Raw genomic sequence first — 72,089 nt, forward strand, 5'->3', positions numbered from 1 at the left:
CTCAGAAAGCTTGGTTAGCCTACCACTGTGTTGTTCTTGAGTATCAAAACTATTACTATTTTATTACTATGTTTATATTTGACAGAACTTTGAAATTTCATGTATTTGTAAAAGTTTAGATGCCTCACTTGGAATAACAGTTTATGATGCCTCCTTCTGCCAAATGCAGTAAGTAAACATTTTTTCAATTGTATTAATGCAGACAGTGTATATAATTCTAATGACCATTTAAAAATACATTAAAACTATTTACCATATTAGAAGGGTTTTAACATTGAGTCAGAGGTGATGTTTCAGTTAGAGGTGGTGTTTTCCCCTCCAGAGAATACATAATTGGAAGATATGAGGTTACATTGTATTAGGGATTTATTACATTTGCTTGCTTCTTGACAAAATATTCTATATCCATCATCCATTTTCATAAATGCCCAATGAATTTTAAATTACATTTGGGAAATCAATTTCTGGCTGTCTCAATAAAATACAACATTCTAGCTGTAATGTCTGGATGGTGGAAAGGGTCTTATGTTTCCCTAAGGCTCAGGATTTCTCTTAGCAGCCTTGAATGTTTTTAATGTGGACATTATTTAGAAGAATAAATACATGAATCTGAGAAAGGTTAAAGGAAGGTGAAAAATTTAAGCAGAATGTCACTAAAGGCACACATGAAGCAGGACAAATATGGTAAGAGCAGCACGTAGCAATTCAGTGATTTACTTGTTATGCCAAAGCCAAATCCCGACTCCAAATCAATATTTTGCAATGGATTAAATACGTGGCAGGAACAGAGACTGAAGTCTGCCCTAACCCAACAAGGGTATGAAGCGTGCTTAGTGAATATCAGCTGAAATGTTGTCCATTAACACATGGAAACCACATACGCACAAGGAAAAAAAAGACTATTCTGTGTTAAATCAGATAATGCAGAGATAGCAGAGACATGGGAAATCTCGATTATCACTAGAACAGGGTTTTGAAATATAGGCTCTATTTTATGAAAGAGAAAGGGGTATTGCTGTGCATTAGAGAAATTATAGACTACCAAAATATAAAATTGGCATAAAGAAAACCTTTTTTTTGAGCGTCATAATCACTTTGGGAATGGCTGCTTAAAGTGGCCATTTAGGGTATTAAGGGAGCTGGTGACAAGGCCTTGGGCTGTGGCTGAGTGAGCCATCTGCTCTGGAGTGGGGTTAAGGATATGCATGGCTGAGAGCCTCCATTTCCCATTTGCATTGCTGGCATTAGCCTTCCTATGAGTTTGAGCCCAGGATCAAGGTCTCCTCTGGATGTTTAGGAAAACCAGGATTTGGGATTATTTCTCAGTGCCCTGAATGGTAATACCCTGAGCCTCAACTATACTTCATTCACACAGACCACATGGACGAGATCTCCAATGTGTACGGAAGCATCAGGAGCTTTGGCTTTCCCCCTCTAGAGACTCCCAGGAGCTGAGGAGCTTTGGTGAAAGCAGGTTGGAAAGACAGCTGAAGAGGTCACAGTAGAGATGTGAGTCAATCCTGTCTTGAGAGCAGCTCCAAGACTTAACCAACAGACAGGCATGCACACAGAATTGGATTGAGATCCTGAGTGTGAGAATACTGTAATAAGATTCCAGCACGAAAAAGTGTGGGAGGGTGAGTTTGCCAACTATGACTCAAGAAGAAACTGCTACAGAAAGGACGGACATACTTGACAAAATAGTTATTTGAACATGGTTAATGTTGTCTTAAGAACACCTAAGAGGAATATGCAAATACATGGAATCACCGTGCATGAACAGTTTTCATAAATATTTTTATTAGGAAACAGTATTTCTCGCTTCAAAGTTACAAGTTAGAAACGAACTAGAATCCTGAGAAGCCTGGTGAGCTTACTTTACCTGTATACACTTTTTATGAGCTTATGAAAGCTCCATGATAAAGTGACCCTGCAGAAAAATGGAATCATGTCTCTTGGCCGCATCCTCCTAATGCCATCTCAGCAGTCTTGTCACAAACTGAGAGAATGGCAAAGCACTATTGGAGGAGAACTGAGGTAACTGTGGCGTATAGTTTTCAAGTTTTAAACTGAAACACATTTTCTGTGAAGTCACAATTAGAAACACAGAAACAGATGTGCAAGATTTTGATGCCATCATGAAAACATCCTGATGCATACTGGATCCAGAACAAGAGGGTCTGATCTGAAATGCTCACACTGCATCAAACCACTACTTGTTTATTGTGACTAAGCAGCAGCACACACACCACGATCACATTCTGCAATCGCCAGTAGCACCGTGCACTGACGTTCTGAGTAGGTTCACAATAAACCACAAGCCAACCCGCTTCAGCATGGATGTAAAAAGTGATGTTGCTCACTAGGGACGGAGTTTACACCAGACTCCTCTTGTACCAAACACAGCCTACCTGCGCGTGGGGCAGAGCAGAAGGCACACACAAGTGTAAATTAATTCAATTTAGTGCTGGCAGAGCTAAAAAGAGCTGGCTGCACTTCAGAAACTTTAGTTCTAAAAGGACCAGCGTAAAGATGCCTCAAATTTACAAACCAGGACATCTGCAGGACATGGGTTTACAAGTTTTTTGCCTATTTAAGTTTCTGTAATGATACCTGAGGCTGAAAAAAGATGACTTAACAGAGGCCTGATAAGAGCTTGGGTTTTTTTCCGTGTGAGCCGCTTTGCACAAGTTTTCACAAACAACACGAAGAGAGAGAGGACGATGTGAAGGAGTTTCACGGGCTGAGATCCCCGCTACGGTCTGTGTGTGACCGCCACATCCAGGCAGCGGCCAGGCCACAGATGGCTCCTGGCGGCACCTGCGAGCCGGGGCAGCCACCGGGAGAGGCCTGGGGCGCAGCTCTGCTCAGCCCACGCAGGCAGAGCTCGCACCGTGCCCGCGCAAGGACGGCGACACCGACGACAAAGCACGAGTGAAATGCAGGAAGGACAATGTGGACACCCGCTGCCGGGGGGAGCGGCGAGAACCTTGCCCTCCTTCCGGCTGAGTACAGACCCATCTCGGGCCAACAGGTGTCCCCGGTGCCTCGCGCGGACCGTGTGGTCCCGCCGCTCGCCCGCCCAGCGCCCCTGCCCGGGGAGCGGCCCCCGCCGCTCCCCGCTCGGCCCCGCTGGACCGCCTGGCGCGGCGGCGGGAGGCCAGGTGAGAGGTGGGCAGCGGGACGCTGGGAAGGACTTCGCGTTGCCACTACAAAATCTGGACAGACCCGCACCGGCACATGGCCATCGGCAGTGGTGCGCGAAATTGGCGGCGGTCTTGGGCGGCCGCCCGGGGCTGCGGGTGATGGGTGAGCGCGGGGTGTCAGCGTGCTGCCCCGGGGGCCCCCGCGACGCTCCGCTCCCCGCCCTCGGCGAGCGGGAGGCGTCGCGGGGAGCCCGCACCGGGCGGGGGCCGGGGCGGGCGGACGGCCCCGCGCGGCGCTGACGTCGCCGAGGGGCCGCTCCGAGGCGGCGGCGGGCGTTCGGGGCGCCCAAGATGGCGGCGGCGGCCAGGTGACCGGGTTGCGTGCGGCGGCGAGCGACGGTCGGGAGCGGCGGCGGGGCGGCTGGCGGTGACACCCGGCCGCGGCCGCGGGAAAAGGTGCCCCCGCGGGGGGGACGCGCGGGACGGCCCGTTTCTCCCGCGGGAAGGGGCTGGTAGCGGCGGCGCGCTGCCTTGCCGGCAGCGGCCCCGGAGCAGATGCGCTCGTGCCCGGGGCCGAAGACCGGGCGCTGCGTGGGGGCGGGGGAAGCGGGCCCCGGGACCGGCCTCCCGCGCCGGGCAGCAGCCATGCTTGCCGCCTTCGCCGCCGTGTGTGGCGCGGAACCCCTGCACGGTATGCCCCCGTCCTTCGCTCGTCCCGCAGTGGCTGGGAAGCTTCGTTCGCAGGTGAGTGGAGAGCGGGGGAAGGAGGAGAGGGTGGCGGTGACGAGGCCCCGCCGCCCGAGTCTCCCGCCTGCGGTGGCGAGAGGCGAAGAGTCGCGCCATGTCGCGATACGCCGGGAAGCGCTGGACCTTCTACCCAAAGAGCTCGTACCGCGGCATCGAGCCCTGGGCGAGTTTAGCCGGGGTGTCTGCAGGGCTGTCAGTCAGAACAGGAGCCAGGCGTTCCCCGAGAGCTGTCAGGGCAGGCAGAGATGCTCGTTTTTCTAAACGGGAAGAACTGTCAAGTGTGAATTCAGACCAGTAAGAAACGCCGTGTTTTCCGTGCTTCTGTGAAAAGTGCTTCAATCTGTATTGTTTGTTTACCTCGAATTCTCCGCTGCAGGAAATGCGCGGTTATTTGCTGTAGGAGACATCGAATGTAAAGCTGTGCCGCTGTCTGTAGTGTCCTGGTGTAAATGGCCACTTCTAGGCGGCACGCTGGATGTACATTCCTTAGTTGGTAAAAAAAAGCAAAAAAAGTTAAATGGAGATCTGCATGGCTCCAGAGAAAGGAGGCTGGGGGTTTTCTTGTCAAAGGCTGTCCTCTTAAGAATCGGAAATAACATACAAAAATTTCCTTTTTAAGTGCTGCTTTGATTTTAACTCTTACTGTTGTGTCTTCGGGACTGTACTGCAGCTGGAAGTTATGCACATCAGTGTTTCGTTTAGGTATTTTCTTCAAGAAAACTAGTTTAAGAAATCAATAAAGCAGCACAGTTGCCTTCTAGTTAGCATACTTGTTATCTAAAACTTTCACTTGTTCAAGTACCCACGATTCCTGTGTTTTCAGATACTAAAAGAAGTAATCTGAACCTGATGAAAATCAGTTGTTAAACTATCATCGAATTTAAAAGCCAGAATATAAAAGGGGCACAAGAGTGTGCACACACATGCACACGTCTGTGGATATATAATTGTAAAACTATATATTGCATTTCTAATCTAAGGCTTGAGACTTCTCATTTATGTGCCAAGCCATTAGTTACAAAACTAGTGATAAGAGGAAAATACTTCCTTCTGTGTATATTTAGAGTTACATTTTTAAAATTTATCAGCTGTGAAAATGAATCTTAAATTCTTAAAGTCTTAAATTATTGTTTACATGGAACAAAAATGGAAGAAAACCATCAGTTTTACTGACTTCTAAGTTGTTTTTGTTATCAGATACTTTTTCAGGCCATGAATTACCAAAAAATGTACGTTTTACCAGCCATTCTTGAGTGAAACAAAAGGAAACATGTCAGTAAGGTTGAAAGGTTCAATAAGAAAAATCCTTCTCCGTATATCTTTGTTTCTAGCTTGTGAAAGTTTGGTGCAAGAAAAGCCTTCTGTATGCCTCTGGGTTCCCAGACAACTTAATGGTTTCAATAGTACTGTTCTGTATGTTAGGAGTTGCTATTTTGCTTACTACTTCTGCTCAGGTCTGTAGTAAGAACACAGTTGGGGGCTTGATCTCTGAAGCGCTGATCAACTAATTCAAAGTTTCTTTGTGTCTGTGCACAGAACTGAACCTCAGGAGAGAAGAATGCAGAAACTAGGGCTGAATAACTTCCTTTAGGGAATTTTAACTTCGGAGTGTTGGCTTCTACTATATTATTCCTGCTGCAGCTTTCTAGTAGGTGTGGGAATGAGTATGTAGTATTTTTCACGTTTCTTCCACCATTATCTGTCACTTCACTCCTTATTTTTTCCCTGAGGTATTGTATTTTCCCAAGTCTTGATTCTAAGGTACAGTTTTTAAATTTTGTGAGTTGATGTACTGTTTCAGTATTTCAAACGTTCATGCTATCAGTGTGCTGCTTGACATTCATCTGAAGTTTTCTTGATCTCACTTTTGTACCCTTTAAGTTTTTTGCAGTCTTTTTGACCAAACCCTGCAATTTGGTTTTTTTACATTTTCTTCAGAGAAAGACTCCCATGCCAGGATGTTTCCTCCCCCTCCCCCTTCCACCCTGTCTCCTTTCTCCACACATCGACGTAGGTGGGAAAATGTCATGCTGGCTTGGTTGCTGGTGGGGGAGCTGGGGTTTTAGGTTTTTCTCTTTAAGGCGCTGATCTTGCGCTTTCGTAGAGTCGTGTTGTTTTTGCATGAAGAGATTGATTGTGCAACCCCGGTTTACACAGTGGTCGTCCTGAAATCAGCAGACTACTTTTGTCCTCAGTCCAATATCTGCTTATTCTGAGGCATGTAAATAGTTTCAGTCGTGATAATGTTTTTAAAATTGAGAAAAAAAATAACTCTGACCATATAATATTAAAAAGAAGGAAAAATAAGGCACGGTGTTTACACAGTGACTTTAACAAAACTAAAAAGGGTTTGACCTGTCCGACTTCTCTGACTGACAGCATTGCTGTGTGTGACAGCCCTGTGGGAAGACAGAGTTAGTGTTTTTTCCTGGTCTGCTGGAAAGGACCGTTACTAATATGCAGGGGAATCTATTTATCCCAGCCCAAAAACACAAATAGGAGTCTTGTCACTTAAAATTCTGTATACCATATTTAATTATTGCAACACGCTTTACGTAGGTATTACTTCAATAGTCCAGGAAGAATTAGTGTACATAGATACATAGTCCAACTCTGAAATTTATGTGCATTTTATCAGTGTTATAAAAGCTCGGCTTTGTTGGGGAAAATAGGTTGTCAGACTAGAAGACTTGGGATAGTGCTAATAGTCTTATTTATAAAGACAATATAAAAAGCAAACTTACTATGCACAACTTTTGTAAAAGAATCTACATAGTACCTACAAATAGATTGCCTTTTAAAAAGAATGAATATCGAGGATGCTAGCAAGCTGAAAAAGTGAAAAAGCGAGCCACTTTTGTGATTTGTTGACCATAGCACACAAGGCATCTTGACCTCCTGTGTCTGGTACTTAATCTGGGAGTTGCTGTGTGAGTACCCAGAGGTCTTGGTGCCTGAAATTCTTTGGTGTAGTGAGTATGGACTGGAGACAACTCTTAGCTAAAATGAATGAGCATGATTAAAAGGGGCATGTAAAATTGTATATGCTGTATTAGTTTCACTACAGCTGGTTCAGCCTTTTCTCCGTTACAGAGTAAGATCTATACAACACGTGCAATGTGATTATGTGCTTAGAGAGCTATTACAGCTCTTATGCTGATGTCTGTTTTAGAGCATTTTATAAGACACTAGCTGTGGGCCAATTGACCAAACAAAGACATTTTTTGTTAAATCTTTTAACGACAGTTTTTGTCTAAGGACCAGATGAAATTTAAAGCTTCTTTCCTAGCCAGCTGCAACCTTTTACCTGTTTCCCGTCCTTAGTGGTGTTGTGTCATTGTATGTTAGGATTCCCCTCTGTCTAATGCTTATTTTACTCTAAACATCTGTTCTACGTTGAGTAACCTCTCCATGTATTTCAGAATTGAAAAAATTGATAAATATTAGCATATTTAAGGATAATAGCTGGAATATAATTTTTTGGGTTCTATCCAGAGTTGTGTAAATCACTTAGTACTTTTGTAGCATGGCTTACTTATCTGTGAAGCATAGAATCCTGGACCTTGATATTGTACAGCCTAGGCCAGGTCTGCAGCATGCATTTGTAATGGCATGACTTGTCTCACTTGGCATAGCCTGGATATTTGACAAACCCTTGGAACTCCTCAAGTGAATTAACTGTTTCATCTGGCAAGTACTGCGCATAATGACAGTGGTGCTGGTGCTATTTGGCCCTTCTAGTCAGTCATGGTGGGCACAAATGCCCCAGATCAAATATAATCACTTCATGACACACCACAGCACCATTATCGTTTAGATGGTATATCTAAACAAGAGATAGTCAAAGAAAGATGGTAAAAATGTAAAGAATGCTTCACTGTCTGTTTAATTTTTGTTAATCAGAACCAGCCTGTTTGTTTTGGGAAAATGCACCTTTATAGAAGATAGCAAAAACAGCAGCTTTGAACAAACATGCAACCATATAAACTTAATAAAGGATGTAAGCCAGTGCTAGTGAGATTTTTAAATGATCTTTTGAAGACACATATTGGAAAGATTGGTTCAAAATGCAGGTTTTTATAAAGTTTTTTTATAAAGTTTGCAGCAACCGAGGTAGATATCTACTATTTTTGTCATATTAACAAATTGAGTTCTGCTTTTCCAAGTTACTCTTGCAGAGGTGTTAGGATGACATGTTAAACATACTTGTTTAAGATACATTATTGTAGAAATGGTATAATGGGCTTGACTGAGCACAGAGGGGCAGTGATTTAATTAAAGGTGTGGTTTAATAAAGGGTTCGAGTTGTATAAAGCCTCATTTGTCTGAACTGTTGGCACTGTATAAGTGACCTTTGCACTTCTGCACCTGTATGCTTAGGAATAGAATCAATAGAAGAATTTTGGAATCATAGAATCACAGACTGGTTTGGGTTGGAAGGGACTGTAATCTACTCCAACCCTGGCATGTGCAGGGACACCTTCCACTAGATCAGGTTGCTCAAAGCCCAGTCCCATCCGGCCCTGAACACTACCAGGGATGGGGCATCCACAGCTTCTCTGGGTGACCAGTTTCACTTTGTGCTTGTATCCAAACTCTGTAACAGTGTCTTTTAACCAAATCAGTGCTCCTTTGAAAAAAAAAAAAACAAACCCAGGCCTAAATTGTAGCTAGTATGCTTCAGTCCTGACTGGCCAGAAGGTATTGGGAATATCAACAGTGGTATTCAGACAATTTAGTTCGAATGTTGAACTGCTGATGATGGTGTTAGGTGTGGCCCCACATAACTGACTGCTTTCATGTGCTTGGTGGGACTTAGTTGGATGATGGTCATGATCTTAACCTCAGGTATGAATTTGGTATACTGACTCCTGTAAAAGGGATACATTTGGGTATTTATGATCTGTAATTTATATATATATTTTTTTTTAGTTGCAGATTGAAATATCATGGACAGAAAACAGTTTGGATGATGTGTTTTGCCAGCATATCTCTGCAGTTTCAGTTTTAACAATGGATAAGTGTAAGCATGTGGGACGTCTGCGACTGGCCCAAGATCACTCCATTCTCAATCCACAGAAATGGCATTGCATGGACTGCAATACTACGGAATCTGTCTGGGCGTGCCTCAGCTGCTCACATGTGGCATGTGGAAGATACATCAAAGAACATGCACTAAAGCACTTTCAGGAGAGCAGGCACCCCGTGGCATTGGAAGTAAATGATCTGTACGTTTTCTGTTATCTCTGCGACGATTACGTTCTCAATGATAACGCAACTGGTGATCTGAAGCTGTTGCGGAGTACCTTAAGTGCAATCAAGAGTCAAAACTATGAGTGCACTACTCGGAGCGGGAGGACTTTGCGTTCTATGGGTACAAGTGATGATTCCTACCTTTCACATGGCGGTGCCCAAGCCACGCTTCGGAATGAAGATCGAATGTTCACAGCTCTCTGGCACCGACGGCGCGCGTTCCTTGGCAAAATATTCAGATCGTGGCTTGAGCTGACACCTACTGGAAAAAGGATTTTGGAAGAAGAGAGACGTCGGGAAGAAGCAGAGGAAAAAAAGGACAGAGCTAGGAAGAGAAGGCAAGAACGAAAGCGTGAGTTGAAAGCAGAGATGGAAAAGATGCCTCCAAGAAAGAGCAGTCGTTTACAAAATCAGATTAGAATGTCTTCAAAAACAGAACCCTGCCCTCGAAAAGCATCACAGAACATGGAATCTGTGGCAGAGTTGAAAGAGACATATACCTCAGATGAATTGAGATTGAAAAAAATAAGTGACTCTCCAATTAAACGAAGGCCCACAGTGACTCCTGGGGTAACAGGACTGAGAAACCTGGGAAATACATGCTATATGAATTCTGTCCTGCAGGTATTAAGTCACTTACTTATTTTTCGAGAGTGCTTTTTAAAGCTTGATCTCAATCAAACTCAGGAACTGCTGGCAACAGCAACCAATGGTAAAACAAGATCTTCGTCTAAACACCCATCAATAGCTGCCTCAACATTACATGTGAATGAGAACCAAGAGAAAGTAAAGGGATCTGTGAGGCGGCCTAGTTTATCCTCTGGATTAAGTGGAGGAGCATCAAAAAGTATGGAACTCATTCAGCCCAGGGAGCCCAGTTCAAAGCATATTTCTCTCTGTCATGAGCTGCATACTCTGTTCCAGGTTATGTGGTCTGGCAAATGGGCACTGGTGTCTCCTTTTGCCATGCTTCATTCTGTGTGGAGACTAATTCCAGCCTTCAGAGGATATGCCCAACAAGATGCTCAGGAATTTCTCTGTGAACTTTTGGATAAAGTACAGCAGGAACTGGAGACTACAGGGACCAGATACCCAGCTCTTATCCCTGCTTCTCAAAGAAAACTTATAAAACAGGTTTTGACTGTGGTTAACAACATTTTTCATGGACAGCTATTGAGTCAGGTAAGTTTTATGATTTTTTTTTTTTTAAGTTGTGTAATGATTTGTGGTTCTGGATTTATAATAGTCAGTCAGTGATGGACATACTTCAAAGGTTCATACGTTTATAACTACCGAGGGGGGTGGAGAGGATATAATACAGAAGAAAAGTGCTATCAATAGAAGACTCATCTGGTAAACATAAGTGTTAAAACTGCTATTTTAAAACACACCTTTCCAACTACTGAGAAATATTTGTCTTTACTGTTAAGCACCAAATAATTTGAAGGAGTAAAGAATTTACAATTTTAAGTATCTAGTTTATCCTTACAGTGATAAAAGGTATTACAGAAGGTTTAAATCTAGTCGAAACTGATTAGGTAATGGATGTCAAACAGGATGTTATTTCAGTAAATAGCTTGAATTTGAGATTCATTACCACTGAGTGATTGCATGTCATGATTTTATGTACAGAAATACTCATACTTCTTTTCTATTACAACACAAAGATACAGAAGGCTCTGTCAACACAGGAACCAAATTTGTGGGGTGGAGGCAGTGGTGGTTTTCCTTTTTTCTGCATGACTACTCTCTCTTTTTTTTTTTTTTTTGGTCTTCTTGGCTCCCTGTTAAGTATTTCAGTGTGTTTACTTACTATGATGCATATCCCAACTGTGTGTGTGTGTACAGATGTGTGAGAACTGACTGAACAAACAAATGCTTGTTTCTGTTGAATTAATCTAAAATCTAACCCCTTTGCATCAGGAACAGAAGTTGGGAAAATCTTGTCTGCCTGGAATTGAACTTTAGTATGCATGCACACCTTACTGAGGGAGTGCAGAGGCATTTGGTGAATATGATGTGTAAAGAAGAGGTTTAACACAAATTAAAAATGTGTCTCTTCCTGGTAATCTGACTGAGTGATGTTTTAATATGTGAAGCTAGAAATCCAAGTGGGTTTTGACTGAGGTAGGATTGTTTACTGCTACAATACTTGTAAACTTCATAATGAGGTAACAGGGTTGCTTGCAGCACATGTTTGCTTTTAGTCATCTTAGGTTTTGTGAAACTACTACAAACTAGTATCTAGAAATTAGATCTGCTAATACAACCAGATCATCCTCTACCTTCAGTCTAGCCCAGTGGAAGAGCATTTCTGTTGGCATTCTTCCTTTCCTTGGGGTAGTTAACATATCTTGTATCAGTGTTGTCTACTCTAAGTGTCTAGTGTATTGTGTCCTTAAAGATTTTTTGTTTGAAAATACCATTTCTCTCCGAAATAGGAACTGTATTAGTAAAATGAAGTAATTGTTTAAGAATACTGACAAGGTTTGGTTGCATTCCAAGCCTTACAGGATTCATTATTTTGGTAAAAGTTTTCAAGGCTCTAAAGACATAAGCATCATTTCAGTAGTACCACTTCTTTCACATATTTTTAGCTTTGTTTTGTGAAGAGGCTTGTGACTAGAAAGACTCCCACCTTCCTGAGAGCAGGGAGGGGAATAGTGAGAATTACTATTGAGTAAATTCAAACAAACAAACAAACTCCACACTACTGAATAAAACTAGAAGGGAATTAAATAGTTTTGAGCTATCCTGTGACTTCTGTGACTACAACACACAGCTCTTAATGCAGCTGGGCAATGTCTGAGTGCAAAATACAGCTTTGATGAACTCGAATGCCTGAAATAAGAGGAATAAGAAAAAGAGTATTGAGACTGTTATCTGTAGTAATTTCTTGCTGTCTTATTAGGCAGTTCCCACAGACTGTCCAACACTCTACCCCTTCTGATGTTCCTTTGTCTTCTGACACTTCTTTGTTTCAGTTTAATCTTCACTAGCACTTTTGAATATGGTAAGTTTTATAAGGCAAATGTAACTCTTGAAGATTTACATTTCTTCCTTGTAAAATATATTCAGGTCATCTTAATGATTCCATCCCTGGTGTTTGCACAGGGAAGGTTTAAAAACTGTTAAGCAATTATTTTCCTTTCCTCGGTAAGACTCCTGCATCATGATTTCACTATGCATTTGTCAGAACAGCTTTAATGAAGTTAACAAAAAGGGCAAGAAAACATCCATACAGGGCTGGAAAAAAAAACTTGACTCCTTGCTATGTTATCACATCTTTGTCAAGCTTTTAAAAGCAAGGAGTGTACTAATAGTCCTTGTAGGCTTAACTTTACCTACAAGCTGTGACAGTATTACAGTTTCTCTCTAGAAGATAGTTGGAGCCATTGCCTGCTGCATTTATTAAAAATAGGATGCAATTTTAGTCTAGAGTATTTAATGTTACATCTTACTCCAATGAAAAAGGGGAATTGAGAAGCACATTTCAGTGTGCAGTTGCCTTCCGTTTTAGAATCACTAAAAACTTACTATAATTTCCCTTTGTATATAAAATATCAGTTCAAGATATTTGATTCTATGAGATACTCAAGTGCAGTGAAGTAAATTTTCCTGACCTTCAAGCCTCAGGAATACTATGAACTACTCTTGATCCAGTACACAGAGAATCACTTACAATGCAGATAAGCTGTGTGTTTACCTAGGTTTTGCATTACTTTCACAGGTGCAATAAAACATTTCCCCCCTCTTCCAGCTATGCTAATTTAAGTTGAAGGGAAGTCATAATCCTGAGTGTGCCATCAATCTGTTGCTATTGAAATGGCTGCCTAGTTCAGCACTAACTGAATTTAGGATATAATATTAAGAAAGGAGAGAAATGAGTGTGTGAGAATCTTAGGCAGATTACTTTTTGATAACTAGAAAAAGCTTTGGATGATGTCAAAACAATCACACATTTTATATAGGTGAGTTGTTTTTGTTTAGTTGTGTTCTCAGCTGATTTAAAGCAAGTCTTCTTCATCTGCTGCTTGAAATATTTTACTATTTTATGGAACACTAGACGAGGTAATGGGTAACTCCAGGAATAGCATGAGCAGGTTACCTCTGTTTTTTTATTTTATATTTATTCTAATGTCCGTTTTAGGATTTCAGCTTTTTATTCTGCGGTATAGACTGTGAAACTTCAACACCTAGTACATCCAAGGGAAGTAAAGATCAGATATATAGCTACAAAACCTTTCCCCTTCTGTCTTTTCACATGCTAGTCTTCACGCAGGGATTGTCTGGAGAAAGCCGTGCTGTTGCATTTAGTTGAAAAAGGAGTTTGTACCTTGTAAACCTGTGCTTTCAGAGGCAAATCTGCTGGAGCAGTTGCTCATACTTCTGAAACCCATTGGGACTGTAAGCAGATGCCAATATGTCTATTAAAATACTAGTTGTTTTCAATCTCTCAGTGCTTGTACTCTTATGGAAAGTGCTTCCTGTCTCCTGTCTTCAGTCCTTCAATGGGAAATGAGAAACTACTGCACTCTGAAGTTATGTGGCAGTGGTGAACTAACCCACACTGGTTCATAGATCTTTAAAGTATACTTCAAGAGCTCAAGTGTCTTAGCTACTGTCTCTCTCAAGACAAGAGTTCTTCTGGGTTGTGTTTTTTTGAATGGTACCAACTAAATAGCACAGTATGCAACAATTTTTAAAGTATCTTTATTTCAAACTTTGTCCATATTAAGCTAGGAAGTGGACAGATGTATTTCTAAAAATGTAGAAATTGAAATAGAAGATTTTAGCTTTCAAAATAAGTATATATTTTCAGCACTGCTTTGGGAAAATTGTGTGCCATGTGTGCTCAGAAATCATATGAGCAGAAACTGTGTGTTATACCAGTATTAATTTTTTGTTGATGGGGGGGATAGCAGGGAAATTGGCACAAAATATTTGTGTAAGCTGATCTAGACAACCTAGCTGAGCTAGGAAGCTATCTTAGCAGATCTAGAAAAGTTGCAGATAATCGTGGCGGCAAAATCTGTGACATATAGATACAGCTCTCACCTCTTAAACTTCAGCTTTTTAAGTAAATTGTTTTACCTTTGGGATAACATTAAGTACACAGAGTTTGATTGCTTGAAAGTCAGAAGGCCCTTTTGGATTGTAATTAGATTTTAATAGATTATCAGGACATGGGAAATGGTAAAAGAATAGAAATGTGTTTTTGATACGACTGATTTGGAAGCACTCTTGGAATTGGAGTATAGCACATGTGTCTCTAGTTAATTGCCCAATATAATTGTCCTGCAGTTCAACCCATATAGTACAAAGCTTTCTGGAACTAAGAAGCAGTAGTTACTGAGAAAAAGAGATACTGGATATTTCCTATATCGTCCTTCTTGGCCACTATGTTGATAAAATTTCTGTGTTGGTAAAACCTTAAAACTTCTTCCCAAGATAAAAAATAAGCCTCTTGTCATGAGAATTAACAGGGAAAAATTACTTTTCTGTAAGCCAGGCAGTATGATTCTGAATATTATAGCCTACTCTTAAATAATGCCAAAATAATAATGCAAATTATTAGTAATATTAATTTTTGTATAAAGAGATGTAAAGGTATATTTGAATCTAATAATAACAAAATAACTGGCAAAACAATAGTTGGAGATCAATTGTCATTTTATGAAACCTTTTTGTTACCAAACATTGTTTGAATTCTCTCAGTTGCTCAGCTTTCATTCTTTTTATGATTACTTCATGACATTTCACATGTACCTACACACCTAGCTCTGGAAATCTTCCTGTCCAACTCCCCTTAAAACAGGGTGAACTAGAACAGGTTGCTCAGGGCTGTGTGCAGTCAGGTTTTCTTTCCATAGCCCCAGGGCTGGAAACACCACAACCTCCTGTGGCAGCCTGGGCCAGTGCTAGAGCATCCTCACAGGAAAAACAATTTCTTCTTCTGTCTGAAGGGAACCTCCTGTGCTTCATTCAGTTTGTGCCTGTTTCCTCTTGTCCTCTCAGGGGGCACCAGTGAGAAGAGCCTGGCTCAGGCTTCTTTACTTACCCCATAAGGTGTGTCTGTGTTTATATATGTATATATACAAACATATACACACATGCACAAGGATGAAATCCACCTTGAGCTTCCTTCTCCAGGCTGAACACTCCCAGCTCTCTCAGCCTCTCCTCCTTGTATGTCACCTGCTCCAAGCCCTTTCAGCATCTTCCTTGCCCCTTGGTGGACTCAGTCCAGCCTATCTGTGTCACCCTTTTTTCTAAGCACTGGACCCAGCCCTTCAGCTGTGCCTCACCAGGGCTGAGAGGGGGGAGGGATCACCTCCCTGGACCTGCTGCTGATGCTCTGCCTGATGCAGCTCCAGAGGCTGTTGGCCTGCTTTGCCATGGGGCACGTCCCTGGCTGGTGGACAGCTTCTTCCACAGATCCTTTTCTAGAGAGCTGCTTCCAACACAGCTTGGACTGGTGCCTAGGGTGATTCCTGCCCGGGTCCAGGATGGCATTTCCCTTTGTAAAGCTGCATGAGGTGCCTGTTGTCCCTTTCCCTGGGCCTGTCCTGGTCCCCTTGGGTGGCAGTGCCCCCAGCCAGCCTACCAGCCACTCCTCCCTGCTCTGTGTCACTTGCAAACTTGCTGAGAATTCAAAAGAATTGGCTCCAGTATTTATTACAGAAATGCCTACTAAGAGCTAGCTTTTGATATCTCTAGGCACCCTTAAAAAATCCCAAGGGGTTTGATTACTTCCTTATCATGTTTGAGATGGAATCTGAGCAAAATGCTTCCCCCTGCCCCTGCTCAGCACCACAGTGCTCAGCAATGAATATGTGAAGTAGGTTCTAACCAATGCAGTATGTAAACTATGTGTAAAGTGTGTTTTCAGGACAGATTGGCTGATGAAAGGGGAAATGTGAAATCTTTAGTTGTTTGAAAGCCTTCAGTTTTGGGTAGCAGAGTTAGAGTTTGGGGGAGAATAGTGCTGAAAATTGTTTCCCACTGAATAGGCGGTTAAAAAGATGAGAACTTCAGGTAGGTAATTGGGGCTTAAACCAATTCACGACCTATATACTGATTTCTATATTTTGATATTAGTCTTTGTGCTTTTATGTTTAGCCTGAGACACAAAATGATTGTCAAGTTGCTTTCCAGCTAGATGGTGACATTTTAAATTAATCTGTAAGAGGCCATTGAATCACAGACCACAGTTTTGCTGTGTTTATGCTTATGTTATTCTGCTAAATAAATGAAGATCATTTTGGTGATGCTATATGCTCATCACTACAAAGTTTAGGGTCCTTTTAAACAAAGACTGTCATCTGAATTCCATATTATAGCAGTATTCTAGAGATCTCCTTCAGTTTCAGTTACTTTGCTGTGGAAAAATTGAATTACTAATTATATATTTCTTGTCTAGTGAAAGCACAAAAACTAAAAAAAAAAAAATTGTTAGGGCAGAGGTGGTAAGTTTTCTTTCCTCCATCCAAGTGCAGGGAACATAGGCAAAACAGCTGATGATGGAATTGGCTTCTTCTGCAGCAATATGTTAACTATTTTCTTTGGCTGCATTTAGACTGAATGCCATCCAGGGCAGTGGCTGTCCATCAAGTTATTGTGGCCACAATGATGCTTGTCTGAGTGGTCTCCATGCTTAGCTTGAATCAAGCAATTTGATCCAGCTCTTTTCAGTCTGGCCTTTGGCCCATGATTGAATACTAAGCTTTAACCAAACAATTGTATTTAGTACCCATGTTTCAAGGCATGAGAGGGTGGTCAGGGCAGAACATAAGGCAGAGATTTAGGTAGCTAAACCCAATAATTTACTTACTTTGCTCTAATGTGAACATCTCCAGCATTAAGGCTTCCTAAAATAGCAATTACGGATTCTAACAGGGAAGTGAAATCAAACTCTGAATTTATAAAATATAGTCATAAAGATACACATCACGAACCAGATTGCTAGAGCAGACTCACTTCCCTATTACTGTTGTGCGTACTTATACTATAAAAAGTTACATTGGACAGATGCATAAAGTTTTTGCCCTTTGAGTTCACATTTGAGGTTCTTTTTGTTTTGTTTTGTTTTTTATAAAAACCTTGGATTTCATTCAAGTTTTTGAACAGATTTTACAATTTCAGTGCCTTTCATGAAAAAAGAAAATCTGAGTTGCACTGTGTGGGTGGTGGTGGAGTGTGAGAAAAAGGAGTTCCATTTAGGACAGAAAGAAGAGTGATGGGAGTGTTGTGAAGCCAGTGCCAATGCACAGGCCAGTGCAGATGGATTCCACAGAAGGGTAGAGATCCTCCTACTTTTTGAGTAATCCAATTTGTAAGCTCAGGCCTGGCTAAGAAAAATGCTACAACCTTTGTCCCAGCCCTGATTTCCCTCTCCTTTCCCACCGAGTGGGAGTGCGCACAGAGAGTGGGAGTGCGCACAGGAGCGGGCAGCACAGGAGCAGGCAGGCACAGTGGCTGATGTGGCTGGGTGTGTGCTTACCCGAGTGTGTCAGGTTACTTGGCTGTTGGCAAGTACATAAATCCCAGAGTTTAACCCTCCTGCAGTGTCGCAGTGAGGAGGACTCTCTTGGATTTGAGGAAATAAGTGCAGCTGTATATCAGTACCAGATTTTGTCCCCACAAAGGGACTTGGTTCACAGTCGCATGATGAGATGAGAAGCAGCTCTATTGCATCAGTTTATCTTTCTCAGTTTTTTTAAGAGACAAAAACTGGAAGCTGGGTCTGTTAATTTCTTTTTTTCTGGGATCATACTTATTAACTAGTTGGGAAAGAGGATCTTAAAATAATCTATATTATTAACATGTTAAGTTTAAAACCTCAGAACTTGTTAAAATTGTCTGTCTTGAGTTCATGTGTGTTCTTCATCCTGAGCCCATTAATCTTAAGTGTGCCTTCGTGCGCAACAAATTCTTAAGTAACTCATCAATTAAGTAAACGTTTGGCCTGACAAAATTACCCATTTGTACAGCAGAAATCTATTAGTCATTCTGTGTTTATGCTGGAGTTAGCTTGAACTGTGGCCGAACATATCATTTTGTCTCCAAGTCTAGATTCCAGCCCTGAATTACTAATAATTTGTGGCTTTGAAACGTTGCCAGATGTTAGCACTTACAAAAGAAGCTCCTGTCAGTGTAAATTAAAACAGAAGATTCTCCTCTTTTCTGCTATGTAAGTCTGAAGTTTTGTTTTCTAAGAACAAGGCAGTGGCATTTTCATCTTAAAACTTTAAGCAGTGAACCGCTTTCCTAACTCCACTGCTGAACGTCTCTGCTGGAACATAAATACACACATGCACTGGGTGGCTAATGCAGAGATCCTGTATAAGCTGTTGTAGCTAATGAATGCATGAAATAATGACTCACAAGAACACCTAGGAGGAAGGTACCAGGAGGTGACAGATCAGTCCTTATATAAATGATCATGAAATAATAAAGCAGAGTGAATAATTACCTAATAGCAAACTTTCAGAGGAAAATAAAGGAGCTCTTTAACAAAGCTGAGTGTATTTTCACATTTGTATGGGGTTACTAACCCAACTGAAGGGAACCACACTGAATTTATGCAGAACAGCAGCAGCATAAAGGGGTTCCTGTGAAATAACAGTCTTTGGATGCCACATGGAGTTTCTTTTCTTTATTATTATGTATTTGTGTAGTTGTTCCAAACAATTTGTGGTATTTATCTAAATAGGAAGCATGCAACACCTAATGTGTTGCTTTTCCAGCTTAGAGGAGCTACTACTTTGAACTTACTTTCCTAAATATTTAATGTTATCATAAATTAATTGTCTGCTGCTGTATTATCTGCATTTTTCAGGTTGACTCACTTCACTTCTTGACATTTTATTTATGTTGTCTTACTGCTTGTCCTTTCCCTAGTGTGACGATGGATCCACTTACTGAAAGAAGAAATAAATTATTTTTACCTGTTAATTTTTCTTTGAAGAAGTGTGCTTCCTAATCCAGGCTTCCCTGGAAGACTTACAAAGTAAGAAGGATATGACTTTAAAATCCCCAGCTGTTCCTTTTTTTTTTTTTTTTTTTTTGTGAGTGTGTGTGTGTTTTAAAATTATTTTTATTTATTTTTAAATTAACCTAAACTATAATTTCTCATATAAATTTTCCTTTGGAGAAAAGACTCCTGAGACTTCACCAGCTGCTTTCTTTTGGACAGTCCCAGACAGAACATTTTGACACTGTTTTTGTTTCTCAGTAAAACATAAGATCGCTTACTTGTTTGTGATAACAGTATTGGACGTGCTGCTTCAGAGAAAAGAAATTAGGTGTATCATTTCTTTTGTTAAATTACTGTGTCTTGTCTTTGGTTATGTTGGTTATCTCTAGGGAAAAAAATCTTTTTTTAGAAGTATGTTATGGTACGCTTTTAGTGAAGTAAATTTTTGAGTGTAAGCAACTGCTGAAATATCTTTTTACAGGTTACATGTCTTGCCTGTGACAATAAATCAAATACCATAGAACCTTTCTGGGACCTGTCCCTGGAGTTTCCCGAGAGGTACCACTGCAATGGCAAGGAGATGATGTCGTCTCAGTATCCGTGTCTGCTGACAGAAATGCTGGCCAAGTTTACAGAAACTGAAGCTTTGGAAGGAAAGATATATGCATGTGATCAGTGCAACAGTGAGTAAAGGCAGTATGTACTCATGTGTACGTTCTCTGCGTGAAATATAAACTGACAGTGGAAGTATAGAGGGAAAGTACTGAAAGTCTTAGAACTATGTTGCAAACAAAGACCTTCTTCTTATGTCCTGGTGTGGTCACCTGACAGCTGTTACTCACCACCCAGAAGATTAAATTGTTCACAAGATGCTTTACAGTGTGATGCTTCTCTTAGGTCCAGTCTCATCACACACTAATGGGGTTTCTGATACTCCCAGCTGAAGAGCTGAAGAAGCCATCAGCTTTTTAAATTAAGGTGACTAATGTAAGTGACCAAAAGTATTTTTTACTTGCATCATAAAATAATCCTCGTAATATGGCTCTCAGAGTCTATCCTTTCTAAGGAGGCACATACTATAGATATTTAGGTTCAGACAAATTTTGTGGATAAATCTTAGACTGAAATACGGGGCTGTTACCAAGATTTGTATTGTGTAACTGTGTGTTTGACCTCAGCAAAACGAAGGAAGTTTTCTTCTAAACCAGTTATACTCACAGAAGCTCAGAAGCAGCTTATGGTGTGTCGACTACCTCAGGTTCTCAGATTACACCTTAAACGGTTTAGGTAAGTAGTACCACAACAGAAAGTGTTGCAAACTGACAGATTCACTCCTGCTCTTCCATTGTTCTGGATCAGTGTTTTTCAGCATCAGTTTCATTTCCCTCTGCTAGTATGATGAGAAATAGTTACTAGAAACTTCTTTTTCTTGTTTAATTTAAACATCAGTAAGATATGCTATAAGTAGGAAATTAACTTTTTTGATTCAGCTGCTTGCTGCTTTAGTACCAAAATTATCTCATCTGTGGTTTTGGTCAAAACTACTAACCTTGCTGTGAACTCCTTTGGTAAAAATTAATCTTGTGATACCTTCAGGTAAAGTAGATGCTCATAGTCATGAATGTACAAACCTGGATTGTATTCAGTGGAAGTCCCAGATGACCTTCATATAACCAAATACATGAATGCATTAGCCTGCGAGTAAGGAAGCAGACACTGCATCTCTGTGAACTCTTAGCCCACACATTTGTACAGTCTGTCCCTAATACAAAGGAAACTGATGAGAAGGAGATGGGATAAATGAGAAATACCAATGAGGTATAATAGGTGGGAAGTACTTCCCGCTAACCATACACAGACCTTAAGATGGATCTTTCAGAAGACGATAATAAGTACCATAGACAGATTTAAAAGGCCTTGAAATAAAGAAGTGAAAGAGGAAGCCTAGAAAAAACCCTAGCATTTATTTTGTGCACAAAACAATATTGAAAATATGTTATGTTAAAATATAATTCAGAATGCTGTGTTCTTTCTTTGAAAAAAACCGTAAGTTTCCATTTGATTTAACTTTCCAGGTGGTCAGGACGCAATCATCGTGAGAAGATTGGCGTACATGTTAGTTTTGACCAAATACTAAACATGGAGCCTTATTGCTGCAGAGAATCCCTCAAGTCTCTCCGGCCTGACTGCTTCATCTACGACTTGTCCGCTGTGGTGATGCATCACGGGAAAGGATTTGGCTCAGGGCACTACACTGCCTACTGCTACAATTCAGAAGGAGGTAGGAATCAGCTGTGAAATAGGGAGTGCGGGAGAAAGGGGTGTTTGTAATTCTAAACTGGCAAAATTACCGCCTTTTCGCAAAAGGAAAGGGGAGTCGCTTGTAGCTGAACTGCTTAGAATGAGAATTGCAGTTCTGTAGACCAGAGTTCAATTTTTTTATTGGCTTGTTAAATGCGTTCTGGTTATAAACTCTCTTGGCAATCTGAGGAAGCTAAGCTGGGCTTTTAAGACAAAGAGGCAAATAAACTAGATCAACTGAAACAGTTTACTATTTGTACACAACTCATTAAATGGGACTGAACAGTAATTAATTATTAAATATAATGCAATTACTTATCAGTGTCCTGGTGACGGGTTTTTTGTGTGTATTTCCTTATTGTAGGATTTTGGGTACACTGCAATGATTCCAAACTCAACATGTGCACTATGGAAGAAGTATGCAAGGCTCAAGCCTACATTTTGTTTTACAGTCAACGACTTACTCAGGCAAATGGACATGGTAAAGTACCATGTCCTAGCACAGCTGAAAGTCAGCAGCACACAGAATTAGCTGGCTGTTCCATGGACAACAGTAGCAGCTAATCCAAAGCCAGTTAACTGTGTGTATGGTAAAGGTTTGAATTGTCATAACTATGTATTTGTAATGAAAGTACAATATTGTACTTTTTCAATGTTTATATACTTTCGTATTAGTTGAAGTACTCTTTACAGTGGTTAGTAAAAGGTTTATTGACAGGTAGTAACTTTGTAAGTACCTAGAATTTCAATACAGCTATTTTTTTAAGGAAAAGATTGCTATGTGCATTTAACTTTTACCTCAGGCTATTTTTTTAAGCTGGTTTTGTATTTTGATAATATTTTTGAATTGGTTTAGAAAAGTTACTTTCAATGGACAACTGATATTTCTCTGGTTAATTTTCTGTATATGCTTGTGTACATTTTATAGTATAGTTCTAATGATACCGTGATTCTTACTGTCTTGCAGGAATTGCTACTAGCTCTTAGAATACTGACATTCACCAGCAAGGAATGTTAAACATGTCAGATAGCAACTGAATTTTTGTAGGCGACTTTCTGTGAAATTCTTTGCAATCTTCAGGGGAGCTACACTAAAGATACATTGATAGAATTTTTTAAAATCTGAAATTGAGGAAATAGAGCATGAACTTATTTTCATGTAAATATGTAAGAGGAGTGTTTAATAACACAAGAATGTATTTTTACCAAGACTACATGTTTTAGCCTTAACAAGCCTGATGACTTAAAACTTACGTGCCAAATTTAAAGTACTAACTTTGACAACTAGGGGCTTTTTATTCCAATAACTAAAAAAGCCCTCTTAAAGAAACAAACAAAAAAACTCAATAACCCCCAAACAACACACCCACACTCACCCCACTGTCATTGCTACAAGAACATTAGCATCCCTTTCTTGAATTGGACAGGCTTACTTAAAGCTGTAGCAAGCGTTGTCTGTCTCAGTCATCTCTTAACACCAACAACTGATGAAAAGAAGCTGTAATGTTTGCATGAAAGCAACTTCAGTCTGACTGGTTTCATTACTCACAACTGCTGTACCTTCTACGACATGGTCCTACCACTAGCATTAACAGAGCTGTGCATCGAGGAGAATTTAACAAGCAGGAATTATCAATCCTCCACAAACAGTAGTTAATGCCAGTTAAATTTTAATTGTGAAGTTACTTTGCGTAAATCCTATGCAAATTGTTACCTCATCTTCTGCAAAGTTTATACCTCAATAAAATGCCTTGATGTGGAAAGAAAACCAAGTGTGTACTGGAATTAGTTCCTACATTATCATTACAATTTTTTTTAAATTATTTTTGTATTTTGTCTGACATGGATCAAGGCATTAACTATACAACTGCTTTGGCCATTTGTCACTGATTTAACAGCTGCTTTTATTAATGACCTTAGCTATCATTTCTGTTTCTGAAAGATGCCATAGATAGCAAGCACATGGCAGCCTCAGATCTCAAACTTCTTTATCTTGTGCTCATCCTAATTAACTATGCAAAGACAGTTTGGCTCTTTTTTTTTTTAAGCCAAAGACCACCTGCTGAACTGAGATGATCTGATGAACGTACTTGTTATGGCTGTGCTGTCTTTCAAGTACTTTCCTTCTCTGCTATGCTTTCTGGTGAGGAAATGAATGTAATTTAAACACTTCTTTCTAGTTATAGGTAGTTTGGAAAATAGGAAGGAAGAGGAAGGAGTCGTGCTAATTGCCTTTCATGTTTCTGATACTTTTTCTTCCCCCAAGATCATCTCTACCATATACGTAGGGGTCCTAAGAGACTCAAGCATTAATGGAAGAGTCTGTCTTTGGACTTGCAGAGAGCAACATGGGTGTGAGTTCCTTAGTCTCAGTGGTCACTCTTAAGCACATACTCAAGTCTCTTAGAACAAATCTTATCTTGCCATCTTTACTAGAATTGCCTAGGCTATGCTTACAGCTATTCCCCTGCATTTGCTCTCACTGCAGCAAACATCACTAAGTCTCAAGGAATTCTCTGAAAGACATCATTAACTCTGTAAAAGCAAATTCAGTTTTCTTCCCATTGGTGCTCTCTTGGGTCAAACAAGAGAAGGGAAGGAGAAAGGAGAGCGTTCTAGTCCTACTCCGAGCAGTGGGGAGAACAGAGATGATTATTGCAGTCCAGCATAAGGATGAGCTAATTCAGGTGCTCAACAGCTTGTGCTTCAGTTTTTAATACTTACTAGTTCATGTAACTAGCTCCACACCCTTTAACTAGAGCAAGGCATAACCACAGCATGAGTCTACATTTAAAACAGCTCCAGCTGGAGCCAAAGAAATTACAAAGTTGAGGACCAGTGAAAAAAATGAGCAGAAATACCATAGCTAGCACAAAGGCCTACATCCTGCTGTATGCCTTCAGCAACCAGACAGGTATTTGATCAAAGCCACTCACATATTTTAGCAGCAGCTGTTCCTGGGGTCAGGCTTCCACAACACACCTGGAGTTCTGCAGAGCAGTAGCACTAAGGGTCCAGCAATGCAGTACCTGTATCAGCAACAGGGATAGAGTTAGGTGGAATGGTCTGTTATATTGTGAGACCCTCTTTTATCAGAAGGAGCTGGTCTGATAGCCAAGTTACTTGCGTTTAATCATGTGATGGCACCTCAAGAGTCTGTAATTTTTGTCTCCCCTACCTTCCATCTTCATTTTCTTCCAGAAAAACAGGTTCAGGTGAAAGGTTCAGCTGCAGCCCTACCTTTCTAAGACGTGTCTCCACACAAATATCTGCTACCTGGCTGCCTACAGTTCCATAAGCTGCCCTTGCTGAATTTCCTCTCCTTGCATAAGCCATCAACGTTTGTAGGAACTCACAAAAGCAAGTGTGTAGTAATTATTTTAAGTGAAGTGTTCAGGAACACCTCTCTCTCTCACACACACACACACACAGAGCAATGCTCCATGAGTAGTAATTCGGCAGCCAACCAGTCTGAACATGAACCCAGAGTATCTCTCTCAATATAGAAATGTTACCAGTAATTACAGTTTTACATGCATTTATGAGATCAGTTGCTGACTCCCTTCCTTAGAGAGGCTGGATTTAAACCCAGATACACAAGAGAATTGGTACTGTGTACACCTTTACTAGTTACTTTGAGGGGAGTGCACAAAACTGTTGAGAGTGGAATGGGGCACTGGAGATCACAGAGTCCAACTCGCCTTAAAACAGGGTGAACTAGAACAGGTTGCTCAGGGCTGTGTGCAGTCAGGTTTTCTTTCCATAGCCCCAGGGCTGGAAACACCACAACCTCCTGTGGCAGCCTGGGCCAGTGCTAGAGCATCCTCACAGGAAAAACAATTTCTTCTGTCTGAAGGGAACCTCCTGTGCTTCATTCAGTTGGTGCCTGTTTCCTCTTGTCCTCTCAGGGGGCACCAGTGAGAAGAGCCTGGCTCAGGCTTCTTTACTTACCCCATAAGGTGTGTCTGTGTTTATATATGTATATATACAAACATATACACACATGCACAAGGATGAAATCCACCTTGAGCTTCCTTCTCCAGGCTGAACACTCCCAGCTCTCTCAGCCTCTCCTCCTTGTATGTCACCTGCTCCAAGCCCTTTCAGCATCTTCCTTGCCCCTTGGTGGACTCAGTCCAGCCTATCTGTGTCACCCTTTTTTCTAAGCACTGGACCCAGCCCTTCAGCTGTGCCTCACCAGGGCTGAGAGGGGGGAGGGATCACCTCCCTGGACCTGCTGGTGATGCTCTGCCTGATGCAGCTCCAGAGGCTGTTGGCCTGCTTTGCCATGGGGCACGTCCCTGGCTGGTGGACAGCTTCTTCCACAGATCCTTCTCTGCTTTCCATGCAGCTTGGACCTTCACTTTTATCTAGTGGTAAATAAAGCCTGTACACAGCTCTCTCCAGTTTAAGGAACTGAGAGATTTGCCCTTACTGAAAGAAAAAAAAAATTCGTAATTTTAAAACCTGGGGAAGCAGACATTTCAAAAACAACTAGGCAAAAAGGTTTACTTTCCCTCTTATCTGCTGACTAGCCTACACAGCACTTTTTTTCCCCCTAAAGGACTGTAGCTTTGCAAAAGAAGAGAGAAGTCAGCATCAGTATAAATGCAAAGCAGAACTAATATCAGTATGATTTGAGTTGTAAGAGTTCGGTGCCTGTCATGGCCAAAACACAAGTCAAAAATCCCTGAAGTGTCACAGCACAGCTAATTATTTTTTTCTTTTACATTGGAAATACTGAAACAATCAAAATTAGAAAAACAGTACTGCCTCTTGAATCCTTGTAGAAAAAAATTACTATGTATAAGTCTTATAAAATGACAACCTGCTTCAAAGCATGGCATGCTTTTCTCAAGTTACATAGTCTTTATCTCTAAATACAGCTTTGTAGAACCATTTGGCAAAAGCATTATTCCATCAATGACTGAGGAAAATATACTGCCCATCTTCACTTCTAGGCAGCTGATTGATGTTCCATGGAACGCCAAGTTCTTCTGTCTCCAAACACCACTTGTAAAAATCAATGAACAAATTCCATACCACATCATTAAGTTTCCATAATGGCTTACTGTGGTTTTGTACTGTTCTGCAATACAGGTATTGTTTTGATACACTACAGTGAACATGACACAGCGATGTTGGAAAACACAACAGCAGTTTTCTCACTATCACAGCAACTTCACCTCCCCCAGTACCCTATTTCAGCCTCCTTTTTGAAAAGTTACAGTTATACTCACCCTTAAAACACCACCTCCTTTGCAAGCCAAGTGGCTGCACAGCAGCTTCCAAAAAGCTAGTGCTGGAATTGGTTCATTATTTCACAAGCTAGAGTCTGAAGTATGACAGTACATTCATGGGCATATTCCTTATAAATGCTACTTGTGCCAAGTTTATTTCCATTTTTAAATAATATTTACTTTTTAATAAAATCTACCACTGAAGAGAGAAAACCCTGATCTTTTGCGTTTCTTAGGCAAAATGTAAAGTGCAAAACTCCAAGGAAATCTACCATCAATGCACAAGCAGAAAAAAAGTTTTAAAAAGGAAGCCTGTGACTCTCACTACTACTACCTTTTTAATAAAAGCAGCAGAATCTGGCCTCTAGGTGGAAAGCCCCTGCAGTTTTAATAATTTCCTTTTTTTATTTTCCACAAAGTACCTAAGCTACAGCAGCTTTCAGAAACAAAGATGACTAAACCCATCCCTCCCTCTAAGACTTCCACTTCATGGCTGGCTCTGTTTATACCCATCAGCCCTGTCTTACCCACATCTAAGGGGAAAAGTATGTTGTTCGAGTCTAAAATTATTCTCCTGGTTAGGAAAATCTTAGGCCATACCTTCATCAAAAGGACACATCACACGAGGTCAAGCTGTATGTGCTCTGATCATGTGTCTCACAAGGTCTGTGTGAAAGAAAAACCCTGTAAAGGAGGTTCTGAACTCTGGCATCTAAAAAATGTCATCATTTCTGGTGCTGCACATACAAGAAACATGATGATCCCCATCTCCTGGGTATTTGAAAACAGACTGAAACTTCTGGCTCAAAAGTCTTTTGATAAATTTTTGATTTTGTCAAGTGGCAAGACAGCACAGTCCAGGTATGAGACAGCACGGCCAGGACTCTATAACTAGCACTTAGAGCAAAAGAAAAAGGCAGCCTGAAGAGCATGAAAACAGTAGGAAACTTACTTATTTATTTTAAGGAGACAGAAATAGGACTTGCCTTCTATACTGCCAAGTGTGAATGCAGGAGGGCCAGCAGCACAGGAAACTTGTATCCAGATATCCCCAATTAAATTTAATGGCAACAAATAATCATCATGCTCTGCAGGTACTTTTCTGAGGCATTTCCTCTATAATTTGTTACACATGATTATCAGCTTCCACATGTGAATTAATAGCCAGTTAAGTTAAAAAGTTAAAAGAATTGGCCATAGTCCAAATTAGCTCTGCCAGTCTGGGTCTTCCTATTATGTTCAGGTAAAAGAAAAGACAAGAGGGAGGAAAACACATCCATTGTTCTGTAGAACTAAGTATTTCTGAAGTAACCATCAGTGAAATTAAAGAAGCCTTAAGCTGTAGAAACAGTATCAAGTGCCACTGAGCTACTACTAACAGACTCTTTCTAGAGAGAAAAGTCTGGAAATAGAAAATAAGCAGCCAAGAACTGAAGCAAATTTGTCTTACTTGTTTCTAGTAGAATTTGTAGTAACCAGGCTTGTTACAAACACAGGTGAGCTGGAAGCCATCCATTCTACAAGAACCTGCTCGTATCACATCAAGAGTTGCATAAGCAGCAAGGTCTTGGTCACATAAATAAAAATAGAAGCAGCCAATGCACCCAGCAACCCTGCTTATCACAGACTTTCGAGTGCCAGCTTTTACTCTGCAATGTACAAGCATGTACACCAGCCACTGTTTGTTTGGAACTGAGACACACATAATTAAAATTAATTGCTTGGATGCCAAGATTCCCAAACTGCAACAACAGCACTACATGTTTCAGTATCCCATTTCATTAATTTCTACAAGTTTAAACAGTACTGAATTTAAACAATACTTAAATTCACGGGAAAAAAATACCAGTGTCTATTATTTTTAAACTGTAGGCAGTACATAACACTGCTCCCCTCTAAACTGCAGCTCACATACTCAGGTTTTAAAGCACAAAAATGCAGCTTTTACCCAAAGACAGAGAAAGAAAGAACTGGTATTTCTAATTTAGTAAGAACTATGCTATAAAGAGACACAGGCTATAAAGAAGCAGGTGAAGTGTCTCTGTTCCCCAAGCGGTTCTGGTTAAGGCATCATTATAGATCTATTAACAAAGCTGTCATTTTTATCACCAGTAACTATTTAAAATTTTAATATGAAGTCATGAGGTAAAGATAACAGCACTGGAAGACATTGCATCTAGGCCTGAAGAGCCATTGGATTTCATTTACCTTTACAAATGAAATTCAACGGTCAAGACTCACTGCACTCCAAATTAGCTTGCCTGTAATAATAACTGTTAAAATAACTTTAAACACTCCAAAATAAAATCAAGTTTCTGTTATCCCTATCACTTGTCCAGTCAAATGTGAACTTTAAAGAGACTGGGAATCACTCCATGCAGGAAGGCATGTCAAAGGCAAAGATTATGTAGGGGTACGTGCTAAATTCACAGCTGACTTCAGCCCAAAGTTGCACGTTGCCGATAACAGCAGCAGAGACCACCAGATGCATCTGACATGTTCTAATACAGCTGAATCTAAACTGAAGACTGGCACACTCAAAAGCACACCACACACCTTTACTGAAGTCATCACATTTTGTCCTGTGAAGTGTTGACTTCTTGCCCTGTATGCCAGCACTGACAGATTTAAACGAGCACTGGGAGGCCAAGTTTCACATGAAGGGTAAGACAGGTCCAGTTTCAACACAAGAAATGGCAAATCAAGTTTGTAAAATATTTAATAGAGCAGTTTCCCAGCAGACTCCTGACCAGAATCATAACCAGACTTCTAAAAAGTATATATATTTTTAGATTTGAAAATTTGTCTTTATTTTTTACAAAATGGATTCCAGGAAGTTTAAAAGGCAATATCATAGAGGACTGGGGCGCAGAAATCAGGTGTAGTCATTCAAAGCATTCAAGTAGGAATATGGTCATATAAATATTTGAAAAGCATCTTTTATCATAAATGTTCAGAACAAAATGTATAACTCATTCCAAACTAAAAATTGAGCTTTATAGCATGTATTTCCCTGAACAGAAAAAATAAGTAACTTTCGAAATATTTCTAAAGGCCTGAAAGCTTTTTCCCATGGTTAGTTACAATTAGAAGACTTGCCTTAGATTAAATTCCTTCCTTTCCAAATATGGAAAGTATTAACATCAGTCCACTGTTAAAACAGACAATATGTTGCAAATTAATTCTGGTATAGTATGTTCCAACAAAGCCTAGAGTATAAAGGTGCTGAGGTGGCTTTGAGTTTAGTAGTCATCTCCTCTGCTGACGACCTCCTTGCAGGTGGGGCGCAGCAGGATGGTGTGCTCGAACTGCGCCGTGTAGGAGCCTTTGATGTCGCACAGGGGCGGGTACGGATCCACTATGCCCAGGTCACACAGGTTCTTCAGGGCCATCAGGTATTTACTCTCTCCCAGGCGATCCAGCCATCGGCGGCAGAAGGCAAGAGTACCAAAGTTTTCATTGATAACATTTAGCAAGTGTTTCGCTCTTGGAAGCCTTGAAGACAAAAACAACCCAAGAACACGTCTGAGAAGAAAGGTATCACAAGCAAGCATTCACTGCAGGAATGAAACACACCAATTAAGAAGAGGGTTAGACTGCAAGCTCTTTTCAGGCTGCTCAGGTTTGGGGTGTCTTTCTAATCAATCAAATTTTCTCTTCCCAGAAGAAAGTGCACTTCCCTCCTGCAAACAGATATCCTTCAAAATACATTGTGAACAGTATCTGCATCTAACTTTGCACACAAAACTAAACATAGGAACAGAAGTCATTCTCTTAAATAATAAAAGGACATTTCATTTTATCAAGAGAAACAGAAATTTTCCTGATCCAAAGTGGTTAATAATCTGAAGTTTTGCATAATTTTGGCATAAGCCTGGTGGTTTAAAATGCTGTGTTTTGAATTCTGAAATCAAAGACTTGGTAAGTTTTTTATTCATACTTCTTACAATATATAGGCAGAAAAATTACATACTTATAGATCCACCAAAAACTAAGCTTATTTCCAATCATAAGCAGTTCCTTTGCAATTCTTAGTCTTATTCTTCCCACCCCACCTCTTTCACATTCCTAGTTTGTGCTGTGGAAAAGCACGTATGCCTGCTATGTTTCTAAGCAGAGTAGCCTTTGCTTCAGAAAATATGCTGCACTCCTAGAAATGCCAGAATGCAATCCCAGTGACACTGAAAATTAATAGATATTTCATTTTGCAGCAATACGCTAAAACAAGAATTTAAAACTCACAGAACACCAAAAAAACACAGATGATGTGAATAGCCTGATATATTCTGGAACAGCAGTAAGATAGAAGATTGTGGCACACAACCACAGTACAAATGTTGATTAAAAAATGCCATATATTTAATATACAGATGAACATACAAGCATAACCTATATATTATTAATTATAAAAAATAATAATGGTAGGAAGATTGCTAAAAAATGATAAAATTTTGAAAACAACCTATTTTCTCCATTTCCAGATTCTTTAGAATAATCACATATTGTTCCAGATTTACAGTCAGAGCGTATTTTATAACAAGAACATTGCTAACACCTCTTATTAATTAGTGAAGAACATGCACTGTATCAAATTTGAACCTAAGGGAGTGACAGCTATAGCATAACACACCAGCAAAACCCAACAAAATCCAACCTTATTGGGACATGTCCAACATCAAAGTTCTTCATATAATGAGAACACTCCATATCATCATGTACAACGCCTTTTCCTGTGCTCCCAAAGGTCTCTATAGCATACACTTCACCTTCCTAAGGAGAGAGAAAAGGAACATGTTACAATATGAAAATAAGTGAACTGGACCATTCGGATACAACCATCTCAGTATTACAACTTCTGAATACAAGTAATTAAATGTGAATAGATTCAAGCACCAAATCAATGCTGAAAGAAATTCAACATGGAGATTTCACACAGTAAAGCTACAGACATCTCCAAATCATCAACTATTTATATTAGTACCATTTTATTTGTTTCAAGTCAGAAATATCAGCATGTTTCTACTCACAATTTCTCAAAGTCATTGCAGTTAAAACATTGTCAAGGCATACATCTAACACAGCTAAGAAACTACATCTGCTAACTGGAAATACTTCTCCTTTGCTATTCAGATAGAAGTCCTAGCAAATGTACAGTTTAGACATAGCAAACAGATGTTGATTACAGAGACTTACTGCACTAATGAACTGTCGGCCCAATTTCTGCAATTTTCTGGTAAACAGCTGCTAGTATATACCCTTAACCTGCTCATTTCCACTCCACGAGATGAGTTTCTTCAAGAAATGAAGGTGATACATATCTGCAAGGGCATTATCAAAATTCTAGCCAAGAATAACTGAAATGCCATTACACAAACTCATTTCTGCCAAGTGCATTCACGCATCCTTAATGGCAGGACTGTGAAAGGAACTTACCAAGACTTAACACTGACAGACACCTTGAGCTGGGTTTTTCAGTTTATTTAGCTACTTTGAAAGTCACAACCCCAAAATAAGAAGCCATAAGTAAAGCAGTAACACAGGCTTCAAATTCAAGATGAACTCTTGAAGATGCCCCTGAACTGATTCATTATAAAAACACAAACCCACAAAAGCCCACACACAATGCCACCACAAAGCTCACTTTACACCCACTTTTCCCAAATAAGGATCATCAGAGGCTGTATTTCTCTCAGTCACGAAAAACTCACTGGACTGCAGTCTGATGCTATAATTAGTGCAGTACAGTAAGAGCTTGGCTATGCTCCACATTCTTCCTCGGCAAAACTCACTGTGTTTAATGATGTAGGATTGTGTCCTAAGTAACCTACAGAAGCTGAAGAAATTAAAAACATGTCTTCTCCCCAGTGTCTCAATATTCAATTAAAACAATCTCAAAGCTCTGAAATCTTTAAGTAGTATTTGCTTAAAGAACACTTACGTTTCATACTAGTAATATACTGATAATGGACAATAACAAAACCAAGTACTATTCACTAAGCCTAACCAAGAACACACAAACTTTTCTATCATCCTTTTCCAATACTCTTAATCCCTTTGCACAGTCCTATAGATAAGATGATAGTTAAAACCTTGTCTTTTTGCTCCCATCATAGATCAACAACTATGACTAAAGCTTGGGTGATGAGAGTAAGCCTGCCTCAAAAAACAATCCTGTGCAGACCACACCTGTGCCTATTCAGCTCTTACAAGTCTTACTTACCCTCATAGGCTTACTGGTGCCCATCAGTGATCAGGCTTTGAGTGAAATTAAAAGCTTCTTATCTCATTACCAATCTCTTAAATAAGCCTTCTTATCTTGTTAGAACACAAGCTTAAATCAAAATGGTGGATAAATCTCAGGTTCCATATTTGAATACTGCCTTTACAATTGATAGTTTGTCACATCATGTACAGTAATTTTTTCCCCTGCTCCAAAACGCTATTAAAAGCAACATCTTTGATCTAGCCTCTCCCATTAACTAGAAATACACTTAATTATTTTCTATCTGCAAAGAAAAACAGCATTGGAGGCTTTTCAAGAAAAATACTATATCTAACAGTAGTCACAAAAAAATCATCCAAAGCTACACTACAGACATATTTATCAAGAATTACCCAAGCAAGAGAAGACTGAATTACAGAGAGAACAAACAAGTGTGAATGACTTGCAAGTCCAAACACCTTTCAGGAAAGTTTCCTGAACTCCAGTTCACCTCAAAATATGAATTCCTGTCCTTTTCCATGCTCCTGAGTGCAACATTCCAACACTGCATTTAAATAATGAATACACGTTGAGAAACAAATATGTAAGAGTTTCTGCAAGTATCACTAAGGCCATTCAGATTTCAAGGGTGGTGGGGGTTTTTGTTTTGTTTCCTTGTTTGGTGGTTTGTTTTTTAAATAGCAGGGTTCCAAGGCTTCAATTTCAGAAAATGTTAGATACCTGAACAGTCCAGGGCTAAACAGAGGAGCCACTGAGATGAAACATTACTCCTGTACAGGAACACTACCAAGTGCAGCAGTTTTTCTGCTGCCGTGATCATCCGCCAGGATCACAAATACAACACATTTAAAGTGCACAGCAAATACTCTTGCAGTGACAGCTGGGGAAACTTAAAGGTTTAAGAACTTAATTTACCTCCATTCTTGTGGCTTCTCCTCCTTTCACAATGGGCACCGTTTTTCCAGCGTGTATCCTATACGGTCCGATCGAGTGTCCGTTCAAATTGCGAATTGGTTTCACTTTTGAAGAAAACATTAATGTTACAGGCAATTTCTTAACAAATGTTAAGCCCTTTAAGGCAATTTTGTATGTTAGCCCATATTGAAAGTTCAATAGTGACTCATCATGCTGCAGAGGAACTAAACACAAAACTGTCCACACATCTTGTACAGTCACCAGCCAAGACAGAAGTTGGGTTTGTATGATATAGCAAAACTTCATTAGTAAAGACTAGCAACTCCAACAGCAACAAAAGCTTATTAAAAAAGCCAAACAACAGGTATCAAATTAACTGTACAGTTCGAAACAGTTGTTTAGCCTTCATCTTATCTGTTAAAGATACAGTACTTGGAAGGATAAGCCAAGAACATTACTCCAGAGGGATGGCAAGCCAGCCAAAACCACATATTTATGCAAGACGCATACCATCCTTCTAGTACAGAGGTCTTTTCAGTATCATATAAATAAATCAATATTTGTACAAATATATATACATACACACACTTTAAAAACAACTATCCTTATATACAGAAAAGAACTTGCCTTGGTATGTTTTGCCATCAATTTCAACCTCATAAGACTCCATAACTTCTTGTATGGCCTCCCCCACATCGCAGAGACGTACATCTATTCCAGCACACTGAAAATAAAGTGCAAATATAAATGGAAAATAACCTCAAAGGTTACTGTAAAAGACTTCGTAAATGACTTACATAATGATCATACCTTTATTCCAGTATTTGTGGCATCCTTTACAGCTTGTAATAGTCTGTCATATTTTGGGTTAAATGTGACTGTAAAAGCACAGTCAATAATACGACCTGAAATCAGCAAAAGTTAATTAGCTTCACAGTCTTTGCAATGAAGAACATTCTCAAAGTTTTAATTTATAAATGAAAACTAACCACTAATGTGTGTCCCAAAATCTATTTTGCAAATATCATTGTATTGCAGGACTGTTGGATCTCCAGCATTGGGAGTGTAGTGGGCAGCACAATTATTCAGAGAACACCCAGTAGGAAATGCAAGACCTGCATTTAAACCATTCTCCTTTATCAGCTTACGTGAGCAGTCTTCTAGCTTTTCACTAAAAGGCAGAGGAGAGGGAGAAGAAAAAAAAGAACAGAACAGTTTCATTAGTATTTCTTATGATGACTTCAAATAAATCAACACAAGAACAAAAACTCAGAAAAATATTTAAACAATAATTAAACAAATGCTTTAATGTGAAATCTTAAAACTATTTGTATGCTAAGTAGACAGACACTCTAGGCTGCAAAACCTAAGTACAACATAACATCCTCAGTTCTTTGTTTCTTCTATCCTTTCTTAGTACTTCTGAGTACTTCTCTGGTGTTTTTACTCTAAATTTAAAATATTCATCCTTTACAAGCTACATTTTACCCATTCTTCCTGAGCAGCAGAGATTAAACAACTAAAGTTTAGTAAAATTAAATGCATTCTTTACAATTTCCGGACTTAAAAGGAGAGAAAAAAAAAAAAAGAGAAAAGGCTTCTCATTTACTAAAAAAAGTTTAATTAAAAAAAGGACCCTTTTCTTACTTAATTTGAGCAATAACTGTGATAAAATAAAACCTCATGAGATTAGCATTTGTTCTTGGGTTTTGTCTACTCTCAAGCTGCTAGCTACTGCAAAGCTACAGATATGTGTCCACCACCAGGGCATTCTCCTGCAGTGTCAGTGAGGGATGCAAACTGCAGCTCACAGCAGTGCACCATACTCTGATTCTATTTAAGAAAGCCATTCACTCAGAGCTATATGGAAAAAGAAGAGAGTGTATTTTACTCAGCAAGGCCCCACAGCCTTTAGGAAGAATAGTCATGTTTTGAGAAAATTATTGATTTTAACAGTCAAACTGTAAAATTCAGTATGACAGATTCGTTTCACCCAGACTAGTGATTGTTACAGCAGCTGCCTTTCTTTTAGTTTTCCTGATGGTATATTATTTCTTTCTGTTATCCTTGCACAGTTACCTTGGGGATCAGCTCTGATTAGCTTTCTTACTATCCTACTCTTGTCATCACAGTCCTCAGTCACACCAGGCTGAAAGCACCTGATTTTGGAAGCTAAACTGTTCTGGATCAGTGCAGTACTTGGACAGTAGACATTCACTCTAGATAAACTGAAGGACAGAAAAAGTAATAGTTGGAAGAGTCACAAAAATCAGTCCAGGCTAATTATTTCTTTAAATCAAACTTAATCAAAGTCATGTTCATCTTAATCCATTTGCTCAGCTATTTCTTATTAACTGAGAACAATAACCCCCCCCACACTGTGTTTCCACCAGAAACATCAGCTAATGAAGACTAAACATGGTGAAAACCTCCCTGCCCTGAAGTGAACACACAGCCGTGCTGTTTGTATGCCTGTTTGCCTGCTCCCAGCCGCAGACTGCACCTGCACTGTCCACACGGCATGGCACTGACGATTCCGGCAAACGCCAGGACGTGCTACTGCTGCTGCTGCTGCTCTCAGCACCACTGCAGAACTGATGTGTGAGGGCAGCCAAGGCACTCCAATTTAAGTGAAGCATATAGTCAAAAGAAGTGAACATAATGGAAAGCTTAGTTTAAAATTCAGTATGATCCCAGGCCCTGTGTAAAACTGCAAAAGCTAAAAATAAAAGAGGAAACTTCGAGGAAATAATTGGCAATACTGGCTGTGTACTTCAAACAGAAATCTTTCCAACACTCATGACGCAGTGAATTAAGCACACAAGACTGAGACTAAATCTCTTGCCCTCTGGAGAATGAAGAAAAATCTACAGCAGAGGTGTTTGGGAAGATGTGTGTCCTCACCAGATTTCTATCATGGTCATTCCAGGTTTTATCCAGCTCATAACGTATTTCCTCACTTGTCTGTGTGCCTCTGCAGCCTCCCTAAAGTCATTCCAGATTTCCTCACTGGCTTGGTCTAGTGCTTTCTTTTCTTCACTAGTTGTTCTCCAAGCAGCAGTTCGCCTTGAAAATAAAAAAAGTGTTTCAAACCAGTTAATCACAGCAGTCATTACAACTTCTGTCTAAAGCCTGCAAAGTGTTTATTAGTCAGGTCTACATTCCCCTGGGCAACAGAAAAGATACTGATTTACACAATTTTCAGAAAAAAGGAAGTCTATTTAAAAAAAATAAATCTGTTGGCACCACAGACTGGCACCTGAGAAGGGCAGTAACACCCTACCAAAAGCCCAGATAAGCAGTCTGCCTAAAGTATGCATAACATCTTCAAAAAGACAAAACAGGCATATAAAATTCACATGAATGCCTGCAACTCTACCTTGAGCTTAGCAGGGAAAACTGCAACAGACTCTGCTCATGCAAAAAGTTAATTTTTTTCACAATCCTACTCAGACAGTACTCTTCCTGTGCAGAGAAGAATCTCAGCACTGTACTGTGGCCGCTTGGCCCAGAAACTGCTAGAGAGACAATAAACTCCTTCCAAATTTAAGAGTTTGCAGTTCCAGTATTACTTTCTCTCATCCTCAGAATATTTAGGTAATAACACCTTACACAGTGCATGGTAACTATGAATTATGCCAGGATGTTATTTCTAAATTGGTTGGATGATGAATTAACATTTGTTCCAGAAGAGCACCACTCATTCTGGCTCTCTGGTAGGTTCATAGAACAAATACAAGAATATTTTTTAATACAGGACTAAATATAAGATTAACTTTGAATATATTTTCCACTATGCAAAAGACCCATACAACTAAGGTTTCATGAAAGCAAACAAATAAAAAAGCAATTTGAGCACTCCAGCAGCTGTCAGAATTTAACTAAAAGACTTCTGACTACAAAGTAGGGATACTCTTCAAATGGTGAAGCTGCAGCCTTGTAATGATGCAAAACACTCCAGTGATAACTCAGAGAATTCTGTACATGTTATGCAGGAAAAAAATTACTAAAACCAATAAATAGCTACACATGCTGGTAGGTGGGTCTTAAAAGAAAACAGGTGATGGACAAGGTGGACCAAAGATGCTGAAATATGCCAAAGTCTCCAAATTTAGAAATTAACTTTTACCTTTATGCAAATAAATTGGTTCTAAGCAAACAATTGAATATGCAGATGGTAAAGGACTAGTTTTTGAAATCCAAAGGTGTAGCTTCTTACCTGTTTCATAGACATGTAACTTAGCTCCACTCTAAGAATCTCCTTTACAGCCAAAAACCAGGCAGGAGTGAGCCAAGAGACTATGCCCTGCAACTTTGCTGCACTTTGAACTAAGTATATATGCATAAATACATAAGTATATATATTTAAGTATAAATAAATAAGTATATATGTTTATACTAAGTATTTAAGCAGAGTTGAAAAGATAAAGAAGGACAACAGGCTATTCCACAAAATATTCCTCAGAATGACCAGATGATCTGAATTATTTTGAGACATTTTGCTTGTTTCCCTTGAACTTTCTACTCCTTTTCAGATAAGTAACGACAGCGCAAAGGAGAAATCCCACTTTTACCTTTCAGAGCAGTTTTCTTGCTCCAGCAGCAAGCATCACAAATCCTACTCTCTGAATTTACCCTTAACTCTGGCAAATTCTACCAAAAAATCCAAAGCAACAGGCTGCAACACCTGGGCCCCTCACTGCCACTTGAAAACTGGACTACTGCCAGCACAGTAGTCACAGTGAAAAGGTGCACTGCAGAAGAACAGTGGGAAGGGAGACTTGAGGGTCTTTTCAGACTGCTCTGGATTCCAATAGCGAACACCCTCCAGTAGCAAGAACTGCTGACAGAGCCTGGGCAGCTGCTCTGCCATCTGTCACAGACATGAATGCAAACTCCAGCTAACTGGCAGGAAGCCGTCCTCCCTCTGTCCTACTGTACTTCAGCAAACAGTCACTTCATCCAAGTCACTTGGCGGACAAGACAGCCTCTACATTTAAAAATACTGTATCAGAACCACAGCATTTTGCTGCCGAAGCTGCACTACTGCACCTGGGAGCTCAGGAAGGGAGGCAAGAAATCCTGCTTGGGCCTAAGCACTTCAGGACATGTGAAAAACCAACTGATCAAATGAAGGATTCACACCAAACATTAAGTCCTCTGACAGGTACATGAGCTAACAAGTTTTTGACAGTTTTCTAACATGCTGCCTACCACACGTCAGCTGAAGTTCTCCTCTTGCTCCAAGCCATTTGTTCCATCTTTTCACTCCAGTTCACAGCCCGCAGTTTTCACCAGCACAAATCTATACAGGATCATGCTGTAAACTAGATTCTAGTGATCAAAGAATTCCAGAAAATAAATTTCCCCAGCTTACCTTCACCCAGAAACCCAGTCAACATGCTGGAGGGAAGGGATGCCATCCAGAGGGACCTGGACAGACTTGAGAGGTGGCCTGTGTGAACCTCATGAAGTTCAACAAGGCCAAGTGCAAGATCCTGCACCTGGGTCAGGACAACTCCACCACTAATAAAGGCTGGATAGAGAATGGATTGAGAGTAGCTCTAAGGAAAAGGATTTGGGGGTGTTGGTGGACAAGAAGCCCCACAAGACCCAGCAATGTGCATTTACAGCCCAGAAAGCCAAATGATACTTTGGGCTGCATCAAAAGCAGTGTGGCCAGCAGGTCAAGGGAGGGAATTCTGCCCCTCTACTCCACTCTGGTGGGATCCCACCTGAGTGCTGCATCCAGCTCTGGGGTACCCAACAGAAGAAGGACATGGCCCTGTTGCAGCAAGTCCAGAGGAAGGCCATGAAGATGATCAGAGGACTGGAGCACCTCTCCTATGAAGACAGGCTGAGAGAGTTGGGGCTGTTCAGCCTGGAGAAGAGATGGCTCCAGGAAGACCTCATAGCACCTTCCAGTACCTAAAAGGTCTAAAAGAGAGCTAGAGAGGGACTTTTTCATGTATTGACAGGAAAATGGGTAATGGCTTTAAACTGAAGAGGGTCAGTTTAGAACAGTTGTTAGGAAGAAATTCTTTACTGTGAGGGTGGTGAAGCACTGGAACAGGTTGCCCAGATAAGTTGTGGAAGGTGTCCCTGCCCATGGCAGAGGCATTGGAACTACATGACCTTTGGGGTCCTTTCCAAACCAAACCATTCTATGATTCTATGATAGCAGCACAGAGGCAGAAACAAGCAGGCAGGATCAAGAATTCCTTAATCCCACTTTAACAAAAATTGGTGTATCATGAAATATTGTTTATCTGTTTTCTGCCCTCTCTGTTGTATCATTTCAAATTCAGGTGCCTTCAACAAAAAACCACAAGCTTCAAACAAAAGTAAATACCTGAGATATAAAAATCTTAAACCTGTTAGTCTGTTGTCTATTTAAGAACTGATCATGCGCTATTTTCTTTTGCTGAAATTTGAATCACACCCACTTCCAGTTCAACTTCTCACACAAAATACACAATTGTAGGTTGATGAGAGTAACTTTAGAAAGCATATGACATCAAGAGTTAAGAATAGAAGTGCAACTCTAAAAAAACCAAAGACAAAACCCTACTGACCTCAGCATGAATAAGAGAAGTAGCACAAAAACGCTTCACCAATATATAAAATGAAACTATTATTCAGAATAGGAAATATCCCAGCATTAAATGTCAGCTACTAATTTAAGTAGCTGCTTATATTAGGAAATACTAAAGTAGCATCATAAGATTTAAATATTTAAATTAGGAACAAAACTAAACATATATTTGCTTAAGCACATTATATAAAGAAACTATTTCAGGTTCCTCAGAAGAGTATATTCTTCTTCCATAACAGAACACTCCTGGTACAGAAAAGACACCCCACTTAAATCCTGTTCTGAAAGGCAGTTTGTTTTTATTGCATTTATCTTTTTTTTTTCCCTAATAAATAGTAGTGAAACCAGAGTAAATAATTTAATCTTTAGTATCAGAGATGTGAAAAATGCGTTATTTGTGAATAAACTATGAACATGTTTAAGGTGTTTATCATCTAATTTCCTGGTTTGCTTAAATCATAACCTTATGAGCATGGCATATACAGGAGAATATTTAACTCTTAAGTATTAAAGAATCACTCCTGGATCAGCCTGTCAGAAATATCCTGTGAGAGTCCTTTATTAGCCTGCAAAAGGTAGTAATTTATAAATAAATAGGAGCACCTTATGATCAAACTGAAGTAATTATACAGAAGAAAAGGCTTTCACAAAAGCAAATTTTATTCTCATAAAAATGAAACCATATTATATGTGAATATCTGAACACAATTTCTAAGATGTATTAGACTCAACTATGTAGCTTATGCTCTATGAGAAAAACGCATTGACTTTATATAAACAATAAATAAACATTTCAAAGTCATTTCATTCTGAAAAAAAAGTAATTGGAAAAAAACAGACAATGCTTTCAAAAATATAAGTATTTATCTACTCCTTCTCTTTGGTTTAAACTATTTTTTTTCAGAGTTTTGATTCAAAATTTCCTGGGAAGCTTCAAAGTTTTCAGTAATACTTGGTTCTTTTCATCTTTTCATGTAATTCAAGCTAATTCTATGCCACACATCCCCTGTCTCCCTCACATGACCTTCCACAACACTTCACATAGGAGGAAAAAAAAAAAAAACAGTCAAGGACAACACAGTCAAGGTGGTATGCCCTAGTTTTTAACAAAAGAAATAGTAGTCGCCTGTAAAAACATAAGGATGCAGATCTCTGTTCCAGCAAACCACCAGAAGCTGTTGCTTGTATAGTGAAATTGCACATTATTCCCACATCACTATGAATTACAAAAAAACAGCTGAGGTTATAATAACTATATATTTATACAAAGAAAGAGAAGCAAAGTACAGAATATACCACTTGGGTTTTTAAATTAAATAGAGAGATTGACATGTCTCTACCAAAAAATAAATAAAACCCAAAAAGTTGATGTCTCAATGGTCACAAAACTGCTGCACAATAGTGTCTCATCTCTTTAAATTTTAAAACTTCACTCACTTCTAATTCAGACAATGTTTTCCTTACAAGCTGCCTAGTGAAATCCTGCTGGTCCCCTGCTTGTATTCTTTGAGTTCTTGGATGATCCAGTTAAAAAAAAAAAAAAGGCAAAACCCAAAGCACATTACAACTAATTTTTTCCATTTAGTTGTACTTAAACAGCTTTTTCAGCACATCCAAATAACAGCATTTATTTTTTAAGCTTAAAACACTCACCCATCTTGTGTTGGTGGATATTCACATTCTTCTCCCTTCGGGAATACATTGCTGGGAAATAGATCACATATTGGAATAGAAGGTGGATCTGTTTGGACCTTAGCTGTTGAGTATAATTTGAGAAAGTTTTACACACGGTACACTGGAAATATACATTATCTTATTTCAAGCACAGAAGTTAAACAGCACAAGTTATTTAAGACTCCCTTACTAGAATTCAGGCTTCTACCAAAACTATCATATCACAGTGCCCTCATATGACTTTATTCAGCCAACACTCAAGGCCAAATGAATGCCCTCAGTGGCATGCAGGGATAGCAGAAAGAGGACAACTCAGCCAGACTTAGACTACAAACACAAACTGCACCCCAAACTTTGTTTCAGCTGTCAAGAACAGCACTTGCACACACTTAATACCAAATATTCATGCAGTCCATATTTTTGTGCTTGATACCTACGTCCTTTCTTCTTTTTCTTCTTCTTCTTCTTCTTCCCAGTTGCTCCATCTCCTTCACCCTCTCCATCTACAGGAAAAAAAGTGCTCAGGTGAACATAAAATAACCTTAAAGAACCAAAGTTGGCATGAGACACATAGAAACATCTGGACTATCTGGAAACACTTCTTTCACAGAATTTAATGGATTAAAATACAACATCCAAAAGCTGCCACCAAACCATTAGCATTTTCAGTCCCCACACGGACCTAAGAAAATAGTTTTTAAAGTTAACAAACATATCACCAAAGAGAGCAAAAAAATGTGGCTCAGGGAAAGTATTTTCACAAAGTCCTACTTCATATTCCTCTCTTCTCAATTCAGGCAAAAAGATGCCAAGGATTGTTGGAGGACACGAGAGAGGATGGTATTAGACACAACAGCTAAATAAAAAGCTAGAAACTACAGCTTCAAACTCATCTTCTGATGCTTCAGCTAAAGGAACTTACTGCATCTGGAAAGATACAAACCCCAAATGTGTAAAGATGACACCCTTAGAGCAGGATGAGTTTAATCTGGAGATAACAGGGAAGGTCACAAACAGCACTCAACAAAACCACTGCATGTGGGAGCTACAACAAGGGTGGTAAAACACCAGAACAGGTTTCTCCAAGAGGTGGTAAATGCCCCATCCCGTGAAACATTCAAGGTCAGGCTGGATGGGGCTTGGAGCAACCTGATCTAGATGAAGATGTCCCAGCTCACTGCAGGGGGTTGGACCAAATGACCTTTAAATGACCCTTCCAGCCCAAACCATTCTATGAATCTATACCAGTGGGAAGTTTCCAGAGAGCAGAGCATGTAAGCACCAAGAATCAGCCACATCATTTACAGTCACATTTGGGGGTTAACAACAACCCCATAAACTTCACATTTGGCTACTTCTCATGCCTAGTTACTTCATATCAATATCTAATATGACCTCATCTAATTAAACCCTCTGGACCTAAACACAGGTTCTTTTTAAAATGGACAAATACTAGTCAACTACATTTAGAACATTTTCATCTACAGTGAAAAGTAAAATAGAAAGAAGTTTTAGAATCAAATCAAAGCATCACCATTTTGAATGTGTTTATACAGAAACTTGTATTTAAAAACAAAACCAAAACAAAACACTTATCAGCTGCTCCAGTCACTAAATTACAAGCCTCTCATGAAGACCAATGTGATCTGCTTTTTTATGCCATGGTGAGTGCTGTAAGCCTGAAGCTGGGGCAAATTTCAGTAAATGTCACTCCTGCCCCTCCCGGCTCATTTTGGCATTAAGTATTAATTTAAGTTTTTGCAATAAATAGCAAATATAAATACTTTGTAGCTATAACATAGTCCAGCCTACCAAATTCTTCATCAATCATTATTTCATAGATAGCCAAAAATCTTTAATAGTGCATATAAATTTCTTTAAAATGTGGTAACTTTACCACATTTCTCTTGACCTTCAGCTGTGCTCAAACTATTCATAAAGCAGTTAATTAAATATGACTCCAGATCATTCACCAAGGGATTTTTTGGTTTTTTTTTTTTTTAATGCTAGGTGTAAACTGAAGGGAAAAAAACCCCCAGCATTTCTTAAATGTTGTTGCTGTTGCTATCTGCTTATTGTGGCTTTTTCATACATCACTGGATGTGAAACTGCCAACTGCAAGCCAAACCAACCCTGCCTGTGCTTTCATGTCCTTGAAGACTGCTGCAGACTAACTGTGATGCCAGAAACATAACTACTGCATCTGACCAATACCCTGTTTGTCTTCAGGTTATTTAGCTGCTAGTGAAAAAAATTTTCAGCAGAAAAGGAATTTAAGATCTTTGCAGAACTGAAGCCCAATCTTATTTCATTTTGGCACGGCCACTTAATAACTCAGAGCAGTATCACGCAAAAATGATATCAGCATGTTTTAACACGGCAAGGGAAATCCAAAAGAACACTTTCTAACCTCTCCTAGAGTTCAAAAGTTCTAAAGCCTCATTTTTGGGAGGCCACTCAGGCTTATCAAATGGAACAAAAAGAAAAAGAAAAAATGGAGTAGGTATTTTATTGATTTTAATCTAATGCAGCACCATGTCTTTAAGCAACAATCATGAAACTACACAATTAAAATAGCAAGTGATGAGAACCAGTACAGGTAAGAACATACAGTCGTCTTGAAAAACCTTATATCACCTTTTTATTTTTCTGCAAAAATATCGATTTTACTAAAAACACATAAAGTCTAATATGTAGAAAAAAAGGCAGATCATTAGTTCATAGCATCACTTTAATTTTTTTTTATTTTCTGATACTGTAATACCAATTGCCAATACTGTAAAAAGGATAACAGAGCACAGCACTTGATCTGCAAGTAACAATGTTATTTCTTCTGAGATGGAACTCTATTCTAATAATTTTCCAAGATCTCTTTTCATTGGATAAAGTTTTCACTATCCCTCTCAATACTTTTTACTCAACTTGTAATGATGGCAAAGCACATATTGCATTAATTATCTTTCAACTCCATAACCTGAAATATACCACAAAACAAATAAACCATCAGAATATATTTCTATGGAAAGTAACAGCATTAAACTGTAGTGTACACTGCAGACTGAAAACGTTCAAAGACAAATTTATTTGTTATTTAATACACCGTGGCACACTGATTTAATTTTTTAAAACTTCCATACTCAATTCATTAAAATTAATCTCCAGAATGATGAATTCCAGCAAGTCAACTAAGAAGATTGCTAAGCAGACTAAGAAACATTTCAGGATGCTGAGCCAACTTTATATGCTATTTTTTTACATGTATTTTTTAAAATTTCCATGTCTATTGAGAACCAACCCTCAAACCAAAGGAAACACAGCACCTTTATCTGATATTCCTACAGAAGAGACGCACCCAGTCTGGATTTCAGTATGGACACTTTTAAGGCTCTTGCTTAGAAAATCAGCTGCATATCACAAGCAACACACGAGGTGTATGTCTTATTTGTGTACTAATCCCTCCCCAATTCAATTTTAATGAGAAAATATAATTATAGATGAGCAGGTTTAAAGTCACAGGTAAAGACTCTAAAACTCCCTATTAATTAAAATGCTCCCTTACAATTTGCTCTCTGTTTTAAGCCACAAATAAGAGACATAATTTGGAACATAAATGCCTACTGCCCATGGTAATGCAAGTGAGAGTAATTTATAGCTTAACTTATCTCAAACTAAACATTTCCTTCAGTAATTAGGTCCTTGAAAACACAAAGCTTTAAAAAAGCTCGTATCCCTGTTATTTTTCTTTGTATGCATACGTGACAGCTGAAATGTTGACAAAAAAAGTTAAAAGTGTATATAGTTCCATCTCACCTGTCCCAAGGAAAAAATAAACAAACAAAATCAAAACCCAGAAAGATATCTGTAAAAGGGTTGTTAAAATGGGTGTTTTGGAAGAAGCTGAAACTCAAAATGTCAAGAGAAAACATAAGTTACACTTACCTTCATCATCATCATCTTTTTCTTTCTCCTCCAGTGCTTGCTTGTCCAATTGTTTTGCTACATCATCAAGAGCACCTTCTATTTCTTTATCTGTTTCTTGTCCTGTTTGTAAAATTAAAGTATGACTTACCGTAAAACATCAGCTCCACATTACTAACCAATAGCCCCCCAAACTTTACACAAATATTATGCTGTATTCATCCTACAGACACCAGAGCACATACTGCTTTTCTTCTTTCTCAGCACCCCTATGTGCAAGACTGTAGGGCCCTACAGTGACAGGCACTGTTACTGACACTTGCGTATAAAGGTAGATTACCCTGACACTTCTTATTACTTTTTTCTGCCAGGGTAACTAGTTCTCCTTGCCGTAGCAGCAGCCTGCTCCTGTAAGATAACATGGGCGTGAAGTAGATAATTATAAACGCACAGCACCATCATCACTCGCTGCTGGCCTGCTAAAACAAACCCAAACCGTAGCGCCTTTACACCATTTGCCCAGACTTGCTCCGGCTCTCTGCGAGGACTTGGGAGGGGTGCTCAGCCTCCATCACGCGGGATGACTTTTACACCAGCACTCTCACGCCTCGCTCCCCTCGGGGCATAGGAGGGGGTGAGGGAAGCGGTGGCTTCTCCTGCGCGCCCCGGAGAAGGCAGGACTCCCCAGCCCCGGTGGAGCGGCAGCAGCACCCTCCGGGCACGGTCAGCCCGCTCCGAGCGGCGGGGATCCCCCTCAGCCCGCACGGCCGCCACGGCCCGGGACAGTGTCCTCGGCGGACCCCGCACCCGCACGGCGGGACCCTTCGGCCCCCCCGCGGCCTCCCGGTGCCGCGCACGACGCCCGGTGTGCCGGGCCGCGGCCCCCACGCACCCCGCCAGCCCTCAGCGCAGCGTCCCGGCGCGGCGCGGCCCGGCCCCTACCCGCGGGGCCCGCTTTGCCCTTCTTCTTCTTCTTGCGCTTCTTTCTGGTGGCCATCCTCCGCCGAGCCCCGCCGGCCGCTCCCTGTCGCCGGGCTCGGGGGCAGCTCTCCGTTCATGGTGCCTCCGGCTCCTCCGCCCGCCCCACGCCCGCCAGTGCCGTCGGCCCGCCGCCTCGCGCGCACGGAGCGAGCCGGGCAGAGCGGCGGGCCGAGAGCGCGCTCGGTGGGTGCGCGCGGGGCACGCCGGGACGGTGGAGGACTCCGCGGGCAGCGCAGGCGGAGGAGAGGGGGGCGGCACCTCGGCCGCGCAGGCGCGGGGCGTGAGGGGGCGGGGCCATGGGCGGGCGTGCGGCGGAATGAAAAAATGGGAAAATATCTTACTGAAACAACCCTTTTCTCCAACAGGAACAGCTGCTGTTGGATGTTTATAGGATGTGCGATTGTTAAAGTGTCACAAGTGGAGGACACTGAACAAATTTAAGTCACACGAGAGAACTCGTGTACAGAAGGAAAACACTGCACTGAAAAAATTACTTGTTCCAAGGTACGTGGAGCAAATAAAGGGAAGATTCTAATACATGCTCAAGGACACTGCCTTGTCCCATTTCCACCACTACCTAGAAAAGCAAAGCCAAGTACCAGTATTGCCAGCATCCACTAATGGTTCATTAAATTAGCCCAGTTCTTAAAATTCGTTTGCTGAGTTTATACTTTGCCCAAGTTTTCTACTAGTATAACATGCTGGCTGAAAAATACTTTTTTTCCTCACTAGCACATTTCAACATGTATTTATAGTACATAATATAGTGTCATTACAATTTATAACATACAAAGGTTAAAAGTGAGCCTTATTTTCCATAGCTGTGTTTTAAAATGCTTCTGCAGGCAGGTCTCTGCTTATGAAAACTGGTAATACATTGTACCTCGCTGAGATACCAATTCTGCCCCCTTGACCCCACTGATGCCAGCTCCTGGCTTCCATCTCCCTGCTCCTTACCTGACACCCCTAGGCATTTCCTCACTCCTGACCTGATACAATTCTCAGTAAGGACAACACTCCAAAAGGCTAAGCTAATGCTCTGGTAATGATCAAACTCCATGCTGCTCTGGGCAGGTGTCACAGCAGCATGTTCTCCACTGCTTTTGCTTGGAAGAGCACTTGAACATGGAAACATCCAGCTGGGGCATTTTTGAGCAGGGATGAGTGCAAGGAAGGTGATTCCCCTGGCCACAAGGCATGTTCTGAGCAGTAAGACATGCCTTACCAGTTGGGAACTGCTGTGTAACCACCCCCTTTAAATCACATGGGTATATGCCACTGTTAATTAGTCTAACTGGACCACCTCCTGGAGGGCCCTATTGCTATGGTTAAAGCAGGATAAACCTTGAAGGATAGAGCAGGTGAGCTGTTTAGCTCTTGCTGCTGTTTTCCTGCTGTTCTGTTGCCCCTACTCCAGTCAGAATTGATGTTGTCTCTGAGCCATGGAGGAATAGCTCTTTACCATACTGAGAACGGATGACATAAAAGCATGTGTACTAATGTTGCGCACAAAACACTCTTGGTTTATTGCTTTTCATTCTAGTTTATGAATTAGAAGAGGAATCTACAGAGCTGGGGTTTTGTTTGGTTTTTTGTTTGTCTTTGGCTTGGGGTTTTGGGGTTTTTTTGGGTGGTTGGTGGCAGGGGAAGGGGGAACACGAGTGGTAAAATTTCTTGAATTCTCCATTTTGAGTCATCTTATACCTTCCTGTTGTACATATACTGTAGCTGGGCATTGTAATGGTCCCAAGATATCCAAGAGCAGTAGTTTTGTGTTTTATTTTAATCCATTAGTCTCTCATACAGCAGACTGTTCTTACCCCTCGCTATATCCCCTTTAGTGTCCTTGACAGTGTGAAAAAGAGAGCTACTAGCTTGTGCTCCTGTTCCATTTGCTCTGGTGTGTGCCAAAACAGACAGGTTGCCAGACCATGGATTTTGTTGACTCTAGAACGGAAGTGACAGATAAAGGAGTCCATAAAGTCTAAAGAAGCCCAGGGAATACAGAAGGAGAGATGCTGACCAGAGATAGATAAGTAAGAATAAATCTCATGCAGCAGCTCCAAACATGAGATCCAGAAGTAGGGGCATCAGAGGGAGAAAAAAACCAAGCAGAACAAATACTTCAGTGATCAGCTGAATTAATGAAGGCAGTTTTCTCAGAAGGTTATTTCCTTCCTCCCCAGAATGACTCTGACACCAGTCATAATCACTGTGATACCCCCCCAGAGAGAGGGAGATGGCTTGCCCTGTAGTAGTACGTGTACAGTTGGCCAGCTGACTGCTGCCACACAGTTCAGCAGAGTTTGGCCTGTCTCTCTTTAGGTGGGGACACTTCTTCAGGCCACTATCATCTATTCAGCTGCTGATTTTTACAAACTCTGTCCAGACGTCATTATCTTTGGGTGTGTTATTCCACCAAATTTGGCTGAAACGGGACATTCATAAAAACCTCCTTTCCTTAAAAAAGTAGGCTGAAAATAAATTGTAGAGGGGTGTCACACTTAACTTTACAAAGAATATGAATAAAACCCAGCAGAGTGAAAGCAAACTGGCAGGGAGGTAGAAGAGGCAGGATTAACGATGTATCTCTACAGCTTGAGGTGGTGTTACTGGACCCAGGCTGTGTTCATTTGGCTCTCAGGGAAGAGGGCACATTGGGCAATGCAAAGTTAAGCACTTTCCAGGTTATGCTTCTTCCAGACCCAGAATTAGCACGGTACGTAAGAGAGTACAGATAACCAGCAGGAGAATAGCATGATAACCAACCTGCAAAAATAGGAATGCTGCATAAAAAAAATTGCAAAGTGGGAATAAGAAGTTGGACTGACTGCATTAACATGAACAGACTAACAACTGGTTCCATATTCCCCACCTGGCTGCTTTTAAGAGGATCTGATCTCTTAGAAGCAGTGAGAGTGAGACATCTTATAGCATGCCCTTGGCCAGCTCAGAATTTTTAGTCCTTCTTTTCCTAGCATTTAAACACATTATATTAATGGATACTATTTTTCCCAATTTCATGCTATACTAGGCAGCATGATGACAGTATCAGGCAGGCCATAGGGCAGAAGAGATCTATAAATACGACTTTTAGCTGAAGACACATTCTTTCGTTTTCTCACAGTCGCTATTCCTTTTTCCTAACCAGCCTCCTGAACAAAGGCAGGCAGTGGCTGGGGAATTAAGGGAAAGGCTGAATGCAGTCCAAAACATGCAGCAGGATTTGAAACACTTTACTGAAAGACAACACAGAGATTCACTTCTTTATTTTCTTCCAAGGACACTGCTCCCATTGCACTATTTTCCAAGCAAAAGAAGTTACGATCTTCAGGAAAAGACTTTTTTTCGTGTAATGTTAGTTTTCCTTTGTGTTTTCTTGTCAGTCACTATGTAAATGTAAAGAAATGGCATGGAATGGAGTGGGGGAGCTGTGTCTGACAGCTGTGATTTAATCCTGGAAAGAGGGGGAGGAAGGACAACTAGGGAGTAAGTGGCTTGTATCAGTCCCCAGAAGAGTTGAACAGCAGGATGTTATATTTGTTTCTGTTTATGACACTTTAATACTCTTCTTCTCTTCTTCCTATGTTAGGGCCAAAACTCGTAGTCCTTACTCAGCTCTAAAAATTCAGTGAAATCAATGGGACAATTTTTATGACTGGAGTTTTAATATTGGGCCTAAAGGCTGGATGTAGACAAAGAAAATGTTTCCTGCCTGAGAGCAAAGAAGTCTTGTGAATTTTAGAAGGAAAGATATTCCCCATTACCCACTGCTGAGGACAGGGGACACTTGGACTTCCTCAGCCACGATCATAGCATTTACTATGGAAGACACATCAAAGTGTCTTCCTTAGCATGAGCAGAATAAAGGGCTTCCTTAATTTTGAAACCAATCCTTCTCTAACATTGTCTTATAATCTAGATGAAGTAGCTAAATCAAAGTTAAAAGTGACAAAACCAGCCAAAGAATTCACATTTAACACTGTTCACTGTGGACTTTTTTCCACATTCCTTAGTGATTGCTTCTTTTTTCTTTTTGCCAAACACTGGTTAGATTACAGCTTGCCAGCTGTAATCCAAATATGCCTTACCTCAGCTAGTGTTCCAACATCTGTGTCCTTTGGAGGACAGATTTTCAAAGAATGTCATGAGTGCTTCTGAAAAGAAGCAAATTTCATCTCTCTTAGTGGCGAAAGTCACCTTGAGAAGCACAGACCGCTGTGTGTGTACTCAGACTGGGACAAAGCAAATGCTTCTCACTTTGCATCAATAGATACATGCTGTGAAATACAAAAGTCAGTCAGTTTATTGCCTTCTCTGGAGCTTATTTTTAAAATTGCTTTTAAACTACAAGATTCACACGAACAAAACAAGCCCTTGTCTAGACCAGTGCTTCAAGAAGACTCCTTATATTTCTGTGACAAGGAGCTATTGCATTAGGCATGTACAGAGATATATGCGTTAGGATGTGCTACAGTGAGCATCTCCCTGACAGCACATCTCTGTGCCTGTGTGCAGTCTTGGTAAGGGATGAAAGGCTACACAGAGTCAAGGGTCACCAGACAGTTATTTTTCAAATTTTTTTTTATATTTATGATAGAGTCATAATTTTTTTTATAAAGGCATATTTATTGATTTACTTACTGAGCCACAACTGCAGATAGAAGCAGTCTTCTTTTTCAGATAACAAAGACATTGCATATCCTCAGAAATAATTGTAGGTCACATCTCATGAAAACCCTAGATTAGAATAGTATGAGCCTAAATTATCAAAAACTGATATTTCGAACTTCAGTTTTGTACTCAATTTTATATAATTTAATACTGATGTATTAATGTATTCCCATTCATACAGTGCTGGTTCCTTCTTATCTGAAGCAGATTTACAGGGCCTCACACAGAAAGTAATTCCTCAGTTTCACTGTTAGTATAAAAAACATTAACAGTTTCCTTCTTACAGCCTGCTGACATAGCTATTTTCCTCTGGGGTCCTCCACTCCTTCTTCTTTCTGGGGAGTAATGGAAGTAATGTTAACAGCTGCAGCACTGGGAGTGGTACCTGTATATTTCTTTCACCAGGTATTTTCTTTTACATCTGGAATATTCTTCTACTTCACCTTGACGCTTCCTCCAGTCTTAAATTGGAAGCAGTAAATGAAAACTAGAATGAAAGAGAGAGGCAAGAAGTTACCAGAAGAACTGTCCTCATATTTCACACAGATCTTCCCCCTGGCTTTACTCCCAGGTAAAGGTGTGACATCAGTAGTGGTGGGAGCGGGGAAGGTTCTGCCAACTACTTTTTCAGGGGAGGTATAAAAAGTAGTCCCAAGGTAGATGTGGCCAAGACAGAACAGGAGAGATGGGGGAGGCACATGAGCAGAACTGGCACTCTGCCACACAGTGTGGGCAGAGGGAGACAAATGGGAAAGTGAATGTGCCTTACACCTAACCCTACCTCCTTGAGGTGTAATACATAATGTTCATTTCTGCTGTCAGCATTTCATGAGTTTAATATACTTACCTTACAAACTTCAAACAGTTAGTTATATAATGCCATATAATATCCTTGTTCTACTGTTTTGGAATCGACTGAACAAGAGCACATTGCTAGGTGCAGAGCTCTGTGGATTTCATGAAGTTCATGTCTGCTGACTAATGTTCTGGAGCCAGTGTTCACAGCATTCCTCCAGTGTGTGACTTCCCAGTATAACTGGGTTTTAAATTCAGTTTTCATCACATTTCCTTTAAACTGATATTTTTGTTCCAAGGACAAATCTTGTTTTGCCTAACTTGGTTTTGAATTTCAGAAATTTACTCCAGGTTGTTTCAGTTTATGAACATATTTGTGTGCACTCAAAGAGTGAAAGAAGCTACCATTGAAACTGGAAAGGGTAACCATGTGGTTACAGCTACACTTGCTTGTGTCTAGGGGAGACTAAGGTTTTTTTGTAAACTTCCTTTGTATTTTAGATTTTAAAACTCCAAAAAGTTATTAAAAACTTTTTCACATTGGCAGGCCTCTAAGTAAAATAAAGATGGTCCCTTCACAACCATAGAAAATCAGAGTTTCCAAACTCGGGGGGGGGGGGGGGAAAAACCCAACACACAAAACCAGTATACAGAATCAGTAGCTACTAGATAAAAGCTACTAGATAAAACTTCTTTAGACACTCGAAGTTTTATTACATTGAACAGCACATGACATCTAAGAAAGAAAGCAAAATTTTGGATTTATTTGATTACCATTTTACTGAGGCAAGAGAAAATAATTTACATAGGAAAGAAGAAATCAATAAATGTGTTACATTACATTATATTGCACTTCAGCAGGCATAGTCCCAAACATACACTGCCAGTGCTAAGATCCCTGGTTTGGCAACGGCTGCACTAAATCTCTTTGTCCTGCTCTGTGCAGGTGTTTCTGAGCTTGATCTAGGAGTGTGTTCCTTGAGAGGAAATGTGACTCAGTCTCAACTGTGAAAAGGTGCACTGCCAGCCTGTTCACATGTGTTTCAGGCAGCAAAGCTAACTGGTCTATTTTCTGTGTCCTTTGACTGTTATTGCTCTCACTTAATGATACAGCTTTTTTTTTTCTCTTCGGCCTAATCAAAGGCAAGAGTGTCATCTGTGTACAGGTGAGTATATAGAGAGGCATGAAGATGGATTTTTAAACAATGATACAAAAAGAAAAGAAAAATATCCAGTTTTGTGACAAATATCTTGTCATTCCCTCTGTAAAACCGCTATGAAGGACTCAAAGCCAAAGATCTCTGATCCCACGGGCAGATGAGAGCTCGCCACTGAACATGTTGAATAAGTCTGTGGCTGCCAGCATGTTACAGGAACTTGGAGAGAAGTTACAGCTCCTTGCTGGGTATGAAACTTATTTCCCTCAGGGACTTGGGAATGTGCTAACCTGTAGCTGGAGAGAAGTCAGGGAGGGTATTGCTTGCCATTAATGGCACCAGAAGTCACTAACATACAGAAGTGTGAGAACCAGGTGAAGCCAAGCCTCAGAGGAGGTCAAGAGTGGTACTCTGCGGTCCAAAGGTACAGAGTCTGAAATCACTGCCATCAAAAGAGAACAATACAAGAAAAGCTTTGCCTGCACTACAAAGGAAAAAAGAAAACCTGAGACAGCACCAAACATGTCTCTAGGAAGTAAAGGTAAGGTCATGCTGTGTAAATGTGCTGTGTTGTACTGTTTGGTCTTAAAAGGGAAAAAACCACTTTATGCTAAGTCTACACTCTCTGGCTGGTTAGGTCAACATGCTCCACTTTATAGTTAGTTATACTGCAGTTCTCTGCAAAGCAGTGTTTTAGGACATGATGAAATAACTTTGCAGCTGAAGCAAGAGGTACAAACACTTAGAAGAACAAAGCCAGTGAAACTGGGCAGTGTTTCAAATCATTTATCAAAGCATTTTTAGTCTCCTCTTTCAAGGTGAGTGATAGAGTCATAACATATTGCGCCAGCAAAAATATTTGCATCCAGAGCATTTCATTCAGCAAGTGTCAGTAATCCTCAGTGCAGAACCATAGGTTGGAGTCAAGCTTGTTCCAGCTCTCCAGGTGCTACTGCAGCCTTCCTCTTTTTTTTTTAAAAGAAGAATTATCTTTGGGTTTATGTTTTTGAAAGCTGACTCACCCTTGCAGGTATGATCATAAGCATGCTTCCTGTCTAGCTCCTGTTGTGCAAAATGATGCTGACCAAACACCCATCACAATCAGCTTCTTCTGTCTGGCATTTGTGATGAAAGAGGTAAGAGTATCAGGCAGCTCAGTTACATGGCTCTTAGCAGAGGTGGTTAGAATGATGCAGTACCTGAACAGCTATTTTGAATGTTTGATTTAACTGAAGTATGGATTAACATGAGAAGGGAGCAATTGTCAAACAATAACTCTCCTTAATTTTTGGATACTATCTTCTTTTAAATACCCAGTCCTTCTCTGATCATGTCTGATCATCTGCCAACAAATTTTTCTACAGAGCCGCTGCAGGTTCCCTACTCCACTGCAGGTCCAGTACTCTTTACTAGTAAAATACAGGGTGAATAACTTCTTTTGGATATTATGTTAAACCTTTTCATACTGGAAACCATCTGACCACATATATTTGACATAATAACTTTATGGGAGCACTAGTGCACTAATAGGAAAGTTCTGCACAAGGCATTATAAGAGTTCTGCCTAAAACATGAACAAACGTAATGATCTGAAGGGAAGAACTGCTTACTCTGCACCGATTTTTTTTTGATTTCTTTAAGAACATTGCCATGTAAAAGGAAAAAAGAAAGGCATTTGTTAATTTTCTTCCTAATCTTGGCCCTGAAGTTGGTCAGATGCCACCGGGACTGCAGAACTGAAATTCCTTGACTGGTGAAGGTTAGAAGTGCTGCAGAGACATCCAGCATCCTAGCATGCAGGAATAGCTCCATAAACAAATATATAGGCACTGTAGGAAATTATACCCTCTTCTGTTGTTTTCTGAAAGTGTGGCATCCAGTTCCTTCTGGCTGTAACAAATCATTTCTGAAGTGCTTTGCTGTAGAGTTGCATGCTCTTGGTGTCTCTGAGCTATTAAGTTTGCAAGAGTATTGATTCCACCTTTATCTCTTGTGCTCACAGGCAGCCTGTTATTTTTCCATGTCAGTGACCTCAAGATCGTGCACACTTCCTTTCAGCACTCTGCCAGTGCATCTGCCAGTGCACTCTACAGTCAGGCAGCTGTCAGAGTTTTCCTAATCACGGATGAACATCTAAAGGGTTGAGACAACCAGCTTCTACTAAATTGTCCATACCCTTTCCTGTGTCTTGGGAGCTCCCCTTTGCTTGGTCTGTTGTCATAGGTTTATTTTTTTAATCTGGTGAAGGGAATGCCCAGCAGCAGGTCATGGATTTCTGTGACTGCAATTCTGACCCATGAGTTCTTGGTTCTGACTAATTTGCTTTTCAATTTGATCATAGTTAAACAGTAAATCAGGGAAACTGATCTCTCCTGCATTAATTTTAACAATTGCTTGGCCCATTCTCTAGTAATCTGTGTCTGGAGCCATTTTTTATCACCTCATTTGTATTTTCACATCAAGTAATCTGATTTCTTGTTAATAACCATTGCAACAGAAGATGTTTATAATACAGGTAACACCCTGACTGTTCAACTTGGGTGTTCTCACCGTTTTATAAAATTGAGTGAGAATAACTGAGAATCTCCAGAAGTTAAGGACCTTCTTCCTCTACTCTCCCACAGACCTGAAATCATCCACAAATGCTGCAAATGTGAACTAAGTAAAATATACCTGCCATAGTGCAGCTGCAACCGCAGTTGTCTTACAGGAATGCACTCTAAAAGAGCTCTGTGGCCTCTGCTGCTCAAAGTGATGCATGGCTTAATTTTTCAGCTACTCCAGATTGCTGCTGAGAATAATTAGAGTCTGCATTAACTGCATCCTCTTCCAGCAGCGATCCTGGGCTGTACACAAATCAAACGGTGACTGTTACTGATGTGGGAAGTTAAGGTAATTCATATGAATGTCTAACCTGTAATTTATCTGAATAATCCCTGTTTCTGGACACCCATTTTCTCCCTAGACATAATTTTCTATTTTTCAATTGAAGGTAAATACAGTGTACATTTCCTCTTTCTCCTATTGTATTTTTTCAGGCTGAGAATCTCTTTTATCTGTTTAAGAAGGCAATTCCCAAAGCTTCAGTACTTTGTATTTGTGTGAATGAACTTCATTTTCTACTGACAGAGGCCATAGAACAGGACTGACATTAACCTCAGTCTTTACTTATTCGTCTAATTCTAATCTTTCATTCTGTTTCTTAAGATTGGATTTTCCAACCTTCTGACTCCAATTCTGAAGATATTCACCAGAAGCTGCCCTATCTGTGGACACTGGTTGGTCTACAAGTTCAAAAACAAATGTAACAAACTGAGATTTTAACTTTCATAAGCAAAATTAAATAAATGGTAATGTTTTCATTATGTAGAAAACAGATTATGGGAGACCATTTAGCCAAACCAACACACTAGTCTGGAGAGTGTTATTGCTTTGAAAACTCCTTGAATTCTGCTTAACATTTCACTATTCATGAAAGAGAAATGTATACTATTGTTTTAGCTACTGTAATGGAAGATAATTCTTATCTTGACAGAGACATTTTCAGGAGCTAGTGGTGACACAGTATTTTCAGATTATGATTAATCTACAGATAAACTTTACTATAGTTGTGAAACACTGTTTTAATATCTCTTTCAGAAGAAACTATGGTCCCTGAAAACCATCTTGCAATTTGATATTTGCTGTGATTTGTAGCCTGTTGCCTTGCCAGGGCCTGAAAGCAGTTTCCCATAAGATACTGTAGCCAGAACCAGGCCTTTAGACTTCTTCATGCTGCCTATACTTAAGCCTTCTATTTTTACATAGTACAAGACAGCAACACCCTGGAGGATTCCCATACAGTACTGGCCAAGTGTTTAAAATGTATGGTAGTTTCCAAACACATCAGCCATTCTCTGGTTACCAACTATAGTGATCAGATAGTATCAATGGATGGAGGAGGTGTCAGAAATAGTTAAGATTTACTCTGCCTGATCAATTCTCCAAGGAAAAAACATTGGAATTTATAAAGCAGAATAGATTTAAATGAAAAAAAATGAAAAAAAAATCTTTGCTGATAAGTAATTATAAGTACTAATTACTTACAAGAACAGTTATTAAAGATAACCTGTATAATTTTGTATCTGCAGCACAGATTTATCCTGCTATTTAACTGGTAGTTTCTGTACACTTCAAAATTATAAACATATTCAGATTTAATAAAATCAGCATTGTATCTTAGGTGAAAAATCATCATTCATAGGAATAGGTTTAGCAGGAAGTAGCTGTATAAAATCAAGCAGTTTTCAGTATGTGTGTATGCTACAATGTATTGTACATTATATAATAGCATATTATTCCTCATTGAATGGGTTATTATCACTGCTTTACTTTTGGAGGAACTGAGTAGCCCAAAGTCCAAAAGAATTGATGCTGCAGCAAAAAATGCATTTTTTTGGCCAGCCTCTATATATCACCTTCCAAAAGATATGTAATGTGTTTGCAAAGCCAAGAAAGAGAAGAGCAGTGCAACAGCTTATTTGGGGCTTATACAGGGAACATCATACTTTCTGATTATTTAAATAAATTCTGTTGTCTTCCCATCTATGAGACATATCAAGTCCTAGACTTACCTGTTTTAGAGAACACTCTGAAATGTATCTGTCCTTTACTCTCGCGGATTCTAGATTTTGCCTGCAATTGTTAGGAACAGGACAGAGCTCATCCAAACACTGAGGATACCCAAGGTTGTCTGTGGTGCAACAATTCTGGAGTCTACCATGGTAATTACCATTCCCCAAAGCTCTGCAGTCAGCTGTTTGAATCATCTAATGAAGACAATTTTTATGCCACAAATAGGATCACAGGGTCTCCCTACAAGCAAAGTGTTCCCTTTCATAGGACCTGAGCATGTTTGCAGGATTTGCAGACCCCGTTGGCCCATCGGGTTAGAAGTAAAATACTTCTCCTCATACTGCAATATCCTGATGCTGATACCAGATTCCTGTGTCAGTGCCATGAGAGTTGGCTTCATTTTCTTAAATACTTATGCTTAGCCTGGTCAGCAAAAAGCTTATACTGAGCAATATTTTATAGCAAAATTGAAACAAGAAATATTGGCTTGAAATAATATTACTTTGATTTCTGTCAGCTTGTGTTTTACCTAATTAGCTCACCTCAATATTGACCAGCTTCTGTGCTCATTTTTTTCCTTTAATGGTCTTGTTTACGTAATACTGTTGTGATGACCTGTTCGTTTTTATAACTGCTTCAGGACTAACAGATAAAAGTATTGGAGGCTCGTACATACATGTAGAACAGCACACATAGAGAATCTGATTGCAAAGGATGTCAAACAAAGGCAGGACTAAATAGATGCCTCCTAGATTTGGGTTAATTTAGCCAGCCTCAAACTCTCTCTGCTTCTTTCTCAAGATCAGTCATGGTACTGAAATAGATATAAATTTGGCTGTAGATAAAGAAATTTAAAAATATTAAATATTGATCTTTCTCAGAAGGATAAAGTAAGCAATAGGAATGGGTGTATGGAATACAGGATGGTGAAAGTAAAGCAAAAAAATCAGGTAGACAGATTTTCAAAAGGGATAGAATTGACTGCCCCTCACAGTCAAAGGATCTCTGCTAGGTACATGTGTAGAAGGTTGGTGTAGTGAGTTCTGGTGCCAGCTTAACCACAGGCGACTTACGTGATCTTGGGCATCTTACTTGACCCCTTTCTGTCTGAGACTAATGTGTTTAATAATATTTATCATCAATGTTTACAGAGCTTCTCATTAAACACAATTTAAAAGATTGCAAAATCATGTAATTCACTGTAGAGAGGTCCTAATGAAAAGCTATTGACAAAACAAAACAGAAATCTGCCCCTTCAGGCTGATACTGCTTGAGGAGGGAACTGGGAGATCAGGAGGTTCTTCTGCATTAAGTAGAAAGGTGGAGATTAGAGAAGAATGAACATTTGGGCACAGTTATGCTCTGACATTATGGTGATCACGGAGGAGAAGCTTTCTCCAAGACACGGAAGGTTCAGACTGCCATGCCTTTCACACCAGGGCAGATATATGGCAAACCTCAAATTCCAGTGGTCAAGAAAGCAGTCACAGTACAGAGGAAACTGCACTATGGGCTGAACAATGGCTTATCTTTCATTTAATGTCCTTTCTGTTTACACAGCACATGTGAATTCTAGCAAGAGTGTGAAAGGTAGTGGGAGGACTTCTACAGGGTGAAGACTCAATGTGTAGCTGAGCAGCTTCCAAGACTTGGCTACATGAAAATGTCCATTTCATATCAGACTGTACATAGTACCAGAGCTATAACCAGGTAGTCAGATCATAACAACAAAGCCCAGTACATGTCAGGTGGGTGGTCATGACTCAGAAAGAAATATTCCAGAATGAAAAATGCAGTTACAAGTTAATGGTGTCAGACTGCAATTCATTTAGAGTACCACCATGTCTTGAACAAAGATTACTTTATCAGTCAAGTCATCAAACTGGATTAGGAATGGTATTCTCGGTCACAGGGAAAATCACCAAAGATACTGTGCTTCTTAAATATATTTTTGATTCATGTTACTGCTGTGAAGGTCACTTTTGGCCTGTACCAACCATGTTAGCTTAGTCAGATGGGTGGATTTTGTACTAAGAACTCCACTCATTTCCATGCCTCCCAACCCATTTGTTCAAGAAAGGAGGTGATGGGGTTAGTTGCTTCACTTGTCCACGCGCACCCGGGCCCAATACCCAGAATACATATACTCTCTGATAGAGAGTGTTGGTCCCTGTGTTCTCTACAGAGTCATGTAACAGAAGCTATAAAACTCCTTGACTCTCATTTTATCTATCCTTTCCTCATTTTATCTATCCTTATGAGTACCTTGCTGTTTGCTAAAGCTGCTGCAATCTCCCACGTGGAGGTTTCTATATTTAACCTTTCTCCAGGTCACTCTATAGTTGGAACTTTCACCTCTTTTGGACAGGGCAGCATCTGTCTTCCTAGGAAGATACATTATGAGCATTTCACTGATGCAGCAAATTAATGCAGAGAGTATGAAGCTATACAAAGGTGTGAACAATGACGGACATGAGAAAGGTGATATGTTGTGCAATGTAACTTTTTTCATGCAGCCTGGAGTCATATCTTAGCTGGGTGTTTTACAATGGTTTGGGTTTATTTTGGTTGGTTGTTTTTCATCTACCCTCTTCACTCAAAAAAAGCAAAGCTGGGCACAGTCTTTGGTGGCCAAAATTTCGCTCTGATAGGTGAATAGTCCATGGAGAGTTTGGCATTGGAGGAGCTTGACTTCTACATCTGTGGGAAGATGAAAAACACCGCTTCCATCTTGTTTGCAGGTCAGCTGGAAGTGAAGCAACGTGGAGGTGAAGAAACTTGTCCTCTCTACAAGTCTCCCATTTTTTCAAGCAGCCCCAAAGCACTGTGTTATCTAAATTGCTAAGCTAGACAGAAATTGCTTCGAAAATTGAATTTGTCATGAGGACAGGATGCACTTTGGCTTACTAGAAAATTTATACATACAAAGGAGACAGCAGGCAATTGGGAGCCAGCCTTCTGGCTGCCTTGAATGCATGACATGAGCTGCAGATGGATGTTCTACACAGACAAAATGCAGGCACACTCTTCTCTCCTTCACTCCGCCACTTCTTAGTGTCTCACAATGCAGTGAGACATAATGCATCGTATAGGTTATAAAAAGAGCTGATCAAATGCTATTTGTTCTACATCTCGTTCAATCATGATTTTCAGTATTAAAAATAATTGGCATGACTTTATGGAGAAAGTGGAGCTACGGACCTAACATGGAATAATTTACATACAACAAAGAACTGAGATCTTTGTGCTTGACCACCACCAAATATTTGCAGTTGTTTGACGCCTCTAATTAAATGCATTTGAGTGATTTTTGCAAGTACCTTCCAGCTACTTTTTCTATAGCCTGTTTTTAATAAGGGTGGAAATTAAGACTATAATTGTTTTAGGGAAAGTAATTTTAAAAGTATTGCTCATGATTTTACTTTTTCATCTTGATTCTGTTTCTTTCTCTGGGTTTCACTTATTCTCCCAGGTTCGTGTTACACCATCTTGTTAAAACAATTGCAAAAATTTGTTTGGATACTTATCCATCTATACAGCTTTCTTCATTTTGAGGGTGGGTCCGCTATCGAAAGGGGCATAGATATGTCTGTTGTTAAAACCTACCTAACAAAAGCTGCAAGATGAACACTGATATTTGCAACATCCTCTGTGTTTCTAATGCAGTTGTAAAAAGCAGATCCCCACTTGTGAAAAGCAAGCATGCAGGTGATTTCGTCTGAAGTTTCAGGCTGACCAGACCACATAAAATGAACATCAGCAGTTGTCTTTTGGATAATGTTATCAGCATCCATGTTATTCTTAATAAATGTTAAGGATAGAGACATAAAAATGCTCCTGAAACTGCTAACTGAGGGCTCACACATGAATAACATCTACATGCCTTTTTACCTTATTTTTCTTTTCCTTTAAATTGACAGTAGTATTTGAAGTGTTTGAAGTACTTGAAGTATTTGAAGAACTCCTAGGAATGTACTATTAACTGGAAATGGCATTAAGATCACACTATTTGACACCAGTTCCTTTTTAATTTGAATTATTAAAACAAGACTTTAACCCAACTCTTGTTTGTATCACAGGGATAAAAATTTATACCTGCCTCACAGGCCTATAGCATGAGAAAAGCTCGATGAAGAGGCAGATATGCAAAGTCACTCTTTAATTAAAGACTTAGATCAAGAGCTTTTTGGATTGCTTAGACTCTACTGAAATACACCAGGAAAAACAGGTTTCATATTTCTCCTTGTTTACAGCAACACCACGACAGTGATGTTTAATCAGGAAAGAGGTCTGGTGACTAACAAAGACGAAGAAATGGTTCAAGAATGGAAGTGGCCTTGGGACAGCAAGCTTGACCAGCCAGTTATAGGTTAGGTAATATTTATTGCTTTATTTTTCTTACTGTTGTTCTTACCTCTTTTCTTCTAAATATTACATCTTCCCCTCTCTCTGAGGTGTCTTAATTGCAAGGAACATGATTCTTGTATTTCTTCAATATATCATAGACTCATAGATGGGGCATCCACAACTTCCTTGAACGAGCCATTCCTCATTTTGCTTTTGGGCATATTCACTAGCAGGCATTTGTTTGCCTTACCTCAGGCCTGATCCAATTTCCACTAAAATCCATGAAAAGGCTCTCACTGCTTTTTAGCTACCACAGCTGGTCCCAGCATGCTGTAAAATTTCCAGAAACAAAGGTAAAACATTTGTGACCCAAGTCAGTAAGCGTGCCTTCAGGCACAGAGTTTGTAAACATACCCATTATTTACAGGGGTTGGATCAGTGATTTTTTATTCCTTGCTGCCTAATATAGGGCTACTGGTATCACGTTAGCATTTTATACCAGGCATACATAGGGCCCTGACAGAATGACAGGTAGCCAAACCCATACCCAATTCTTCACTTGGCTCATACTACCAGGCTGGCAGCTGACATGAACGAATAACTTCAAACAAATGGCAATAAAATTCTTAATAGGCAAATATTCTTATTTGGAGTTGATTTTTTTCTGTAACCTGACTTTTGTATATTCTGTAAAATCTGCAGGCATATTCAAATCTGCATGATATTTGAAAATATGTTGCATCTGCAGTTTTGTTTTTTACTAAGTCTGTAAAATTGAAAGCACGTAATTATTGAAAGAGTTTCAGTTACCAAAAACAGATTACAGAATGTTACAGATTATGGAATGTGAACTATGCTATATCAAATTAATTTGATGTTTTTCAAGACCCGTATGAAAATGCTAATGAGTTTACTAAAGCTGTTAGTTTTTGCAGCATAGTATTTGAAGGGGTAGGTATGCTGATGCAAACTGACTTCTGGATTAAATGGGAGTGGTTCCAAGACCCCTGCTTAGTGTCACTAGGGCATTCTTCATCATCCATCTGCACAGATAATGCTAAAGGCTTTAATGACCATTATTTTAAGAAATAATTCTTTACTGGGGTCTAAACATCATCCAAATCCTGCCCACTGTAGCTAAAGGGCAAGCAAGGACTAGAGCTTCCCTAGTCTGTCCATGTCTGACTCCGCAGCCTCTGCCTCAGAGGTATACCTGACTTCCTGAGCAGTTTGAGAGGTAAGAGAGTTTCTCAGGTCTTGCTGCTATACAGCATCACCTTCCAAAACATGCACTGTCTCAGTACATTTACTTTGGGCAGTAGTCATCAGACAAAGGGCTGGGAGCTGTCTCTGTCCACAGTTCTAAAGCTACAAGCCAACTTCGCAGGATTTAAATGAAGAACTAAAACTTGTTTGTAGACTTAAACCTAGAGTAATTGCTAATTTCCTCACCTATGACCAACTGTCTTTGAGACTTCAGTCTGCCTCATCCAGCCAAATATAAATATGAAAACTTGTTGGAGTTAGTAAATACTTTTTTGCTTTTTCAGGTTAATGAATGCATCACAGTGAGGATTGCAGGGTGCTTTGTAATTAGCTTCTTCTACAAGTAGCAACACGAAGGCATGTGCTTGTCTTTCTCACCACTGCAAGGTGCGGCTCTTTCACAGTTTGAAGAGTCAGTATGTCATAACTGCTACAGTACTGCACTTTATGAAGGCTGTTTAAAAATATTATTTGCTCTGTGAACTCTGGAATTGATGAGCTTTCTCATAAAATACACTTCCCAAGCTTATTTCCTTTTAAGTGTTCTAACTGCATTGCCACAGAGTGATGAAGTTAATGCTTCTAGAGACTAAATATAAACTCCCGTGGATTTATGCCAATATCCACTTGTTGTAGATCTGGCCCAAAGGGGCAGTTATTTCTATGTAGTTAGGTTTCTATTTCTGCCCTTTTTTCAGTCCAATTTCCTTAATTATTTAATGTATTCTCTATTCACAACTTTTGGTGATTAAGTCTCTCACCCTACCTCCAGTGTGTATAGGTACAGCTAGAACACAGATGAATCTTCTTTTTTTTTTTCTCACAAGATATGGTTAAATATTACTTGTAATTTATCTAGAATTCTCTGATCTGCCAGATAGAACACTAAGTGTATTGACTGCCCATTCTGTGGTAGCTACAATTTATTGTACTGGGTGGTGGGTACTGAATTAAGCCCTAAGAAATCCTGATCCAAATCTTTCTGGTCTTCACTTCTGTGCAGTCAGCTGGCTGTCCACCTAGGTTAATTACCCCTACATCTTCATGATAAATACTGTCCTATAGTTGGGTTGAAATACACTTTGGCGAAATGGATTTTTGGAGTGATTTGGGGATCAGGAAAAATATGGTTATGAAACAGTTGGGAAATCAGAATAAATCTATGATCCGAGTAAAAAAAATTGAAGCCTGTTTATTTAGAATTTATTTCAATCTTGCTGAAGATGAAAATAGATGAAACTTATTTAGCCTAGAAAATGTAAAAGCACACATTGCAATCTGTAGGAAGCATGTATCCGTGTCTGATTATTTGAAGAGAAATTTTGATTCACTCCTGAACTTCTGAGAAAATAAATTTGTCAGAATTACTAAATGACATTTTTTTAGACTAAGACTTTCACTACGTGTAGCTCATGGACTTAGATATTAGAGCATGATCCATGAAGCTACTACAACTATCGTCATCTTTAGCAAAAAACCTCCCAACTTCTCATTTGCACAGTTTTCTGCTTACATGGGAAAGGAAATATTCTAAATGAGGGAAGATAAAAGTAGTAAATTATCATATTAAAAATCTAACCTATTTTTAATTTGCTTGGAAACAAAAATTTAGACTATGTTTGGAAGGCTAAACTTTGGATTTTTAAAATGGATATGGGAAAGTGATATTTGCTTACGTCAAAATGTCATCTGTAGTTAGTGTCACTTTAAATACTTGTACCTGTTATTTCATGATAGATTATCTGGCAACACCAAAAATGGTCTAAACTTTGTGATAAATCAGAATTTGTCTTTGTTCTCTGCCCTTTTTTTCTTATTAATGAAAATTATCTTTCCTCTCAATTTTAAACAGTGTTTCTTACTTATAGTCAGCAGGAATCTCTCTCTCTCAATTAACATTTTTCTCTTCCAAAAATCAAATAATTTTCTTTTATAGCAATTAAAATAGCTCTAATTTCTTTCAGTTGTCAGCAGTCCAAATAATTATAGACAATACACAGTAAAACCTCAGAAAATAACAAATATTTAATTGCCACACAATGAAAACTGAGTCATCATAGCAGGAGCAATGAACACTCTCTTTAAAGTTAAGCATACTGGGTGTTTGTCTTTCTTCAAGTGGTAGTTCTAAGACTAATACCACTATTTTTGGAATCCCATTAGCTTTCACATCAATCTATGCTCTCTGTGAAGGTTCTGCACCCCAAGAACTCTCTCACACTAGACATGGTCTTCATTACAAGGAGCTGGGCAGAAGGCAGCAGAATCCATATCCTGCTAGTGGCTACATCTTTAGAAATCAGTTAATTCTTTCAATTATCTCTGCCCTAAGTAAGCATAGCGTAATCAGAGATCATTAAAACTGGACATAACCTGTCACTTAGTAGTTCCCTTGCATTCATATTTTCTACTAATAGAAAATTCTTTTCTTCAAAACTGGGATTATTGGGACAAACTATTGGAAACACCTGAAATTTAGAGGTGATTAGAGTTCATTCTGAGAAAATTCTTCCAATTTTTATCTCTCTAACGCTCGAGTATGTTTAGCCACAGAGACTTTGTGTTCATAGTCATGCTGTGACATGATAGAGTCTGTAACATTTTTAAAGAAGACGATGTGGGCATGCAAACTAAGATTTTGTTAAAAAGAAATAAAAAAATAGTTATATTGACCTCCTGTGATTCTGTAATTGTGCAATAAACTTTCACTATTAGCTTTCCCCTTTGGATCACACAGCAGATGAGTTACATTTATAAGTGCAAAACCACCATCAGTTCCCAAATCAGGGCCTACTTTGTCACTGATTTTGGCAGTCAGGAATTGACTGCATACACCTTCAGAAAATGTCTGATCTTCCTCTACGACCCTTAAAGAGGGGCATAATTAGTCTGCAGATGCTCTCCCAATTACCCCAGGTATGCAGAGATCACAAGGGAAGAGGAAAGAGAACAGCCAAGCTCCCAAGTCAGAAACTCCTCTCCTTATAGATCAAACGCAGCAATCTCCTCCTCACAGCATGCAGCTGGAACCATACTCTTATCCTTTCAGGTAAATGAAGGCGACAAGGAGAAGAGACAAAAGAACTACTTTTCCCCCCAGTCAATAATGGGTTCTTTTCTCATTGCTTACATATGCCACACAGTAAGAATTTACACTCTTTTTCCATGAAATGTTATTATCAGTACCTCAGAGCCTTTGTATTTCTCTGTATGATACTCTAAAAGCAGCAACAACAAGGAGGCAGCAGTTGTAAAGGTTTGGAAAAATGCCCATATTAGATCTTTAAATACTATTTTAGCAAATAAGATTAACCTTTTCATATTATCAGCCACATTTGTGATAGTAGCATCCAAAAAACTCTGTGATCAATGCCTCTCTATACCAGCATTTATGAAGACACAAGCCCTATGTGTCTTGTGCTTGAATGATGCTCTGTCCTTTCAAGTGCCACCACCTGCCAAGTATAATATATAGAGAATCTGAGCTTCAGACTTGTTTTCCAAGACTTTGTGTACTTTGCTTATCTTCTTAAAAACATGTAAGGGAAGCCATAAAAAATGGAGGGAATACTGTTTACTGCATATTTCCCAAGTCCTCGCCTTTTCAAGTACGAGACGTTGTGTATTTGATTTAAAATTATTTTATAGTCTCTGACAAATGTCTTTTTATTTAATCCATTAAACCAAAGAGGTTTGCAATATCCTTGGCAATTCTCTGAAACGTGACTTCACCCATCTGTGGCACATCTTGCTTATCACAGGATCACAGAATCAATTAGGTTGGAAAAGACTTCTGAGATCATTGAGTCCAACCTAAGACCTAACAGCACCATGTCAACCAGACCATGGCACATCAAGTCTTTCCTTAAACACCTCCAGGGATGGTGACTTCACTACCTCCCTGGACAGTCCAATCCAATGTCTGATCACCCTTTCTGTAAAGAAATTCCTCCTGGTGTCCAATCTAAACCTCCCCTGGCGCAGCTTAAGACTATGTCCTCTCATCCTGTCACTAATGCAGGACGCTTGTCTGTTCGGTTTTGCCATGAAATTTTCCCTTAGTTGCTGTTATTTTCTCACTCAGGGTTTCTGTTTTACTGAATAGTAACATCAAATCAGAGAAGCTGCATACGACTGTGTTCAAATAAAAGAAGGAATGTACTGCATGCCATTAATTCACAGTAAGGAATATAAGCTAAGATGGGACAATGATAGCTTCAGTGTAAACACTGATGGTAGTAGTTTACTAGCAGTTCATTTCTGAATATGGTTAAGTAATTCAGCTGTGCCTCCAAGCCATTACACCATTGCATACTTGTGGGTCAAGAACAGTAGTAGCTTTTCAAATTTAAGTAATCCACAGTTGTCAATCATGTTGCATCTGCAGTTTCTCTTAACGGGAAAACAAGGTGACATGATTTCTCACTGTGTCTTTGATGGCTCAAGGCTCCCTTGTGTCTTTGAAGCAAGTTTATTTTTATTGATACCTTTCCTATGGGTGAACAGCAACAGTGGTTTTTTTACAAACTTAATGATGTCTAAAAATGAGCAAAATTAAAAGAACAAAGTGCTTTTAACTTCATACAACTAGTCTTTAGCTCAACTAATAAAGTAAAAATACCATAAGTATCAAGTATTTTATTATTGCTCCAAGTATGCTGAAATTGTAATCTTGTTTTACACACATGTGAATCTGAAAACCATTATTTTGCACATTCTCCTGTGGTCTGTGAGATCCCTTATGGTCTCTCTTCCCTGATCAATTTATTTTAGGCTGATTTCCTTTTTCCTTCTGCTTCCTCCAGCACAATATACCCCCAGCAAACATCATATTCAGGCCTTGTCTTCTCATAGCCGTCTCTGTTTTAATGCTTTTCTCTTAGCATAGCCATTTAGGGATTGATCCAACATACCCAAATACAGGAGCAATCTTCTGTTAGCTTCAGAAAACCACAGGGGAGGACTGTGGGTATTAGAGTCTCTTTTTTTCTTTTTCCTGGTCCAAACCTTTCATAGGATTGCTCTCACTATGAGGAAGTTGTGTTCAAAAGATATCATCATTAGACCAGTGTGGCAGGTGCATATTGATGACATGATGTCTTCACTAGAGGTGTAAAGATAAGGCTCTGGATCCTGGCACTCCTGCTGCCTGTTTTACAGGACCAAACAACCTACAGAATCCCCCCCAAATTACAAAGGACTTCTCAAACAAATTAGTCTTCACCACACTTGTAAAGGACAAATAATGCCAGCACACAAAGCACATGCACATGAATATAGAATGAGTATACTACAATCAGCTGTCTGAGACAAGAGATACCTATGAGACCTTCAAGTAATTAGGGAGTAGCCTTTGAAGTCTGCTCTTGGCTGCTACCAAAGCCTGCCTGGCTAGCTCATCTGGTTAAAGCACATCCCTTTCTCCTGTTGGCTGGATTTCTGTTGGCTGTGTTTTGGCAGAAGCCAGGAGCTCCACAGCACTCATGGTTGCATCAGGCCTTAAGAAACACCTTAGATAACAAGGAATGACTGGGCCTGTGCCTGTCATTCATAGAGAGGATTTTAACTTATTCTTCAGTCTGTACTTGACTTTTCTGATAATCTAACTTGCTAACACTTTCCCTGATACTTTGTTTTCCTCATGGCAGGGACAAGCTGTGGCTCACAGGCTACTTGACCTGTCGTGCTTCACAGAATTATCATGGGAGAGGAAGGAAGGACATGCAAGTGAAGTAATCATTGGATTCCCTATGTGACACATCTGGAGTATGATCACTTCTTCAGGAGTACTGACTGTTGTCCTAGCAGCCCCAACTCTTATCTTTCAGCAGTTCAAGAATTGCAATGCATCGGGCCATTCTCATTCTATCCGCAAGGGGTAAGAAGCACATGCTACTTGCCACAGCATTAGAAAAGGAATGTAATTTCTTCCTTTGGACTTTGTAAGTTAGATCTAGCCATCTATATGTATTAAACCCCATTTCTGCTTCATCTGTGGCAAAAAGTCTTTATGTGCATCACACAACAGCATGTTTTTCTTAAAAAAAGAAGAAACCTTCCATTTTCCAACATTCTGAGAGATAACCTTGCAAATCAGAAAAAAATGTAAGATGGAACATGCATTGAAGTTACTTTTAAGTACTTGTATAGTTTTCATATGGTATCTGTAAACATTAGAATTTTTTTCTAAGAGATTAATTTATAGGTGATTTATTTCCCTGAAGTTTTGCATGCAAAGATTGCACTGCATGTTTTGAAATACATTACTGCTCTAACACTGTGAAGAGAGGATTCTCCAGGCCATGTTCACCTCTGTTGACAAGCTGTTCACCTCTGCTGCAAGCTGTTATTAGGCTAAGAAAATGCAATCCTTTGCATTGCACAGAATTGTGTTCAACTGGACTTTAATAATGCCCATATCTTTCCTTAAACACCAGCATAAACACTCTTTTGCTTGGTTATTTTGGTTACTTTCTCTCAGCAGGTGACAGTGCCACTAATTATTGTTTGGTTATTCTTTGTTCACTTCCTGCTAAAGGTGAGGAACGTGCACTGCTTCCTCTCTATGCTCTGTACATTTTAGTACTGGCCATGGCATTAGACAGAGATACTTTTAAATATCATATCATATCATCTTAACTACTGCAAAATTAAGGCTATTTCTGTCAGTTAGGAACGAGCTATTGCTACAGAAAGAAAAACTTCTCTACATGACACCTCTCTGTGATCAACTTCTCTGTCCACTGGGTGACACCAGCAGCCTATCCGACATGGCTTAGCTGTGTATAGCACCACAGAACACCTCTGAAGAAGATTAAGTTCTTAACCACAAGGCTTCTTTTTTTTCCAGGTAATATTGATAACGTTTTCTTTCCTCTCTGGTGGAAAAGTGATATAAATAAATAGAGAAACAAAATGCAGAAAAAGCCTAAAATGTCTTCCAGACCTACTACATGTAGTTTACAAGGCTGAAGGAGACAAAGTGAGAAAATAACTCTGTAAAATACACAGTGAACTGAGAGTCTGTTGTACAAACAGATTTAGATGACATGCTTTAATATGAATGACCCACAGCTGATGAAAACGATTGTGAACAGCCCTGAGGATCTCAACCAATTACAGAGGTGAAGTTTGATTCTGTTCCATGTAACTTTTTTGCATTCATGTGTGGAAATAATTTATTATTTTTGAAAATAAAATCAGGATAGCACGCAATTTTTGTGGCTGATACACTGATTAATCCTTAGAATATCTCATAAACTAATTTTCGTTTTAAAAATAATTTTAAGATATTCTCTGGTATATGTGCAACATCTTAGTTTGTTTCTGCTGTTGTTTTGTCGTTTTCACTTTACCTGCTATTCACTGCTACAAAGATTAGCCACCAGTTTAAACTCAGTTTCAGTCCTATTCCAAAACAGATATAAACAAAAGATGCATGAGGAATAAAACCTGAAACCTAATTAGCCTGTCAGCGTGATCTTAATTACTTGTTTTAAAAGCTGAATAGCAAAGGCAAGGTGGCTGCTTCTTTTGTTTGAACAAGAAACTAACCATTGTTTAAGGAAGAATGGGGCTTGTTTTAGAAGGAATGTGTTAATCCTTTCTATCAACGCTCCTAATGTCTCTCAGATGGTAAATAATCAGTCTAAGCAAAGAAAAAGTCCAAAGGTGTGAGCTTATTTCACCTGGTTATGATGCAGTGAACATCTCATACAGATGGAGCCTTCTTTGCTGTTTCCAGGAAGGTATTAAACCCACCTTCAAGCAATTCCCAGTCAGACTCACCTAGCTGTTACCATGCTCAGCCAGAACAGCTTTAATCTAGCAAGAGCAGTAGCAATTCAGAACAGTTTCACAGGACTGGGGTTTGATGCTTAACAAAAGCCATACTGTGGGATACCAACATTGGCTATGGATAAGAGGGCACTAAGGAAACCTGCTCAAGGTAGCAGCTCCAGCTCTCCTTGTGTTATCTGCATACAGTAGTGACTTGTGAAGACCAGGAAAAAAGATAGGAAGCTGTCAAATGCAACTCTTCCAGAAGTCACAAATTGGAAAGGGTCACAGTAATTTCCATTCAAAAGCAAATTAAATAAATATATAATATTCAGAAGTTCTGGATTAAAAAATAGTCTATGGTTCTTTTCTGTTGGACAACAGCATGACTTCTGCTGAAGAACTGGGACTGGCCTGATTGCAATTCAAAAGTAATAATCATTAAGAATGAAGTCACTATATTTAGAGTAGACTACAACTCCCAT

The 72,089-nt window shown here is 39.7% G+C and overlaps 2 protein-coding genes across 4 annotated transcripts; one reads left to right on the top strand and one right to left on the bottom strand.

Moving 5' to 3' along the window:
* Window positions 1–8,829: 8,829 nt before the first annotated feature.
* USP44 (ubiquitin specific peptidase 44) lies at window positions 8,830–23,194 on the top strand. 3 transcript variants are annotated; one of them, XM_018080667.2, is made up of 6 exons: window positions 8,830–10,328; window positions 19,607–19,808; window positions 20,304–20,412; window positions 21,201–21,406; window positions 21,791–21,843; window positions 22,394–23,194. In XM_018080667.2, exons 1-6 carry the CDS (start codon window positions 8,907–8,909, stop codon window positions 22,442–22,444), a joined length of 2,043 nt encoding a protein of 680 aa, XP_017936156.1. In that variant the 5' UTR covers window positions 8,830–8,906; the 3' UTR covers window positions 22,445–23,194. The 3 variants fall into 3 exon arrangements, with proteins under 3 accessions (XP_017936156.1, XP_008918494.1, XP_017936155.1); XM_008920246.3 differs by having other exon boundaries at window positions 21,791–23,194; XM_018080666.2 differs by having other exon boundaries at window positions 20,334–20,412; window positions 21,791–23,194.
* Window positions 23,195–29,367: 6,173 nt separating this feature from the next.
* Window positions 29,368–47,124, bottom strand: METAP2 (methionyl aminopeptidase 2). The gene is made up of 11 exons (XM_018080597.2): window positions 46,934–47,124; window positions 46,013–46,114; window positions 42,511–42,576; window positions 42,053–42,155; window positions 36,709–36,870; window positions 34,794–34,975; window positions 34,615–34,709; window positions 34,432–34,528; window positions 33,805–33,908; window positions 31,321–31,436; window positions 29,368–30,161 (listed from the first exon to the last, which is right to left on the bottom strand). The coding sequence occupies exons 1-11, from the start codon at window positions 46,986–46,988 to the stop codon at window positions 29,909–29,911; spliced, it is 1,335 nt and encodes a 444-aa protein (XP_017936086.2). The 5' UTR covers window positions 46,989–47,124; the 3' UTR covers window positions 29,368–29,908.
* Between the last annotated feature and the right edge of the window lie 24,965 nt (window positions 47,125–72,089).

The sequence above is a fragment of the Manacus vitellinus genome, unplaced genomic scaffold, assembly GCF_001715985.3.
Source record: "Manacus vitellinus isolate BGI_N305 unplaced genomic scaffold, ASM171598v3 scaffold_5_pilon, whole genome shotgun sequence".
NCBI lineage: Eukaryota > Metazoa > Chordata > Aves > Passeriformes > Pipridae > Manacus > Manacus vitellinus.

What these genes read in the sequence shown, in the direction of transcription:
- USP44 (XM_008920246.3), top strand. Translation starts at nt 8,907, where the DNA reads ATGGATAAGTGTAAGCATGTGGGACGTCTGCGACTGGCCCAAGATCAC. An exon ending in TTACACCTTAAACGGTTTAG is followed by an intron (nt 20,413 to 21,200) that starts GTAAGTAGTACC and finishes TTAACTTTCCAG; the next exon opens with GTGGTCAGGACGCAATCATC. An exon ending in CTGCTACAATTCAGAAGGAG is followed by an intron (nt 21,407 to 21,790) that starts GTAGGAATCAGC and finishes TCCTTATTGTAG; the next exon opens with GATTTTGGGTACACTGCAAT.
- METAP2 (XM_018080597.2), bottom strand. Translation starts at nt 46,988, where the DNA reads ATGGCCACCAGAAAGAAGCGCAAGAAGAAGAAGAAGGGCAAAGCGGGC. An exon ending in ATGACCATGATAGAAATCTG is followed by an intron (nt 34,976 to 36,708) that starts GTGAGGACACAC and finishes TCTGCCTTTTAG; the next exon opens with TGAAAAGCTAGAAGACTGCT. An exon ending in TGATGGCAAAACATACCAAG is followed by an intron (nt 33,909 to 34,431) that starts GCAAGTTCTTTT and finishes TTTCTTCAAAAG; the next exon opens with TGAAACCAATTCGCAATTTG.